The sequence below is a fragment of the Notechis scutatus genome, chromosome 10 (assembly GCF_049901735.1).
Source record: "Notechis scutatus isolate UNSWTSFEM ecotype Mainland chromosome 10, rNotScu1.2, whole genome shotgun sequence".
Lineage (NCBI taxonomy): Eukaryota > Metazoa > Chordata > Lepidosauria > Squamata > Elapidae > Notechis > Notechis scutatus.
The window spans coordinates 11,764,638-11,825,585 of record NC_142018.1 but is presented as its reverse complement, the minus strand read 5'-3'; the positions used below and the strand labels follow the sequence as shown (position 1 = coordinate 11,825,585).

At 43.4% G+C, this 60,948-nt stretch overlaps 2 protein-coding genes across 5 annotated transcripts; one reads left to right on the top strand and one right to left on the bottom strand.

Annotated features, from left to right (window-relative positions):
• The first annotated feature begins 3,598 nt into the window (after positions 1 to 3,598).
• On the top strand, positions 3,599 to 11,866 carry LOC113416605 (putative G protein-coupled receptor 34). Its single transcript, XM_026674616.2, has 2 exons — positions 3,599 to 3,734; positions 9,351 to 11,866. The coding sequence occupies exons 1-2, from the start codon at positions 3,727 to 3,729 to the stop codon at positions 10,321 to 10,323; spliced, it is 981 nt and encodes a 326-aa protein (XP_026530401.2). The 5' UTR covers positions 3,599 to 3,726; the 3' UTR covers positions 10,324 to 11,866.
• A 6,349-nt stretch (positions 11,867 to 18,215) lies between these two features.
• TMLHE (trimethyllysine hydroxylase, epsilon) lies at positions 18,216 to 47,931 on the bottom strand. Of its 4 annotated transcripts, XM_087972127.1 has the most exons (9): positions 47,826 to 47,884; positions 39,489 to 39,681; positions 33,546 to 33,694; positions 31,067 to 31,243; positions 29,055 to 29,334; positions 24,880 to 24,999; positions 22,602 to 22,838; positions 21,136 to 21,274; positions 18,216 to 19,963 (listed from the first exon to the last, which is right to left on the bottom strand). In XM_087972127.1, exons 3-9 carry the CDS (start codon positions 33,691 to 33,693, stop codon positions 19,832 to 19,834), a joined length of 1,233 nt encoding a protein of 410 aa, XP_087828253.1. In that variant the 5' UTR covers position 33,694; positions 39,489 to 39,681; positions 47,826 to 47,884; the 3' UTR covers positions 18,216 to 19,831. The 4 variants fall into 4 exon arrangements, with proteins under 4 accessions (XP_087828253.1, XP_087828249.1, XP_087828252.1 ...); XM_087972123.1 differs by lacking the exon at positions 39,489 to 39,681 and having other exon boundaries at positions 47,826 to 47,931; XM_087972126.1 differs by lacking the exons at positions 39,489 to 39,681; positions 47,826 to 47,884 and adding an exon at positions 35,816 to 35,973.
• Between the last annotated feature and the right edge of the window lie 13,017 nt (positions 47,932 to 60,948).

Here is a 60,948-nt window from a genome sequence, read left to right as displayed (position 1 = left end):
CCTTCCTTCAGCCTGTTACAGAATGTCGATAACAGGCAACAGGTTGACCCAGAGAGTTAGTTGTGGTGGCTGAGAAGACATTTAAACCTAATTAAATTAAAACATAATTATGTAGTCTCTGTGCTCTATGTAGTCTTTTAGCTCTAGATGGAATGTGATCCTGGGCAGCATCTGGGAGAACTAAAAACACTTATCTCTGGCACGATTGCTGTTTCACCAGCCTGTCCAAAGATATTATCTACGCAGAAGAAAAAAGGAACTGAAATTGAACATCCTTTCTGTAACTGAAATATTTGAAGCTTCCCTATCTCTTTTAGATGAATTTATATGACTTCCTCTTTCATGTAGGAATGTCAATTTGTTACTATCACTTTCTATCTCCAAAAAGTTCAAAAAAAAGTCCATGTTCCAATCTTCACCAGGTCCATAATAAAGGATGATAGATGCTTCCAAATTGTTATGTGTTGTGTTGCAAGGTTCAACTTGTTCTCAGGATAAGCAACCCCAAAATGTTACCGAGTTGCTTGCTTGGTAAAGGAGGGCCTGAAAAAGCTTATGGCTTCCAAGTTTTCTTCCAAACTGACAGTGACTAGCAAAGTTGGGCTGGTTTACATGATACACTTGAAATATCCATTCATATTTTAATCATAAAATGTATCTAAACCTATCCCAGGAAATCAGTTTATATAAAACTGTGGGAATTTTTCCATCCACCCATTCTTTCCCTCGCCTTTCAATAAACATTCTAAGAAGGTACACAAATTATTCTATTTGTACTAGGGTGGGCTTTTAAAAAAATCTAAATTAAAGTCTGCTCAATTATGAAAAAGTACTTTGCTTTTGTAATATTTATGCCTAGCTTCATTTTTCTAGTCCAACTAAACTGTCTGTCTTTGGTACATTAATTTTCAGGTTTGCACCACTCATTGCACATGCAAACCATCATTGCAAAGTATTTAAATTCTCAGCCACTAACATGTCTTAGTCTGTATAAAAGCACACACATATCTGTCTAAAAGTATGCACACATTTATATACCTGAACAACATATCTCCAATATCACCACAAGCATTTCTCGTAATGTTTATCCATAAATATATTAAACAATCAATGAACACCATATTCTTCCATTCAATTTTAAGACAACTATTGAACTATCTGCCAACCATTGTGCTCACATATTTTATTTCTTAATATTCCACTTTTACCACATTCAGAAGCCCAGCCATTCATTCTATATTAATGCATAGGATGTCCATTCAACTCTTATTACATGCTTTCTCCAAACCCACAAACATACAAAAGATATTTTTTCTCGCATTCATACATTTCCTAATAGCTATGTAGTTAAAGAGCAAACATTCCTTCCTTCCTGCTTCAAACGCTCTACTATCATCCCAGTGCCAGAGAAGCTTTTCATCAAGGAACTGAATGACTACAGACTAGTTGCTCTAACATCTGTAGTTATGAAAATCTTTGAAAGGCTTGTGCTGTCCCACCTGAAAACCATCACGGATCCGCTGTTAGATCCCATGCAGTTTGCATACCGAGCAAATAGATCAACAAATGGTGCTGTTAACATGGCTCTGCATTACATCCTACAACACCTTGAATCTCCCAATACCTACGCAAGGGTCCTCTTTGTAGACTTCAGTCCAGCATTCAATACCATCATTCCAGACACTCTTCTAAATAAATTAAACCAACTAGTGGTACCTGAACACACTTATAAGTGGATCATAAGCTTTCCAACAGACAGGAAGCAGCAGATGAAGCTAGGCAGAATCACATCCAATACCTGTACGATCAGCACAGGGCCCCCCCAAGGCTGTGTGCTATCTCCACTTCTCTTCTCCCTATATACCAATGACTGCATCTCAAACGATCCATCTGTTAAAATACTGAAGTTTGCTGATGACACAACAGTGATTGGTCTCATTCGAGACAATGATGAATCCGCATAAAGACGGGGTTATACAACTTGCCCCGTGGTGTAACCAGAACAATCTGGAACTGAACACACTCAAAAACACACTCACACTCACTGTAGAAATGGTGGTAGACTTTAGAAGAAACCCTCCCATACAACCACCTCTTACAATACTAGACAACATCTTATCAACAGTAGAGACCTTCAAATTTCTAGGTTCTACTATATCACATGACCTAAAATGGACACCTAACATCAAAAAAGCACAACAAAGAATGTTCTTTCTGCACCAACTAAGAAAGCTCAAACTGCCCAAGGAGCTGCTGATCCAGTTCTACAGAGAAATCATTGAGTCTATCATCTGCACCTCTATAACTGCCTGGTTTGGTTCTGCAACCCAACAGGACAGACACAGACTTCAGAGAGTAACTAGGACTGCAGAAAATACAATTACAACCAACCTGCCTTCAGTCAAGGATCTGTATACTGCAGGAGTCAAAAAGGGGGATGTGAAAATATTTACAGACCCCTCACATCCCGGACATAAACTATTTCAACTACTTCCCTCAAAACGACGCTATAGGGCACTGCACACCAGAACAACTAGACACAAGAACAGTTTTTTCCTGAAAGCCATCACTCTGCTAAATAAATAATTCCCTCAACCCTGTTCAACTATTACAAAGTCTGCACTACTGTTACTGTTAATCTTGTCATCACTCCTTATCACCCACCATCTCCCACTTGTGACTGTATGACTGTAACTTTGTTGCTTGTATACTTACGATTTATATTGACTGTTTCCTCGTATGATTTGATTGCTTATTGTACCCTATGACTATCATTAAGTGTTGTATCTGATGATTCTTGACTCCTGACGAATGTATCTTTTCTTTTATGTATACTGAGAGTATTTACACCAAGACAAATTCCTTGTGTGTCCAATCACACTTGGCCAATAAAGAATTCTATCTATCTATCTATCTATCTATCTATCTATCTATCTATCTATCTATCTATCTATCTATCTATCTATCTATCTATCTATCTATCTATCTATCTATCTAACATCTGGTCTGCACCACATTTCTTCTTCCGTGTCCAGATCAAACTTTAGACTGCCAGAATGAAGCCACTTTCTTGGCATTGTTGTTGGCCAAAAATAAGTCATCATCGGTACATGTTTCTGGTAGTAGCTGACATACCAGTAGACGGGCCAAGGCTGTGTATCTCTCCACATACCCGCAATGTGTTGTTATCCACTGAGGACCTCCATTTGAGCTTATCGGTTCTACACTTAGGCACTCCAACTCTCAACCTGTTCAGGGTCCTCCAAGTAGTATAAGTAAGGGAGGTCATCCTTTAATGTTCTTCCTTGCTTGATGGTCTCCTTCCTCCTTCTTCTCACAACTCTCTCTCTCCTGCATAAAGTTATGTCTCACATTTGATGGTGCTATTTTGACTTTGTGTCCTTGTCTAAGTACAGTACAAGGAACGTAAGGCTTAAGAATTTCAAAACCCTCCTACTACCAAACCAAAACACTTAACTCCGCCTCCCCCACCCCTTTTAAAAATTCTTCCTATTTCTATTATCTATTTCCCCTATGTTCTTTCTCAGCTGCTTCATCTAGTGGTAAAAAAACTGAATAAATTTTCATGGGCAAGCCACATCCATCTCTTTATTTTCGCTGACAAGAGCTTTAAAGCTCAGCTGGTTGAACATACATTTTAGGAAGTTCTCAGAAGAGAAGCAGTGTGAAAGCTTCAATCTCATCAGGGTGAATGTCTGAATAGAGATGTCAAGGTACGTAATGACATGAGCCATTTAATTTTGTGTGTGGGGTGTGTGTGTGACGATGGAGGGTTGAAGCAGGTTCAAATGTGATTTTAGTCTCTGGGTTTTTATAGTGATTAGTTCAGTACTGTTGTTTCAAACTCTACATAATGGAAATATAAGAAACCAGCAACCACACGCACGCCTCACTGACAAACTATCAGCATTTAAAGATCAAAAATACCACTTCCAAGAATGGGCAGTTTTAGGAACTACATTTTAAAAAATTATTATTATTATTTTGCAAGCAAATAGGGACATGTACTGTGTGATGTGATAGCCCATGAGGAGACGGGTTTTCTATTTTTATTGGATTTCATGCTTTTGATGTTTTTCTGATGAAATAAGTATATGGCTTTGCTCATGGGATTTACTTAATACAGATAGTCCTCAACTTACAATAGACCATTCGAAGTTACAACTGGCACTGAAAATAGTGACATGACCATTTTTCACACTTATGACCATTGCAGCATCCCCGTGGTCTGTGATTTACATTCAGATGCTTGACAACTGACTCATATTTATGACGGGTTGCAGTGTTCAGGAGTCATTTTGCGAAGCAAACGCAAAGGGGAAACCAGATTGACTGAACAGCCACATTACTAATTTAACCACCGCAGTGATTCACTTATCAAAGACAAGTTGTGAAATGGGTCAAATTCACTAAACACATTTTATTTTATTTAATAACATAAATTTTGGGCTCAACTGTGGTCGTAAATTGAGGATTACCTGTAGCTGTGATTGCTTCTGAGATTGTCTGTTCCCAGTAGAATTTGCCCAGCCAATACGTGCAAGCAGGTAGGGAGCATGGTGGGGAAAAAATTAGGAATCTCTGGAGCGAATTGATCCCATTTCCCAATCTTGCTCTGGAAGAGTTTGCTCCAGAAATCAAGCTGGGATTTTTAAAATATATATTGTCTCAATCTAGAGACCACAAAAACTGTGTTCTTCTTCGGAGCTCACAAAGAGAAGCTCACATAAGAGAGGCAGTAATATTTAAGACCGGTCCTAATGGCAACATTATGCTGGTTATGTTTTATGGTGATTTTAGACTATTTTATTGGCTATCCTTGTAAGACGTCTAGAATCAAGAAACTAGGTGGCCTACATGCAGCTTCACATATAAATACATTTTTATTGTTTTAACCATTCAGTCTTGTCTTAGTCTTGGCAACTTTATATGGCAAGTGCGACCCTGGGAAACACAGCTTCTTTCAGTTGTTAGATGTTCATTTTTGTATCAGATTTGATATTATCAACCCAGCGAGTTCTTTGCTTGTCTCTTCTTCTTGTTCCACTAACCGATGTAAAAAAGAATGTTGAGACTCTAGAAAGAGTGCAGAGAAGAGTAACAAAGATAATTAGGGGACTGGAGGCTAAAACATATAGAGAACGTTTGCAGGAACTGGGCTTGGCTAGTTTAATATCTTCCAATATCTCAGGGGCTGCCCCAAAGAAGAGGTAGTCAAGCTATTCTCCAAAGCATCCGAAGGCAGGACAAGAAGCAATGGGTGGAAACTCATCAAGGAGAGAAGCAACTCTCTCCTCTATTCTACTCTACTCTTCCCTAGAACTAAGAAATTTCCTGACAGTTAGAACAATTAATCAGTGGAACAACTTGCCTCCAGAAGTTGTGAATTTTCCAACACTGGAAGTTTTTAAGAAGAGATTGGATAACCATTTGTCTGAAGTGGTGTAGGGTTTCCTGCCTGAGCAGAGGTTTGGACTAGAAGACCTCCAAGGTCCCTTCCAACTCTGTTATTCTATTCAAAACCATTCCCAGCATCATTGCCATCTCCAAAGAATTTGCACGCATGACCCGGCCAAAGTAAACCGGAGATAGTCTCATGATTTTGGCTTCTAGTGATGTGTCTGGTTTTACACAATTCAGCACCTTTCTGAGCTAAATAAACAACAGCATGTATTTAACACGTTTGCAGTCAATAACATGCCTACATAGATGAGGAACTTGTAAAATGAATGTGTGTTGGTATGCTAGACTTTCATTATGTCTCTGCCACCTCCGTCTCGCAAAATTAGCTGGCAGTGAATTCTCCCATGTCTCAGTCAGATTTGGGTATTTCAAAGCAGTTCTTAATGGTGCATCTTATTTGCATCTGTTGAGAAACAGATTGAATTGAACCCCATAAAAATCAAGGAAACTACAATCGCTTTTCTTCGACTTCTAAAGACAACTAGAGAACATGTTGTATGGCCCATTTGACACTGCAGTGTGTAATCGGCTGTACAGCAAACAAATGTCATTTTTGTTCTTTTTTTTTTTGATTAAAACTATCTTTGCATATTTTAAACAAACTGCAAGTGTAAAATTTTACATTTACAGTGCATGCAAATGTAAAAAGCAGCTGATTTGGGAACTCAAGCTTATTTAAATCTATTGACAGCTCTTAGCAACATACATACCCTATCTAGATATTTCTCAAATGTATATGGGTGCCCATCTACCATGGGGACAATAACAAAATAAAAACATAACATGGAAATCAGAGAACAATGTCAAGGACCAGATACAACTATGCTGTTAGTCATGCTGTGCTTCATTTAAATCCCACTCCAACACCTGCACAGCTAATTGTTCATGGCTATTTTTTTTAATTGCCTTTGAGACGGTTTTTGATTCTTGGTGATTGCCTACATAAAGGCTCTGTGGTTTTCTTGGCAAGGTTTTTCAGGAGGGGAGGGAAGGGCAACCACTTTTCCTTCTTCCTAGGGCTGACAGAGTAGGATTGGCCCACAGCAACCCAACTGGCTTTGTGCCTAAGTTGGAACTAGAACTCACAGTCCCCCGGTGTATAGCCTTAACAACTATACCAAAGTGGTGCTTCATTGCCTTTTTTTAATAAAAGTTTTTTATTTTTGTTTTTTACACAGCTCTTCACGTGAGCAATGTGATTCCAGATTGCAACATTTATGCATAATTATACTTACATTTTCAACTTTCTTATTTAATATCACATCAAATTATTATCCACTCCACTAATCTTCAAATAAATTTCCATTTCATATTTTAATTCATTAATTCAATATCAAAATCATTTCCTCACATATATTTTCAATTCTTTATCCCCTATTATTTCCATTTTCAGCTTACCACCTATTTACCTTATATATTATTATCTTCATTAATTAACTCAAGACCAATATATAATAAAACACTAAAAAAAGAGTAAAATTAGAGTAAAATGAATGTATTTAAGATCCACATGGCATATTCCTTAGTCTACAATATATCTTATATTTATTCCAACACTATTCATATAACCATTTCATATTTTTTCTTTATTTTCACATAGCCAAATTTTATCCCTGTAGTTTAAATAAAATTTCATTCCCCTACTTTTATAATTCATCTTCACTCTTCTCATATATAATTATATAATACTCTTAGGATAATTCCCAATAAATTTTGAATTTCAAATCTCCCCATTTTAAATTTCTAATTAAAAATACCCAAATACATTCCGATGTGGCATCCCCCTTTTATATCATATCTAACTCTTGTGTCTAAAATTCTCAACCTTGACATTTCTCTTCAGATAGCTTTCCCTTTTCTAAGTTTTCCCGATTTTTCCTTTTTATTTCCATCTGCCAGTCACCCATCACCCTTTCCTGTTGCCTTTTTTGAAGTTTCTTCTTCTAGATTTTTTTCTTCTTTTGTTTAATCCTGGGAATGTTTTCTCTTTTATTTGTTAACTCTGTCATCATTGCCATAGTTTTAGTTCCTTTAATATCTTTTGGCAATATCTCTTGTTCTCCATGTATGTCTGAGTCAGTTTTCTCTTCCTTTAACACCTCCTCTTTGAAATTCCTTTGTTCTGCTACGAACTGTATCACCATTATTATTTTTTTGTCAGTATGTCCAATAATTCCCTTCTTTCTTTCAGCATTCCTTTCACAGTTTGCAATTCCAACTTAAAGTCTTTGCTTATTTCTTCCATTTTTTAATCAATTGAATTATTAAAATTCAAAGCCTTTTGTTCCGATCCTTGCCAGAAATCTCCTTTTGTCCTTTATTAATCCTTCTGTCTCTTTATCACAATCAACACCCAACAGTCCCAGGATATTGCATTCGTTTATCCTCTTACTACAATTTCTCCCCCTTTTTTAAAATTCCAGGGTTCTTATTATTTTGTTAGTCTTTTATCTCATAACAATTATAAGACCAGTAATTTTCCATAAAATCGTGAAGAAAAAAAATGTTTAACCATTAGAAGGTGCTCTGTATCACTTTCCACTTTTCAAAATTCTTTTCTTTTCTCTTTTCAATTACATTAATGTTAATTTTCAGCCATTTCCACTATTAGCTTTCTTAAATATAGTCAACTCCAGGCAAGTCCAGCATTTAGTCAATGCCTAATTAATGCCGAATTATATATATTATTCCAAGTTTAGCCTCTAATTTCTTTGTAGCTTTTTATAATCCAATTTTGTTTACCTTGTATTTCCTCTTATTTTCTGTTTCCCACTGTCATGCTCTTAAGCAAAGGCTCTTTCTTTCTGCTTCTCGGGGTCATTGAGAAAATAAATTAGTTCTTTTATCTGGTTACATGTCACTCACCACTTCACCGCTCCAGTGCAAAACTTAGGTCCTGGTGGCTTCCCGTCTTCAGGGCAGCCATTAAATTGCCGTTTCGCCTTGTCTTCCAGGGGAGTTAATACCTAGCCGGGGAGGGGAGATGCGGCTCCCCTCGACCCAGCTAGCAGTCTTCCCCTCTTCCCCCAGCCCTCCGAGGTGGGTCAGATGGTTCTGGTCCCGCAGGGACCCTTCCAACAAGGTAAACATGGTTCAAAGCTGCACACGATTGCAGTCTCTGGTCCATCTTCGATGGAAAATGCCCAGGTGCAGACCGTGCTTCATTGCCTTAAAAGTATAGCTTCAGAGCCATGGTGGCGAAGTGGTTAGAGTGCAGTACTGCAGACTACTTCTGCTGCCTGCTGGCTGCCTGTAATTTGGCAGTTCAAATCTCACCAGGCTAAAGGTTGATTCAGCCTTGCATTCTTCCGAGGTGGGTAAAATGAGGACCCAGATAGTCAGGAGTGATAGGCTGACTCTGTAAACTGCTTAGAGAGGGCTGCATTGTGAAGTGGTATATAAGTCTAAGTGCTATTTCTCTCTCTCTCTCTCTCTCTCTCTCTCTCTCTCGCTCTCTCTCTCTCTCTCTCTGTCTCTGTCTCTCTGTCTCTCTCTCTCCACTAGAGCTGCGGTGGTACTGTGGTTAGAATACAGTATTGCAAGATAATTCTGCTCACTGCTAGCAGTTCGATCCTGACTGGCTCAAGGTTGACTCAGCCTTCCCTCCTTCTGAGGTGGGTAAAATGAGAACCCAGATTGTTGGGGGCAATAGGCTGACTCTGTAAACCACTTAGAGAGGGCAGTAAAGCAGTATATAAGTGCTATTGCTACTGACAAAGCCCAAGGGTTTTGTGAGAGTAGTAGCAATGGTTTACAGAGAAGAAACAAGTCTAGAGTTTCATTCCTGCTAAGTTAATTAGGAAATGATGAGCTACCAAGAAATGTATGGAATCATCTCAGTTATTTCTGCCATTTTTCTTACACAGCAGTGAGAACTTCCGTAATGAATCGAACCTATCTAATGGGTCCACATGTAGAATCCAGGATGGCTTTCTGATGGAGACCCTTCCTGCCATGTACTCCATCATCGCCGTCATCGGCTTCGCTAGCAACCTCCTGGCGCTCTGGGTGTTCACTTTCGGCACTCTGAAAACCAACTCCATCACGGTGTACATGAAGCACCTTGCCATTGCCGACCTCTTGCTCTCCGTCTGTTTGCCCTTCCGGGCGGCTTACCAGAAACACAGTGGCCCTCCTGTCCTCTGCAAGATGGTGGGCATGATCTTCTACATCACCATGTACGTCAGCATTCTGCTTCTCAGCTTGATCAGCCTGAACCGCTACTTCAAAATCATCAAGCCCCTTCAGCACTCCCGAATCCACACAACGTCGTTCAGCCTGGCCATGTCCATGGTGGTGTGGGCCATCTGCTTCGTCACGATGCTTTGCTTCCTTTTTGACACTAATGAAAGCGGGCCCTGTGACCACAAGTGCTTCCATTTCAAGTACCGAAGCACCAGCGCGGGCATCCTGAACATGCTGGCGGTGACTTTTTTTTTCCTTTTGCTCTTCTTCTTCCTTTATTCCTACGGTAAAATCTCCCTCAGGCTCCGTGCGGTCTCTTTGAAGAAAACCCAGCAGCGTAGTAAGAGGATGAACACCAGAATTGCCATAAAGACTTTTGTGGTTTTGGTAGTCTTCATCGTATGCTTTGTCCCCTACCACATGGTCCGAATACCCTACATCCTTGCCCAAATGATGATCATTTCTGAACAGAACATCCAGGCCCTCCACCTTGGAAACGAACTGGTCCTCTGCATTTCAACCCTCAACTGTTGTTTTGATCCTGTGATTTTTTTCTTTCTGTCCAGCAGTTTCAAGAGATCCTTGCTGGACACCACCCTGCGAAAGCTAAAGTGGGTTTCTCAAAATAACCAGAGAGTATTGTACGTCAAATAATGCATCACAGACTTCACGGTAGAGAAGGACTAAGTTGTGTAACTAGGATAAACTTCTGGATAGGAGTTCTTCTTGCTAGATCAGCCTTCTTCAGGATGGTGAGGACTAGAAGTTGTGATGATTAAAAGCTCTAGTTAAGGATTTTTTAAAAAATTCAACAAGTCTAGAAGGTACCAGGACCCAGAAACCTGAACTTAGACATCACTCAGTGAAAATACCGATATATGTTAAGAGGAAACACAACCTACAAATAGGATTTTTAGTTCCTATTAAGGATGTGCTATATTTGAATTTTTTTCTGAGAAACCTCAGACAAAGCAAAAAAGACTATGAATGTTAAAAATAATTAGTGAGAGCTGGCAAATATGGTATGTGTAGGCAGAAAACTGAGTAGGTTGCTTTTAAAAGTTTGTCAATCTGTTCTTATGATCTTAAAATTTTTGTTTATGCTTGGGCAAAATCTTTTCTCAGTGATTCTACTTCGGTCTTCTAAGGAAACAGGAAATATTCTGGCCATTACCTTCCACATAATTTTTCTAGCACCATTTACCAAAACTGGGAACCAAAGGTTTAGGAAGGCCCTCAGCTGTTGAAATGCATTATTATTTTTGGGTTCTTTGTAAACACAATTTTCTACATATTCATCTCCAGATTAAGGAATTGTTGGTTGAAAATGATTTCTTGCAAGTCTTATTTGCTCACAGTAACCCTTTAAATGGGAACAATAATTCTTGGAAGGCATTTCTCTTCACCTCAAGGAAGGAAACAAAATCTTCCAATAATTATTGTGAGTTTGAATAGAATTGGGTCTTTCTATATGTCAGATCTGGGGATTTCTAAAAAAATGGGGAAGCTGCTGAATGTTAGACATCTCATAGATGATGAGATGAACATTATCGTTTGTAAAAAAAATCCCAATATTAAAATTGGTTTAAAATGATGTTTCATTTAAAGAATTTGGAGAAATTGATGGACAGGGTAATTTTTACTGGAAAGCAATTACATTTGATATTTTGGCTTTTTCAAGGATCGGAATAGACTTGCAGGCTTAAAAGAGGCAGGCAGCTAAAATCGAAGTGTTAACATCCTTTTCAGTGAAGTAGCAAGTTCAAGAGAGATATGTCTAACGCATTGCAAAATCTCACTTATGCAACGTACAATTATAACTGCAAAAAGCTACCAATTTTTGCTCTGCACTCACCGGTGTTCAGAAATATATTTAACAAGAAAATTCTTGCCATGGCAACACAAGTTTTCCTGCTCGTTATTTCTTTCATTTAATTTAACCCAGGTTAGGTTACTTTTACTTTATTTTCATTTGATTTATGGGGTGGAATAGAGCCTGAATTCCCAGGAGGGAGGGAATCCATTCCAGAGGACCAAGAGACAGCAAAGTTTAGATAGTTTGGTGGGAGAAAGAAAGTTAAAACAGCTCCTCCTTGGAAGTTCTCACAGTATATATTTAATAATGCCAAGTAGTTTGCTTTAGTTTGGCAGGATTTCTGTCTAGAGGTGAGGAAAAATAAAGAAATCTGTTTTGAAGTGATTTACTTTGTCTTTCTTAGTTTTAGAGCCTGACAGATGAAAGAACGTTGTTTAAAAAAATATAGCCAGAGAAATTCAACAGTAAGACATTTTGTCACGCCCCTGGTGGAGACTGACTCTGAGGGAGAAAAGGAACAGCCAACAGGGAGTGGAAGTGTGGCTCCGGAGGTTGTGGAGGAGGCTAGGGAAGGGCAGAGGCCGGCTGGGCAGTCAGAGGAGGACCCAGGCCCATCCCCTATCCACCCTAGGGCACGGGGACGAAGAGGATAAGGGAGAGACGTGGTCTCCTCGGGAGGAGAGGGCCTTGATCCTTTTCATGGGCTGCAGCTGTGACAACTGAATAAGAGTTTGGACCTGCGTACTGGCAAACGCTGGAAACAAATCGTGTAAATATCTCTAGTTTATAGTTCCTCTCTGAGTTTAGTGTCCTTCCCAGTGTGTGTTATCTGTGGACATCCTCCAGCCCTTATCCTTGCCTGGTTTGTGTTGCTTTTTTGCCTTCTTTGTGTAACTGTTTGTGTGAGAGTTTTTGTTTATCTTCCGTCAAAAGATATTCGGAGCTTGGAAGCAAACTGAAGGAATAAAAGGGGCTTCACTTTTTTTTTTTACTGTGTTTGTTTTGTATCCCACCCTGGGTCATCACACTTTTTGGAAAAGGCACCAAATTAGCTAGTTTGTATGGGTAATCTTCGACTTACAACCACAATTGAGACCAAAATTTCTGTTGCTCAGTGAATTTTGCCCCGGTTTACAACCTTGTTAAGATTCAAAGTGAATCTTAACAACTTAACAAATCTTAACAAATTGTCTGAATTTTGACACATGACCCTGGGGATGCTGTAACTTTGAATGGCCACTAAGTGAACTGTTGTAAGTTGAGGGCTACCTGTATTATTTTTGTACGTGTATGTACCATTTTTGTACGTGTATGTACCAACACTTGTTTCATAAAAGAAATGGCACATTGTTTTGTTTCATTTTGTTTCTGCAGATTAAGCTAAGTGTAAACCAATCCAGGCCTTTGACACAAATGCACAGAGACTTAAGGTCTCAAGATCATTTAATACAAAAAAAAACTGAAATAAAAGTGATTGCTAACTAATCTAGGTAAGAGATGTCAACTCATAAAACATTCCTATGCCTGTTTTAGTAGTTGCCATTAAAAAAAAGGTGGGGGAGAGGGAAGGAAGGAAATCTGGAAGCTGTTTGCAGATCTGTGCAGCAGTTTGAAAGCGAAAGTACATTCCAACTCTTATCTTTAAAAGATTGTAACTAAACTACCAGAGCTTTTGCCCACGAATATATTGAATTGGAGAACGTGAATGATGACACCCAGCCTGGGAACGTGCTCAAAATGGGAGAATTTGATTTATGAGACACCCAGGGGGGAAGGGGGAAACAGGGTCACAGGTGACTGTAAATTACCTATATCAAACAAGAGCTTAATGTAACCTACAGGCACTCAAGCTTGAAATTGTGAGGGGATTTAAGTCCAGCTTCAATCCAGAAAGCTTTTAAAAGAACTGTTGTGGTTAGCCGGCAGCAGGTGCGGATGGCTGAGGAGAGCGAGGACTCAGATGAGGGGCCAGGACCATTAGGGAGTGGACTGCTGCCTTCAGAGATTGTGGGGGCTGGCAGCAGCAATGAGGAGGTTCCCGAGGAGCCTGTGCCAAATGTACATGTGTGCAGCAGGGTTGCTCATTGGAAAGAGCAGCTGCAGCAGCACAGGCGACTCGGGAGTAAGGCTGCAAGGTAATGGCCCCTCCTTCAAGAAGATAAAAGCCAGCTGTGAATCAGATGTTCTTTGCAGGAAGCAAAGACTTTTTGAAACTCGAGCCTCGTGGACATTGCAGTATCTTAGTTGGTATTTGAAGACTCTTGTGAAATATTTCTTATCTGTTATTCCTGGCAGCCTCGCACAGTTTTGGCGAGGCTCGTGCTTATCAAAGTTAATTAGTTTGCAGCAGCCTTTTAACTGGGGATTCGTAAGAATAATTAAAAGGTTTCTGTTCCCTTTGGTTCGTGTTTGTTTTATTGGAAAAGGGTTTGGTTCAGAACAAGAACAAAGAAAATTTGCAGGGAGAATTGGTTGAAAAGAACGCATGTCCTTTAACACTCCAATGTATAAACAGTACAACCAGGTGTAAATCAGTTTCTGTTTTACTCCTTGGTGGTCATAGCTTGACTAGGGGGGAAAAATGCTTCTCAAGCTTATAGTTGGAAGTTCCTCAAATTTTGCAAAAACCTCACCAGACGATGCTGATGTCCTTTGAAACTCCTTGGCGGGGCACCTGCAAGATATTCACACCAAAAATCAAGCATGGAAGGAAATTTCTTGCTGGGTTGGAGGGTTTTGTGGTTTGGAGATGCATAAGAGCCAGCTGCTTGAAGTTGCTTCACTCTTTTATTTTTTGCAAAGAGAGGCCATATGACCAGGTCTAAATTGGCACACACTCCCCCCCCCCCCCACTTTCCCTTCCACATCAGTACCCCTTAAGAGGAACTTACTCCATTCTTATTTTTAACAAAATGCTGAATGGACGTTATTGCAAACAACTTGTGGTTAAAGCTGGCCTCGGGCTAACCTTTGTCTTTGGAATCCATGGGTATTTCTGGCTTGGAAGCATGTTTTCTTGGCAGGAATCTTGGGTAGAGGTAGTCCTTGGTTTAGTTTTAGTGACCAAAGTTACAATAGCATTGAAAAAAGTGAGCTTTGACCAGTTTTCATACTTAACGACTGTTGCAGCACCCCCATAGTCACGTGATCAAAATTCAAACACTTGGCAACGGACTCATATTTATGACATATTTATGTTCCAGGGTCCTTTTGCGACCTTCTGATAAACAGTCAACCGGGAAGCCAGATTCTCTTTACAACCGTGTTAATAAGTTAAACAACTGCAGCGATTCACTTAGCAATTGTGTCAAGAAAGGTTAAAAAATGGGGGGAAATTTACTTAGCAACCGTCTTGCTTAGCAACAGAATTGTGGTCATAAGGCCCAGTTTGATATGCATCATCATTTTAAATAATCAGAGGTTGCAGAGAAGAGCAACCAAGATGATGAGGCAACTGGAGGCTAAAACATACGATGAACAGTTGCAAGTACTCAGTAGGGCTGATCTAGTGAAGAGAAGGACCAGGAGAGACAGGATAGCAGTCTTCCAATATTTGAGGGTCTGCCACAGAGAGGAGGAAGGGGTCAAGCTGTTTTCCAAAGCAACCAAAGGCCAGACAAGGAATAATGGATGGAAACTGATCAAGGAGAGATTCAACCAGGAAATAAGGAGAAATTTTCTGACAGTGAGAACAATCAATCTTTGGACGTTGTAGGAGCTTCATCACTGGAGGCTTTCAGGAAGAAACTGGACTGCCATCTGTCAGAAATGGTGTAGGGTCTCCTACTTGGGTGAGGTTTTTTGATAAGATGACCTACAAGGTCCCTTCCAACTCTGTTAATCTGTTAATCCAAAATATCTTTGGTGCAGTGCTGCATTAAAGTATTGTGGAAAATTTTAAAGGAGCATTAGTCTGCATCTATTTTCCGATATATATTTTTTTAAAAAAACCACCCCAAAAACCCAGAAACACAAATTGGGAAGAAGTAGCTGAATGATAAACTGAGAATGATCCATGTCAGTTTGGGATTGGACTGAGCTGTGTGAAATAGTTAACTTTAATATGCTGTGGTTGTCTTGTGGGAATAATTCCATAATTTTACTTATATACACACAGACAAACCCTCCAAACTCAAAGGACTATTCAGATTTGCATTCGATTTCCATGTTAATGAATTCAATGGCAGTGGGGCCACCCAACCATCCATTCCAACCATCATTCCTGGTGGCAGATTAACTATCCTGGTTTAGAGCCAAAAGTTCATCAATTTTTCTTTCCAAATTACCCACTTTTAGGCACCACTTGTCTCAAATCCTGTCATTTTATCATGCAATTTGTAGAGATCTTAGTTTTTTGTTTTTATTAATCTGTTCAAGACTTCTCCGATCCTAAAATCCACCAGCTGTGGAACTTCTGCAAATGCCAATCCATCTTCCCAGTCTTTAGCTAGGAATTTGCTACCCTTTCTACACGCTTGCAATTAAACAGAGAATTTGACAATGCAGAAAGAATTTGGGGAGATTTCTACATGGGCTAATGTGGGCCAAAAAGAGGGAGAGAGGAGGAGGAGGAGGAGAGAGAGAGACAGAGACAGAAAGAGAAAATAAAATTAATAACTAAATGTCACACAAACCTCTGTGGAATGTCAGTGAAGAAACCAGATCAGGAAAGAAAGAGGCATGAGAAAATGGAGCCCCATCTTTTTTGGGTTAGATAAGGTAGATGAAATTCAAAGAATTTCAAAGAAAATAAGAACAAATAAGAACATGCAACCTTTCCAGATTTCCGTTGACTTTTTCTCGACATGGTCCTAGGGCCCCAAGACTCACAAATTCTTCTAAACATAAACCTCCTGGACTCACCCATGGCATGCATTGAATGGCTACATAAATCTGTTTAATACATAAATAAACACAGATAATCCTACTACCATTGAGTCCAAAATTTCTGCTGCTGAGTTACAGTTTTGCCCCATTTTATGACCTTTCCTGCCACAATTGTTAAGTGAATCACTGCAGCTGTTAGGTTAGTAACACCGTTGTTAAGTGAATCCGGCTTCACCCTTAATTTTGCTCATACAGAAGGTCACAAAAGGGGATCATAGGACCCCAAGGACACTGCAACCGTCATAAATATGAGTCAGTTGCCAAGCTTCTGAATTTTGATCATGGGACTGTAGGGATGCTATAACGGTTGTAAGTGTGAAAACTGGTCGTAAGTCACTTTTTTCAGCGCCATTGTAACTTTGAACAGTCACTAAAAGAACTGCTATAAATCCAGGACTACCTGTAAACCTCAGGGACAAGAAGCAGAGTTTGATGCTGACAACATAACATTTGGAATGTACAAATTTCAAACCTAAAATGTCTTTTTGAAGCCTAATTCAACCCCTGTATGCACAGACATCTGAGTTTCCTAAAGTTCTTTTTTTTAAGTTTACAGCATGATTCCATCTTTTTAATTTGTTAGTGAATCAAAGCTTTCTGTTCCTCTAAGATAAGAAAAACACTTATTGCTGATTTTTTTTTTTTTAATTAAAAGCAGAGCAACAGCAAACAATTACAAAGTTTGAGGGCTAACGGTGACCGTAACAATCTTGTGACAAATGAGCAGCCATGTGAGGGACAGGATGAAGAGATCTCAGCGACTTATAACAAAACCACATCGGTCCTTACAAAATGTACCGAGAACACAACCCAAGTCGTACTTTTTTGCAAAGACTTTCTTAGAAGTTAGTAAATATAACTTAGTAGCTAATAAATACCAGACAGCTGTAGAAGTTGTCTTGATCCAAAGATCATATTTGCGCCACCTCTACATCTGATGTCTTCTATTCAGGGGTCTCCAACCTTATCAACTTTAAGACTTGTGGACTTCAACTCCTAGAATTCCTCAGCCAGCTTTGCTGGCTGAGGAATTCTGGGAGTTGAAGTCCACAAGTCTTAAAGTTGATAAGGTTGGAGAACTCTGTTCTATGTAGTGATGAAACTCATACAGTGTTAAGAAAATCAAGTTAGGAATGGCCTCGAGTACCAAATATCTTCTGCTGCTAAAAACTGAACTAGAAGTAGTCTAGTTGTCTAGAAGTCCTTAGGAGTGTTAAGAGCAAAAAGTGCTACTACATCAACCAAGTTAAAACAAAGTCCAAAACTACAGGCAAGAAAGGAGAGAAACGCGTACAGATCTGGTTCTTGCAAAGAACATCAACTCAACGAGGTATAGCAAACTATAGCTGGGCAAAATGACTTCAGACATCAGCTTGGAGCTCATGAGATAAATCCTGTTTCATGATCTAGCAAACCTAAAATATATTCCTTAAAGAACATGAGCATCTCAGGGAGAAAGTTCAACTAGACCTAAATTGCTGATGTTCATGTACGACTCTGGTTCCTTGGAGAAGCATTCTCTCTCCTGCTCCCCTATTTAAGATTGGAAATGTTGTAGTTCAAAATATGACTTCTGCAGTTTAGCGAGGTTCAAACTGTATCCTTCTAGATTTGGAGGAATCTTGCCAGTTTCCCCACTATTTTAATTCGAAAGCTGCAAAGAACAGAATGCTGTCTAAGGAAAAGGGTAGCTACTTCCTGATGTATATAAGAACTTGCAAAATTCATTTTCTGGAGTTTCTTACTTAGCAGGTTTGTATGTTCAATATAATTCTTGGAGGAACAAAAAGAATAGCTCTTGTTTTTTGAAGTGGATCAAGTGCTCAGCTTTGAACATAGGAAAGAGGGTTGACTTTCCTTAATTAGCAGAAATGTTCCAACGAGGGCCAATGGATTCAACCAATGACAACCACGAACAAACATTTCTTCTAAAAGGGTCTAAGACACTCTTTCTACTCCTAAACTCATGCACTGATTAGTTTTGAAGTTTGGCCCAGGAAAACCAATTCAACCAGAGAATTTGCATCTCAAGTTGTGACAAAGAGTTCCATCCTTTGTTATTAATAATGAAAATGTCACTTCAAGCCCAAAGAAGGCAAGATATTACTATTTGGTTTGAAGGCAAAAAGCTGGCTTCGGCTGCTTCTTGTTCTTCCATGGAGTGGCATATCTTGGCTTCCTAGAGAGGTTCTGAGCATCCCTGTTGGGTCTTGCTCAAGAGATGCAGTAGGAACGGGAGTGAGGGGTGCAAGCAATGATCATCACCTATCTCTAGAAGGAATGACGATCTAGAATTCCTCGTTCCTCATCAAGGAACTCAAGGATCTGGTGATAAGAGCAGATCTTGGAAGCAATGCCTCCACTTAGATCTTTGACCCAATCATCTCAATTTCAGATAAAGGCTCCACTTGCTCTTCTTCTGAAGAGCCTGGAAGAGCCTGGTGCAACCAAGAAAGCCAGTCAAAGCGAAAACATGCAACTATTTTCACTTAGCTAGCTAAGAGGAATAAACAAGTGTCTTTTCTCTCTCTCTCTCTTTCTGATGGTTGGAGCTTTAGTTCAGAACAAAGGTTGGCGGCTTCCAGCTTCTGAGAGGTATGGCCTCTTGTTGTCGATAAAGTCCTTTGAAGGAAAGAACAAAGGAAAGAAACAAAGCAAGGAAATTATGGGATTGTGCTTCTTCCCAGCATAGAATGGACAGCAAAGAGATTCTGGAGAAAGTTGAAGCAATGACCAAGATGAAGAATGGACAACAGAGTTAAGCTGGAAAGAAATGCAGTGCTATAGTTTTATCATTATCATCATTATTATTTTTACAGTGCTGTGGAAATTGGGACTTAATATTGTCTCCCCTCCTCAGATCTGTGTGTTTTCTTCCTTCCTCCTGCTCTAAGGCTTTCTGAAGCAACTGTCCCATCACATGGCTACATCACCAGCAGGCAGGAAAGAGAAGAGACATGGAGAAGAAGAACCTTCAAGCATTGGGTACCGGTCTACCTGGGAAGTCTTAAAAGGCTGGAAAGACAACAGGTCTTGCCAATGAACTAGCTTAACTTTCCTTGAGACTCTACCAGTTTTCAAGAATGTACGTCCAGTATAACCTTGATGGTTTTGTATGTGGGAGGTCTCCTCAAGAGGACAGAGCTGCTTTCAACAGCAAAAGGCACCAGAGGTAGCACCTTGGAGGTCAGAGCAGGTCTCTTACATGGCTGTCAAGTCCATCTGACCTGAGTTGAGCCAATGGGCAATGGAAACCAAGGAGAACCAATCAGGGAGCTTAGAACGGGGAGAGTGAAGAAAAGGCAGTAGACAACATTGGCTGGACCTCAAGTGATGCTGAGAGGACCTCTCCTCTCTCTTGGGACAGGAGGCAAACACCTCCTGTGAGGTGTGAGGTAAACACCTTTTTCTCTCCATTCCTGAATCAGCAGCTCCCGACCATCGGAGGTACAAGCCAGCCTAGGCTTGAAGGCCAAGGAAACGGGCTGTGTTTAGCACATCATCTCTCGTGAGGTAGCAACCGCAGAGCTGGCGATATCCTGTGAAAGATTCTCGGCCGTGCAGCACTCGCCAATTGTCCACGAAGAGGGCCTACAGAAGGAACAAAAAGAAGCCAAATGAGGAAGGCTAGGTAGATAGTCAAAGGGTCATGGTGGCTCAGGGGCTAAGACGCTGAGCTTGTCAATCAGAAAGGTCGGCAGTTCGGCGGTTCGAATCCCTAGCGCTGTATATCGGAGTGAGCTCCCGTTACTTCTCCCAGCTTCTGCCAACCTAGCAGTTCGAAAGCACATAAAAAGTGCAAGTAAGAAAAATAGGGACCACTTTGGTGGGAAGGTAACAGCGTTCCGTGTGCCTTCGGTGTTTAGTCATGCCGGCCACATGACCATGGAGACGTCTTCGGACAGCGCTGACTCTTCAGCTTTGGAACGAAGATGAGCACCGCCCCCTAGAGCTGGAAACAGTTAGCACGGATGTGGTTGACCCTGGTTTTCCCCCACCCTCTGGGTGTATCGTAATTCATATTCTCCAATGGGACACATCCATAGCCAAGAGTCATCAATCATGTTCTCTAGTTAGAATTTTGTGTGGCAGAAACTTCAGTCACCTAGTTAATTATCTTTGAAAACTATTTATGGAATGTACTTTCAATTTCCAAGCTGCCGCACTGCTCCCCCCTCCTTTTCTGTTGGCAAACTCTAAAAAGACCATAGAAATATTTTATGACATCCAGCAACCTGCCAGTTGTCAGTGCCTGGATTTGAGGAAGAGGAGGAACAGCTGGGTCCAGTGCCTGACGTGCGGATGCACAGAAAGCAGAAGAGAGGAGAGCAGTGGAAATCTATGGACTGGTCCTCAGGACGGAAGAACCACTGCAGCTAATGAGGCCCCACCCCAGCTCTGGCAATAAAAGGCAGGGGGCGGAGATGAATAGATGTGGCAGATAACTATTCATCTTCCATCTGGTTGGACTCGCTAGCCTGAGATAGAAAACTTTTTCCCGGGGCTGCCGGCATTCCTAATAAAGGAATCTTTTGAGTTCACTGCAGAGGGCTTTGTTGTGTTTGAGTGCCTGGATTTTGATCATGCTACAGCAGGGATGTTGCAACAGCTGTGGGTGTGAGAACGTGGTGCATTGAAGGCTGCGCTCCCAAAAGTATACAGGGCAGGAACCTGGTGTTTTGGGGGAGGGAAGGGTTGCGGGAGTGTTAAGGGGCCAAATGAGTCTTAGCCAGCTTCTCCCAACAAGCCACCTTCTAACTTACTTTGCCTGGTTTCAGTTTGACCCAGAGCTCGTTCTCGGGTCTCCGCAACTCAGTGGTGAGTGTGCGGTGTGCGATGTACCAACGGTGCACAGTTTCATGAGGCACTGTGTTAATGACAGCTCGGTCGTAATTATTGTACCTGAAGAAGAAACAGAAGACTAGTCAAATGCATTCGGTTGGAAGAGTCCCTACTAGGGATAATCACTGTTGCTGAACCCCTACAGAGAAGTGATTTCAACTATCATTGCCCAGCCATGATCAAGATGGTTTTATACATCACAGTCAGTCCCCCCAGTGGCTGGGGGATGGCTTAACCCATTGTGAACCAGGTTCATAGATGTTGTGGTTCGCCGGCAGCCTGTGCAGATGGCAGCAGAATTAGACAGTGGGGAAGAACGGGGATCAATCCGGGAGTCTGGAGAGGACTCCGATGAGGGTCCTGCATCCAATGCAGAGATGGAGCCAGGACCATCTGGGAGTGGGGTGCTGACTCTGGAGCCACAGGAGTCTGGCAGCAGCAAGGCAGAGGAACCAGGGGAGCCTGTTCCCAGTGCGCGAGCAGCTGAGACAAAAGGGGCGACTCGGGAATAAGGCTGGGAAGTGATTGCCCCTCCCCTAAGGGATAAAGGACAGGCAAAGATGACGAAACCTTTGCAGGAAGCAAAGTCGTTCGTTCAGTTCAGATTCATTCTTGAAGCTCTTTGTACTTTGGTTGGTTTTTTTTCTAGTTCATTTGGCACTTCACAGGAAAGAAAGGGGGGGCGCTTATCTCTAGGGACTGTTTGAGATTCATTACCAGCTGGGAATGAAAATAATTCCCAGCGTTGCAATAAAACAAGACTTGTTTTTAAAATGAGCCTGTGCATAATTACGGTCTCGGAAGCCTTTGTCAGAACAATAGGTAGCAATCCATAAGCCATGATTAACAATCTACAAGAGGTAGATTCACATCATAGACTGAGCCAGGAACAAGTGGATTCTGCTATGGCTTAAAGCAGGGGTCCTCAACCCCCAGGCCACAGAATGAATAGAATAGAACAGAATAATGGAATGAAGAATGAATAGAGTAGAGTAGAGTAGAGTAGAGTAGAGTAGAGTAGAGTAGAGTAGAGTAGAGTAGAGTAGAGTAGAATAGAATAGAATAAGAATAGAGTAGAACAGAATAAGAATAGAATAGAACAGAACGCAATAGAATGGAATGAATAGAATAGAATAGAATAGAATAGAATAGAATAATGGAATGAAGAATAGAATAGAATAGAATAGAATAGAATAGAATGAATAGAATAGAATAGAATAGAATAGAATAGAATAGAATAGAATAGAATAGAATAGAATTCTTTATTGGCCAAGTGTGATGGAACACGCAAGGAATTTGTCTTGAAAGCTGGAAAAGTGGGGGACCACTGACTTAAAATGCGATGTCCCAATGAAGGCAAGTCTTAGGATAAGGCCGTCCCCCTCACCTGATCAGGTAGAGCTCCTTGTTCCAGGGGTAGATATTCAAGACAGGCCCAACCCCAATCATATGGTTGCGGCAGCTTCCCATGTTCTCGATGTATTCGTGCCTCAGTGGCACCTTCGTCAGAAGGTCGAAATCCTCTGGTGCTCGCTGGAGCACTTGTTCCGCGGCATAGAAACCATCCACCAGAAGCGTCCGGCCCCCCGTGCCTTCATGCCGGAGGCAATGGAATACCTGGATGCTGAGAAGAAACACTCAGTTAGTTGTAGGAATGGAAGTCTGTAAAGGGCAGAAACCAGAAGGAACTAAATTGCTCCAAAGAGTCTTCTTCAAAATTATTCTTGCAATCTTGAAATACTAGACTGATGATGTCTCTACTCTGGTATGTTATCCTGCATTGGAATTAGAAGTTAGATGGCTTAGCTTCCTTAGATGTATCTAGTCTGTCTGTCTGTCTGTCTACCATCTCTCTCTCTCTCTCTCTCTCTCTCTATCTATCTATCTATCTATCTATCTATCTATCTATCTATCTATCTATCTATCCTATCTATCTATCTTGTGACTATAACATCTATCCTACTGTGGTACCATGTTGTGGCATTTTTTTTTACTCTAATATGTCTAAAATTTGTCTGAAATGGGATAGATGTTTCCTGCCTGGTCAGGGGGTTGGACCAGAAGACCTCTAAGGTTCCTTTCAACTCTGTTATTCTATTCTGTCCTGTCCTGTCGTAGCCTAGCCTACTACTCTCCCCCTTGGCCACCAGTCTCAGAAAAGGAGATACAACCCTATTATTCTTATTCTATTCTTGTTCCATTATTCTTTTCTATTTCTATTATTTCTATTTCTAATTTATTCTACTTCCTCATCCATTGTATTCTGCACACATTTCAGGTACATGTATTTGCTGATGTTTCATTTAAACTTATATTTGTGTTTGTACGTCTAATGTGCTTTATTAGTGTTGTATATCAGTGACTGCATGGCCTCTGTAGATGCTATACAGGTAATGCTGGACTCACAAGCACAACTGAGTCCAACATTTCAGTTGCTAAGCTGCTGTTGGTGGAAATGTTCTTAGTGATTCCTCGATGAAGCTGTTGTTTACTGTTTGATTGCTTGCCTGAGTTGATCTAGCATTCCTCTTTCTGTTAATCACCAGGGTCATTGACCGAGATCCACTCAGAGTCATTGAAAGAGATGGCTGGCCACAGAAATCGAATACACAAATAATTAATCTCTGCTTATCTGGATGTTGATTAATACCAGGTCAACAATATTAGACCAACAATCAGGAAGTAAACAATACTCCATCAAGGAACTACCATACCAATGGCAGATCAAGCCACTTGTATGTGAAAGGAAAGGAAACCTCACTCCCTTCTAGCACTGATGAGGTTACCTAGTTGGATAATGAAATATCTGCAAGGACACAACCTAAGTGTTGTGGCCCGGTGCCGGTGGCTAGTGGAGCTGGCAGCAGAGTCGGGCAGTGAGGAGGTTGGGGAGGAACCTGGGCCAATCCTGGAGGCTGAGGAAGTCTCGGAGGAGGGTTCTGCGCCAGAGGCAGAGATGGGGTCAGGGCAGTCTGGCAGTTATCAGCTGCCTTCGGGCTCAGACAGCAGTGAGGCGGGGGAGCAGCTGGAGCCTGTTCCCAGCCTGCGCATGCACAGAGCTGCCAGGAGAAGGGAACAAGGGTCGACTTGGGAGTAAAGCCACAGGTGGACGGTGAATGGCCCCCCTCATAGGGATTAAAAGAGGAGCAAAAGGGGAGGAGGCTTTTGCAGGAAACAATTCATATGTTGCAGCAGGGTGAAGATCTGCCTGTGCATCTCGGAGACTCTGTGCTGTGTCCTTCCTTGTCAGCACTGCATTTGGAAAACATTTACTTGGCAGCTCTCCAAGCTAGATAAGGCCTGTGCTCCTAATTACACCCTTGACAGACTGTTTGCCAGGCCTTTGGCTGAAGGTGAATGCAAGAAATTCACCTTCGTTTAATAAAAAGGGTTTTGCCGGGACAAAGAGTCTGCTTAGTGATTTTGGGGGAAGACTAGGTCAGAAAACCACGCTCAGCGAGCACCGCCCCCCCCACAAAATAAACAGTACCCATATGATTCAGTTTGAGGTCAGCAAAACATTTTGAGGTTCCAGTGCCTGACTCCTGAGCAATGTTTCTCAAGATAGGAGAGGCACTATGAGATACCGTGTCAGAATGGCCCATATCACCAGCTACAGTCATCTTATTTGTGGTGTTCTGCCTCTTTGGCAAATTGGCTCGTACCCACAAGGTTCCTGAAAGTAAGTGGTATCTGTATGACGGTCCAAAGCCAGTTTGGTGTATGCAGTATCTCCACGGGAGAAGTCAGAGGTGAAATACCACATCCTGCCATAAATAGTTTCTCTAGAGGAAAAGGAAACAAAAAATGAGAGACGGCGGCAGAGAAACACAGAGAGAACCAATACTGAGTTTTACAGAGCTGGAAGGGACCTTGTAGGTCATCTAGGTCAACCCCTTGCCCAAGCAGGAGACCCTGCCCCATTTCTGACTGATGGCAGTCCAGTCTCTTCTTGGAAGCTTCCAGTGATGGAGCTCCCACAACTTCCGAAGGCAACTTCTGTTCCATGGTTTGGTTGATCTCACTGTCAGAAAATTTCTCCTTATTTCCAGGTTGAATCTCTCCTTATTCAGTTTCCATCCATGATTCCTTGTCTGGCCTTTGGGTGCTTTGGAAAATAGCTTGACCCCTTCCTCCTCTCTGTGGCAGCCCCTCAAATATTGGAAGACTGCTCTCCTGTCTCCCCCGGTCCTTCTCTTCCCTAGACTAGCCAGGCCCAGTTCCTGCAACCGTTCATCATATCTTTTAGCTTCCAGTCCCCTAATCATCCTGGTTGCTCTTCTCTGCACTTTTTCTAGAGTCTCAACATCTTTTTAATAGTGTGGTGACCAAAACTGGATGCAGTATTCTAGGTGTGGTCTTACTAAGGCTTTATAGAGTGGTATTAATACCTCACTTGATCTTGATTGTATCCCTCTGTTAATGCAACTTAGGATTGCATTGGCTTTTTTGGCTGCAGCCACACATTGCTGGCCCATATTTAGCTGGTTGTCCACTAAGACTCCAAGATCCCTCTCACAGTTCCTGCTATTGAGCCTGGTTTCACCCAGTCTAGGTGTGTACTTTTGGTTTTTCTTGCCTAACTGTAGGACTTTTCTCTACATTAAATTTCATTTTGTTAGACAGGGTCCAGTGTTCAAGTCTGTCAAGATCCACCTGGACACCAACTCTTGCTACAAAGTGTGGATCTTCTGGATAAAATTAAAAGCATAATTGTCCGTGACACTATTCCAGTTCACAGTAACATCTGGAAACACGGAACTTGTCTTCCTTTGGCCAGGAATGATTCCAGCTGTTTCAATCCTGAAGGGTGGGCTATTATCCAGTACAGGTGTTCCTTGACTTACAACAGTTCACTTAGTGACAGTTCAAAGTTACAACAGCCCTGGAAAAAGTGGCTTAGGACCGTTTCCCCGCATTTATGATCATTGCGGCATTCCCATGGTCACCTGGTCAAAATTCGGACGCTTGGCAACTGACTCATATTTATGATGGTTACAGCATCCTTGGGGGTCACGCGCAGGGGTTTGTCTGCTAGGGGTTTGCAGGGGTTCAAGAGAGCCCCTAGCTAGGATTCTGGGCAGTTTGGAGAATCCCCAAATCCCACTCCTGGCTGGCCCCACCCACCCCTCCCCTCCCCTCCCCTCCCAGGAGTCCCCACACGGCCATTTTGGATGTAGGTAAGTGCAGGGAGCGCTTGGAGGCTCAGGGAGGGTGAAAAACGGCCCTCACGGAAGTTCGGGAAGGCTGGAAATGGGCCCCTTTCCAGCTTCCAGAGAGTGTCATACCCCTGTCGGAATCTGAATCCGAGGAGGAAGACGAACAGCTGATAGGGAGTGGGAGTGTGGTTCCATTGGCTGTGGAGGAAACTGGGGAAGGGTCTGGCTGTTCAGAGCAGGGGAGAGGTAGAACAAGGGAGAGGGAATTTAGAGGAAGACCTGGGCCCACCCCCTCTTCATCCTAGGGAACGCAGGGAGGAATGGAGAAGAGAGCAATGTGGGTTGTGTGGCTTACGGGGGAGGAAAGGGCCCTGATTCCTTTCATGAGCCACAGCTGGGAAGAGAGTTTAAAAGAGATGCATGCTGAGTGCGGCAGCTGGTGGGAGCAAACGTGAGTTTATCTTGTGTTGACTTTAGTTATCTGCGTTCCTGGCATCCTCCCGTGTTGAATTACTACCGTTCCTTCTCCTGCCCTGCCAGACTAATTACCTCATTTTGCTTTCATTGGACTTATAGTTACCGTTTGTGTTGACCATGTTTTGGACTTGATTCTCTGCAGCCAAAGGCTGTTCCTGGGAGAATTTTTCTCCAGCCCAGAAGGTAACCAGGACATTGGGGGCAAAGTTGGAGCTAATAAAGGACTCCTACTGATTAGCTGACTTGTGTTGCCTTTGTGCCACGCCCCTTTGGGTCATCTCACAGAGCTTCTGGAGCCCAGAAAGCCTCCAGAGCCCAGAGAGGGCAAAAATACCCCCCCTTCTGGTAGTGCAGGAGGCTGACTAGGCCATGCCCACCATGGACATGTCCACCCAGCAACTGGGCAAAGAACCCGTTGCTAAAATTTTTGAAGCCCAGCCCTCGGTCACGTGACCCCCTTTTGCAACTTTCTCCTAAACAAAGTCAATGGGGAAACCAGATTCACTGAACAACTGTGTTACTCGCTTAACAACTGCAGTGATTCACTTAACAAGTACGGCAAGAAAGCTTGCAAAAAGAGGCAAATTCACTTAACAAACATCTTGCTTAGCAACAGAAGTGTTAGACTCAATTATGGTCGAGGATTACCTGAACTGACAGAATTGCAGGTAAGTCAGATGAATCTCTTTAATTGTGTTTATCAAGGATCAGGGGTTCTTGTCTCTCTTCTGAATGGCTTGCTATAGCAAGTTACACACCCACAATGCAACACCAGCCCTTAACATGGCTTCTCAATGAATAGAACTGGGGCAATGGTTTGAGATACCTCATTGCTGTTATCCTTATTATGCAGAGATTAAATTCATTGCGGTTTAAATGTGATTTTTTTTTTTTACTAACCCACTATATGTGCTTTGTTTGCAAATCAGCGTTATCTTTCATTCAAATGCAAGGGGAAATCCTTAAAAAAAAAAAGCAGCTGTAAGCTGTACATCTCACAGAAATCTACTGCAATCTGCTAGAAGAGATCGAGATATTTGATAAGGCAACGGTTCTGAACTTGGAGAAGCAAACATTTGCATTTAATGCCAGCGTGATGCATTTTGGAAATTCCCAGATTTAAAAAAAAAAAAAAAGGCTTTTTCGAAATAATTTAGGCTGAGGGTTAGCAATCTGGGCAGAGAAGGAGAAGAAAGGAGCAAGGAACCATTGCAAATCCCTTTTTCTTAAGACGCCTGGTCAATTCAAGGTCAGCCTGGCAATTTAATTTTAATTAGATGTGTGGGATGTGTTTCTTTGCCCTTTCCTCCCTAGCAGAGAGACCTCTTTTGATCTTCAGATCTCCCAGGACTTAAGGCTGCCCTTTCAATCTGCTCTGTCAAAACAGGAAACAGGGCCACCCTGCCACAAGATCTTGCTTCTTTTCTTTTTCGCTCAAGATCTTTTACTGCCTTTCAGAAAAACTAGATTTTTGCTAGAACTGCGCACTACTAGCCTGCAAACGGTAGACTTTAATATCTTATGATTCTTGACAAATGTATCTTTTCTTTTAGGTATACTGAGAGCATTTGCACCAAGACAGATTCCTTGTGTGTCCATTCTATTCTATATTCTATTCTATTATTATTCTATTCTGTTATTCTATTCTATTGTTATTATTCTATTCTATTCCATTGTTATTATTCTATTCTATTCTATTGTTATTATTCTATTCTATTCTATTCTATTCTATTCTATTCTATTCTGTTATTATTCCATTCTATTCTATTCTATTCTATTCTTATTCTTATTCTATTCTATTCTATTATTATTCTATTCTGTTATTCTATTCTATTGTTATTATTCTATTCCATTGTTATTATTCTATTCTATTCTATTCTATTCTATTCTATTCTATTCTATTCTATTCTATTCTATTCTATTCTATTCTTATTCTATTCTATTCTTATTCTATCCTATTATTGTTCTATCCTATTATTATTCTTCTATCCTATTATTGTTCTATCCTATTATTATTCTATTCTATTCTGTTCTGTTCTGTTCTGTTCTATTCTATTCTATTTCTGTTCTGTTCTATTCTATTTCTATTCTCTCATTCCAATATCCTATCCTATCCTATCCTATCCTATCCTAGTTATTATTCTATTGTATTCTTATTCTTATTCTATCCTTATCCTTATTCTATTCCAATGTTTCGTAGTTACCTGATCAAACTAATCCTCTCTGCTATGATTTCCGTGTCCTCTTTGGTCGGGGGAACATTTTCCACGAATGCAATGCCGTATAGCAGGAAGTTTTGCAGGAATTCTCTCAGCCCCTCGTTGGTTTCCAAGAAACTGCGATAGTCGACGGAGGGCACTTGAGCTTCCTGGTAAATGTCGGCGTTCCACAGGATCCGGGGTTGCATGACCTGCTGCTTCTGTCCCTCGTAGCTGTTCATCATCAGCCATTCCAGACCATACTTGGTCACGTGGCCATCTGGCCCTGGTGGCGAGAGGGAGACAGAGGTCTGGATTCCAGCAATCGCACTAAGGAAATCATGATTCTCGAGCCAAACTTCAAAAAACTTGAACGGATTTATTAGAGGCGACATACTGGCACTGCCAGGCATAGGAATGTTTTATGAGTTGACGTTAGACAGGATTATGGGAACATTCTTCAAAACATGGGTCTTGTACCACTAAGCCAGAGGTCCCCAAACGTGGCAACTTGAAGACTTGTGGACTTCAACTCCCAGAATTCTCCAGCCAGCGTAGCTGGCTGGAGAATTCTGGGAGTTGAAGTCCACAAGTCTTCAAGTTGCCACGTTTGGGGACCCCTGCACTAAGTTCTCAAGTGGCTTGATTTTGCTTCTTGTAAACTAGGTTAGTAGCCCTTGTAAACTTGGTTAGCACAGTTTGGGATTGTTTAAAAAGAAAAAGGTCTCGATTCTTTACCAGGGAGATGGGGGTTTAACGGGTGCAGTGTGTCCCCTGAACTTCTCCAAAATCCTCCCCAAACAGCTAAAATGCTTAGCCCTATCCAGTCAGGAGGTCTGGGATTGCAGAAGATCCATTTTGTGGGCTCCATGTGGGTTCCTAAACAAACTACTGAGTTCAGGGTCAATTGAACGACCAAAGAAGGAAGGAAAGAATCCATGAGAACAGAATGATTCCTTCTCTAAATTATTCACCGACTAGAGTATTTTTCTCCCCCTCCACTTTCATCTTGAACAAAATCTCCAAGCACATTTGAATGTTCCAACAGCTTTACTTTTGCTATAAACACAAACACACGCACATGAGAGAGAGAGGGGGGGGGAGAGGAGAGAAAAGAAAGGAGAAGAAAGGGAAATAAAGAGAGAGAAGAGAGGAGAGAGAGAGGAGAGGAAAAGAGAGAGAGGACCAAAGAGAGAAGAGAAGAGAGAGGAAAGGAAGAGAGAGAGAGAGAAAGAGAGAGCAGAAAGGAGAGAGGAGAGAAAGAGAGAGAGGAGAGGAGAGAGCAGAGAGGAGAAGAGAAAGAGAGGAGAGAAAAGAGAGAGGAGAGAGAGAAGAGAAGAGAGAGAGAAGAAAGAAGAGAAGAGAGAAGAGGAAGAGAGAGAGAGGAAAGAGAAGAGGACAAGAGAGAAGAGAAGAAAAGAGAAAGAGAGGAAAGGGAGAGAGAGAAAGAGAGAGAGAGGGAAGAGAGAAAGAGAGAAGAGAAAGGAGAGGAGAGGAGAGAGAAAAGAGAGAGCAAGAGGAGAAGAGAAGAGAGAGAGAGGAGAGAAAGAGAAAGGAGAAGAAAGAGAAGAAAAGAGGAGAGGGAAATAAAGAGAGAGAGAGAGAGGAGAGGAAAAGAGAAAGAGGACCAAAGAGAGAAGAAAAGAAAGGAGAGAAAGGAGAGGAAAAGGAGAGAGAGAGGAGAGGAGAGAGAGAGCAGAGAGGAGAGAGGAGAGAGAAGAGAGAGAGGAGAGGGAAAGAGAGAAAGGAGAGAGGAAAGAGAGAGAGAAAAGAGAAAGAAAGGAGAAGGGAAATAAAGAGAGGAGAGAGAGAAGAGAGGGAGAGAGAGAGAGGAGAGGAAAAGAGAGAGAGGACCAAAGAGAGAAGAGAGAGAAGAGAAAGGAGAGGAAAGGGAGAGAGAGAAAAGAGAGAGCAGAGAGGAGAGGAAGAGAAAGAGAGAGAGGAGAGGGAGAGAGAGAAGCATTCTCCAGAACCATCTTCCCCTCTGCCTTTGGAGACACAAAACTCCAGAAACTCACAGGTGAGAAAGAGCGTGGTCTCATCGACTCGTACCGCCTGGGGCTTGATCGTGAGATCCACACTGGCCGTATCCAGACTGCGTTGGTTGGTCTTGGTGTTGTAGCAAGACGGCGAGCGGCAGTGGTCACGCAGCCAAAAGTAATCGAAGCGCATCAGAGTGTCCCTGTATTTCAGCTCTAGGAAAAGAAGATCCTTCCCTCGGTCAAAACAAGTGACAGAAAGAAACCTTTCCACTTCCTCTTAAACTATGAGCATATTTTACCATCCGTGCAACTTGCAGAATACAGACGAATAGGTCTTCTAGTCCAACCCTCCACTTAAGCAGAAGACCCTATATCTTTTCAAACAAATGGCTGTTCAATCTCTTAACCTCCAATGTTGGAGCACCCACAACTCCTGAAGGCAAGTTGTTCCACTGGTTAATTGTTCTCACTGTCAGGAAATTCCTCCTTAGTTCTAAGTTGCTTCTCTCCTTGATCAGTTTCCACCCATTGCTACTTGTCTTGCCCTCAGGTGCTTTGAACAATAGCTTGACTGCCTCTTCTTTGGGGCAGCCCCTGAGAGATTGGAACACTGCTATCACGTCACCTCTAATCCTTCTCTTTTTAGACTAAACATACCTAATCCTCTCACTTGTTCATCATGCAATTTTGCCTCCAGCCCACTAATTATCTTTGTTGCTGTTTTTCTGCACTCTCTCTAGAGTCCCAACATCTTTTCTGTAGGATGGTGACCAAAACTGGATCCAGAATTCCAAGTGTGGTCTTGTTCAGGAACAGAGCCCCAAATATCAGCAAATATACTTCCAGAAATGTATGGACCACACCTGAACACACAAAGGTTGCCTTTTTTTTCCCCCCCCATGGGAAAATGTTCAGGAAATAAACTGCCCTGTTTTGCAAATAATTGCCAACGTGCACTGATGCTTGGTAATGTTTCACTCAACAGAATTGACAGAAATAATAAAAGGCAATTATAAGCAACTGTTAGACAGCCAGTTTGAAGTAGTGGTAAAAAGGCCAAAAGACCAAGAATTATGGCCCTGCCTTAGGCACAAAAGCCAGTTGTGTGAACTCTGGACCGGTCCCTCCCTCTCAGTCTTGGGAAGGAGAAGGCAAGGGAGAACCAACTTCTGAAAAACCCTGCCAAGAAAACTCCAGGGATGTTATCCAAGCAGTGCCAGCAACAACACCCTGTTAAAATCCAGAATTAAAACACTATGAAAACATGTTAAAAGTAAGTAATTGGTCAAATGATTAATTGGTCAATGAAAACCTGCTTGGGTAGCAAATGTGTGATTATATAAAAAATGTTTTTGCCTGCTCTGAAAGGTTAACAGACAGGGAGCTGGTCTAATCCTGCCTTTGATAGGAAGATCCTTCAGAAACCCTGAAAAAACATTGGAGCTGCTCTGTGTATAACTTGTGACTCGGCCCAATTTCTTAATCTCTTTTGTAAGCTTTCCCATTGCCTGTCTACTGAACAAGCTGCTTAAACATCTAGCTGTAACTTAAGTGTGGGTATTTATAAAGTCAAGATGGCATCATTTGCATGAAAGGGATGTAATGAGAAAATTTGGAAGGTTTGTAGGACCCTTCCTTCCTTCGTTCCTTCCCTTCCTTCCTTCCTTCCTTCCCTCCCTTCCTGTCTTCTATCTCTCTCCTTCCTTCCTTCCTTCCTTCCTTCCTTCCTTCCTTCCTTCCTTCCTTCCTTCCTTCCTTCCTTCCTGTCTTCTTTCTACCTGTCTCTCTCATTTCCTTCCTTCCTTCCTTCCTTCCTTCCTTCCTTCCTTCCTTCCTTCCTTCCTTCCTTCCTTCCTGTCTCTCTCTCTCTCTCATTTCCTTCCTTCCTTCCTTCCTTCCTTCCTTCCTTCCTTCCTTCCTTCCTTCCTTCCTTCCTTCCTTCCTTCCTTCCTTCCTTCCCTCCCTCCCTCCCTCCCTCCCTCCCCTCCCCCTCCCCTCCTCTCCTCTCATCCTCCCCTCCTGTCCCCTCTCCTCTCTTTTCCCCTCCCCTGATAATGCTGGAATGCACATGAGGATGGACCATGAGCATGGAATGCATAACAACATTCAAGAGTAGGCCAAGAAGACTAGGAAGGGGAAGGAACAGAATGTAGCAATAGCACTTAAGACTTATATACCACTTCACAGTGCTTCACAGTCCTCTCTAAGCGGTTTACAGAGTTGGCCTCTTGCCCCTAACCCTAACCCTCTCATTTTATCCACCTCGGAAGGATGGAAGGCTGAGTCAACCTTGAGCCTGGTGGGATTCGAACTGCCAAACTGCAGGCAGTCGGCAGTCAGCAGAAGTAGCTTGCAGTGTTGCACTCTAACCACTGCGCCACCACAGCTCATTCACTGCAGAATGTAGGCCTTTGGAAAGGAGCACGACCAGGTGGCTGGCACCTAGAGCATGAACTCCATCCCCCCCCAATGATGCCTTTGACCCCCACCCTTCCCTTCAAGGTCCAGTTCTTACCTAGATGACCATCATTTAACTGCCAGGCACAGCTGGGCGAGGTGGGAACCGTGTGATGCCAATGGGTCGAAGCTGGAAGAATCCCGAAACTTTTCTTCAGTTGATGGTGGACGCTGCAGAGTGCCTGCCTCAGCTGACAGCCCCACATCCTGGGGGAGGGAGACCCAAAAAGAGAGAACCGTCACGGACTCCTAGAATCAACTGAAAACTCAAAGCAACTGTCAGCGTTCCGAGTACAGCATCCAAAGAAATCAGAATTCCAAAGACAGGCAGGTCCATCAAAAAAACACATTTATTGGATGCATCGTATCGGCACAGCTGGTGAAAACCGACTCTGAAGTTTCCCGCGCTAAGAGCATAATTCAAAGAGTAACAGTTTCCTTCCTCAGTTGTCCCAAGTCACATTGACCAATTAAAACAGGAGGCAGGCTCCCCTCAGTCACTCCTTTCCTGGGTGGACAAAAATCAATAAAAAATATTTTAAAAAATCTAGACTTTTTAAAAATTTAAATCGGATTTTTTTTTATTTAAATCAATTTTTTTTTTAACTTTTATCAAATTTATTTTAATAAGATGCTTTTGGAATAAAAAAAAATCTATCTAAAGATCATTTTCTATTTAAGGTACATTAATAATTTAATTTATTTAGCATGCAGTGAAGCTTAGTTATGTCGCATGAGGCTGTATTTTCTGCAAATATTTACATTTTTAGTAAACTCATTCAATGAATCCGAGCTCTGCAAGCTAAATAGCAAACTTTCATTTTGTTTCCAAATGATAATATTAAAGATTCTAACCGCAAGCAAGAATGAGTCGTTACATCCACTCACCTGCGGCCCGCCATGTCCCTTAACATGTTGTGTCCCTGTCACACCACTAGCCATCCCGTTAAAGGGAATGGGACTATCGCTGAGTCAACAGCGGGTCACAGAAGGAGCTGCTGCGGGACAGAGATGACAGTGGCTCTCAAAAAATGATGCTTTAAAACAAGTCGATTTAAATCAAGCCTTTTTACTAGTGATTTAAATCAGTGGCCCCCAACCTTTTGTGCCGCGGCGGTACCACAACCCCCCCCCCCCCCCCCCAGCACCTCCGGCACAGCCGGCGACCAGCCACCCCCCCCCCCCCCCCCCCCCTTTTTACTAGCGGACAACCGGGGGCCTCCGTGACCCCCCCTCCCCATACGTAAAAAAAAACCCCTCCCCTTTTTTTTTTTTAAAATAAAAAAAACAAAAACCCAAAAACCCCACCCCCCCAAACCCCCCCAAAAACCCACCCCCAACCAAAAAAAAAAAACAAAACAAAACAACCCCATGATTTAAATCATGATTTCAATCGATCAAGTCGATTTAAATCAAATCCACCCTGCTCATCCTCTCTTTCAACTGCCACCTGTTGGGATGACCTTGGTTCCCACGGGAAGGCTTGTTGTTATGTCTGCAGACAGTCTATCCATCTCTTCCCCCTCCGTCTTAAGAGTGTGTGGCAACTATGAAGCAGCAAAAGGGGGCTTCAGCCAGGTTCAATTCAGAGTTGATGGCAGTTCTGCAATCTGTGCTTAGACCTGGTGGGTCAACGGAAGAGCAGAATGCAGCTCTTTATAACCCAAGATTGCAATTTCCTACCCAATTTTGTAGCAGTAGCAAGCTAATGAGATGGGGACTCCGAAAAATCAACGAATTAACTTGAATTAAAGAGAGAGAGCCATATTTGAAACATGCCACCAACCCCAAAGCACCAAAGAACAGCAGGGAGCACATCTGTACTCTTCCAGATGTAGACAAAACTGCAAGAGACAGTCTCCCAACAGAAGAACATGTCAGGTTTCTAAGTAATACATCCCATTCAATAAGAACTCTGAGACAGGCAATTTCCTCAAAGAACATTTTATTGGGACATATCAAATGGCCAATGTTCCTGGTGAAAAAAAAAACGGCTCTAAGTTCCCTCCGGTTTTACACCCAATGAAAAGTAAAACTTCCCCCCAGAGTCTCCATGTCAACTCGTAAAGCATTCCTATGCCTGTTTTTGAGTTGCCACAAGCAGGCAGGGGGAAAAACCCAAAGGAGCAGTACGACAATTAAAACCAGAAGTACATTTCACGCTTATCTTACAAAGATTGTAGCCTAGGCTACTGGATTTTCTGCCTGGTAAAATCCTTTATTGGAGAATGTGATTGATGACATCCAGCCCGTGTGGTTGGAGAATCTGATTTATGACACACCCAGGGGGGAGGGGGGGAAATAGGGTCACAGGTGACCGTAAATTACATGTGGCAGAGTTGGCTTCATATGGCTCAATGCTGACATGTTGCTCCTAATAAATACTTTGGATTCTTTTGAAGCTTGGCTCGAGGCTCATGATTTAATTAGGGCAATTGCCGGAACCCTGACACTCCAGTCACATGGTCCAATCAGCATACAGTCCAGTTGCTAGGTGACCTCAGTCTCTACCTTTCGAATCCTTGGTTCCCAAGGGAAAGAATATCCTTGGTTCCCAAGGGAACCAACATCCTTGGTTCCCAAGGGAAAGAATATTATTTATGCTATAACACCCCAGCTATCTCTACACCCATCCACCCCTCCCTTGTCCCTTCGTTCCAGGCTGGGTCAGCCCTGAAGCTGCGAGAAGAAGAAACTCCCTAAAGAAAAACTAGGTCACAGTTTGGCCAACTTCAGGGTTGGCAGAGAATTTCTGTAGCTCAGGGAGTGCTTGATGCTTCCTGAGCTTGGCTGTTTGCTTGCAAGATGTTTCACTGCCCAACCAGATAACATCTTCAGTGTTCAATCAGTGCTTATCAAGCTTCATGGTTTCATATAGATTTGAACATGGCACTTCTTAGCACGCTTACCCACTATATCCGGAGCATTCTTCCAGATGTTTGGCCTGTAGAAACCCTTCTTATTATCTGCCCCACAATTCTTCAAATTGGAGATGAAATAAAGTAAACATGCCCATGTTGTAATTAAGCATCAAATAAAGTATTTGAGGTTTATTTGATGTTGAGATTCTAGAAAAAATGCAGAGAAGAGCACCAAAGATGATTAAGGGATGGGAAGCTAAAATCAACCAAGAACAGTTGCAGGAACTGGGTATGTCTAGTCTAATGAAAAGAAGGACTAGGGGAGACATGATAGCAGTGTTCCAACATCTCAGGGGCTGCCACAAAGAAGAGGGAGTCAAGCTATTCTCCAAAGCACCTGAAGGCAGGGCAAGAAATAATGGATGGTCACTAATCAAGGAAAGAAGCAACCTGGAACTAGGGAGAAATTTCCTGAAAGTGAGAATAGTCAATCAGTGGAACAACTTGTCTCCAGAAGTTGTGGATACTCCAACACTGGAAGTTTTTAAGGGATTAGACAATCATTTGTCTGAAATGGTAGGGGGTTAGATTAGAAGACCCCAAAGGTCCCTTCCAACCCTGTTATTCTGCTATTTGGAGGTAATTAATTCACATTCAAGAAAGATTTACAAAGCCAATCCTTGGAAACTTTAAGTGAGCTTTCAGAATAATACTTCCAGGCCAGAATTGCCAGATAAGTATCGCAATTGAGCATTTTAAACCTAACATTTGCTTCTTGATCTTTACAGGACACTTCTTCAAAAATAACCCATATCAGATGATCATCTACCATGTTTTCCCGAAAATAAGACCCTGTCTTATATATTTTTTTCCCACCAAAAAAGGCACCAGGTCTTATTTTGGGGGGATATCACCCACTGACTAACCTCACTTGCACACATCGCCTCCAGCATCCTTTTCACTGTCAGAAGCTTTCAGGAACAATGTCTCACCTAACGACATAAATTTTGGGCTCAATTGTCATCATAAGTCAAGGACCACTGGCATGCTACTTTCAAGGAGCACAATGCACAAATCAATGAGGATTTTTATTAGATTAAATTTAAGTTGCACTAGGGAATGTATATTTTGTAAGATAAATACCCAGTTGGCTGTCCAGGAAGAGATCATTTTCAATCTTTTTTTTTTTTATCGCAGATATTTTGTTTTGGTGGCTTTTTCTTTCTTTATTTTTTTTAGAAATTCTGTAACATCTCAGAAGGTGAAATCCTTCTGAAATTCTAAAAAAGCAAGAATTGAACATAGCCACAAAGGTCATTGAATTCCTTCCCGATACAGGAAATTGGCTGAAATCACCTCCCCAATCCAGTATAATTTTTAAAACTCACAGACAAAAGAATCTGGATCATCCTGGCAATAATTCTTCTGAATATTTAGCTGAAATCTTTGGATTGAAATGTAAACTTGTTGATTCAGGTTTTATCCTTTGGAGGAACACAAAATACAGTTGCTCCATCCTCTGTCTGGCAGCTCATTAAAGGCATTCAAACCATCAGATTTTTGGCTAAATACCAACCAATCGTCTCCTTATGACGGAATCGCCAAACCCTTAATCATCTTTTCCACTCTCCATGTATTTAACTTGCCAATTCCAATTTCTTTATTAAGTTGCTCTTAATAATATTCTTGCTTTTCCCTACTTTTTAAAAAGTACTTTGATGCATTGTTTTTTCCTTGCGAGTCTTTTGTCTCTTAATTTTCTGTGTGTTTTGTTCTTTCTGTGTTACTATTTAATTAAACATCTATTTAAAAAGATGTTCTTGCTGAAAAATTATCGTGTCCTTGCTTTCAAATGATTTGTGAAGCAAAGAGGAAAGAAATATTGCCTTGAATCATCCTAAGCAATGATTTTTAAGATTCTACAATGATTTCTATGATTCTACAATGATTTCTATGATTCTACAATGATTTCTATGATTCTACAATGATTTCTACAATTAAGAGCCACTTTGGGCAGTGAGGTAACTGACATATAAATTTAACAAATGAGTAAAATAAATTAACTCTTCACCCATGCCATTTTTACACCTTAAATGTCCTAAGGCCAGAAAAGCAAGAGAATAAAAGTGATATTAAGGATAACCAGAGTCACAGAAGCAGCGATAATAATGACGAAAGACCAATTTGATCATTGGAGAGGCAAACGGCAAAGAAATGAAGGAACAAGAATTTCTGATGTTCTTTCGGATTAGCTTAGACCGCCTGCTTCTTGGGAAAGTCAGCTTAGCAACAAATGACTTGTTCGTTCAAAGGTCTTTCCAAGATTTCTCCAAGCCCTTCAGACTGTGGCAATTCCCAGACTTATTAAAAAGCAAACCTACCCAGACAAACCTGCTGAGTGATTTCTTATTTGTCAAGAGCCCCCAGGGAAAAGCCCTTATCTCCTTCTCAAGACACGGCCATCAGCCTTCTCTGTTCCACTATCTTGGTCCACCAGAAACCAGCACCAAGCACCATTCATGGGTCAGAAAACTCCTGTCTTCTGCTTACTCAATTTCCTGAGCTCGTGGCTCTCATCTAGCCCCTTAACAAAATTCAGAACTTTTTGAAGCTACCCAAGAAGCATGGGACGCGGTGTTTCCATTTTTATTAGAACTTTTGAGAGTTCCTGCACCCCTTCCTTTCCATTCCTCTTCCTCCTTTTCTTTAAGCTAAAGGTTCCCCTCCCGTATCGGCATAGGTGCTCATCTCTGTTACAAAGCCAAAGAGCAAAGCACTGTCCAAAGATGTCTCCGTGGTCATTTGGCTAAACGTCAAAGGCGCACGGAACGCTGTTCCCTTCCCACCAAGGTGGTCCCTATTTTTCTATTTGCATCTTTAACGTGCTTTCGAACTGCTAGATTGGCAGAAGCTGGGACAAGTAATGGGAGCTCACTCCGTGACATGGCGCTAGGGATTCGAACCGCTGAACTGCCGACCTTTCTGATCGACAAGCTCAGCGTCTTAGCCACTGAGCCACCGTGTGTCCCTGTCCTTTTCTCTAGCTCCCCCTATTTTCCTCTCCTTTCTAGCTTTCCCCTCGTTCCATTCCTCCTCCTCTCTTCCTCTCACCGATGCGGGGAACAGAATTGCAAGCTTACCCTGATACTCTCAATTCTTCAAGGGCTCCGTAGCAGAGAAAAGCTGGATGTAGGAGCAGGAGGCTGTTACTTTTTAAGTCCAGCAAAGTGTCACGTTGCTCTCCATCTGCTTCTTACCAAGCAGCCGATTAAAAGAACAGCTCCGGTGGGCGTCGCTGTTCAGATTTGGTGTTTGTTTTTTTAAAAACAAAGCCTGAAAAAAAAATAGCTTTCCTAATTCTTAATTCTTTCTTAATTCGTGTTTTGGCAAGAGACAACGCTGGGCACGTTGTCCTATCTCTGGGGAAACTGAAATGAGAATGACTTCTAGGATTTGGTGGGTGGCAGGCAGGCAAAGTTGATTTTGCCAAGGAGGTTGCAGCTTCAACAGCCTTTCCCAGCCATGCATGACTGAGTGAGGCTCCCCTCGGCTATGTTTTGCTTAAACACCAAACAGGAGAAGGCGAACAGAATTCAAAAATCTTCTTTGCCGGTTCTTTGGCAGAGGGAGGAACTCCTGCTGCAGCAGAAGAGTCCATCCACGAAAGGATAGACTTCAGGGGGGCAAAAAGCACAAATGCAATAAAAAGGGAGTCTAATGAAGGACCAGGGGAGGCAGGATAGTGGTCTTCCAATATTTGAGGGGCTGCCACAGAGAGGAGGAAGGGGTCGAGCTATTCTCCAAAGCACCTGACGGCCAGACAAGGAATAATGGATGGAAACTGAACAAGGAGAGATTCAACCTGGAAATAAGGAGACATTTTATGATGGTGAGAACAATCAACCCGTGGAACAGAAGTGGCCTTCGGAAGTTGTGGGAGCGCCATCCCTTGGGACCTTCAAGAAGCCATGTGCACGGCTGGCCAGGGCTAAGCTTCAAAAATTTTAGCGAGGGGTTCTCTGTCCAGTTGCTGGGTGGGCGTGGCCATGGTGGGCGTGGCCTAGCTGGCCTCCTGCACCATGGTGTGGGGGGGCGCGTTTTTGCCCTCCACGGACTCCGGAGGCTTTCCTCGAGCTTCCGGGAGGGCAAAAACGGCCTTCCCGGACTCCGGAGGCTCTCTGGAAGTCGGAAACAGGCCCATTTCCGGCCTTCCTGAACTTCCGGGAGGCCCGTTTTCCCCCCTCCCTGAGCCTCTGTGTGCGCCCTGCACTTACCTACATCCAAAACGGGTTGTGTGGGGACTCCTGGGAGGGCCGGGCCGGGCCAGCCAGGAGTGGAATTTCGGGGTTCTCCAGACTGCGCAGAATCTTAGCTAGAGGCTCCCGCAAACCCTGCTGAACCCCCAGCAGCCCACCTCTGCCGCTGGCCCAAAATGGTGAAGGGTCTCCTGCTCGTGCAGGGGTTTGGACTAGATGACCTACAAGGTCCCTTCCAACTCTTGTTAGTCTGTAAATCTGTCAATCAAGCACGAGGCGGCCTCTCTTTGGTTCCTGGTGGGGAGCCCTTCCACTACGCTGCACAGGGGCTGAGAGAGCTCCGTGGGGCATTCGGCTGTGGGCTGGCTTTTTAGCCGCCGTGTTTTGTTTTGTTTTTTGAAGGAGGGGAAGGGGGAGCAAAGCAGACGGGCTTCCAATGAGAGAGAACAGCCACGTTGATTTCCAGCCCTCTGGAAGAGCAGCTGTTTGTTTTGGGTGGAGAGAGACAGAGACAGAGAGAGACAGAAAGAGAGGGGGAGGGACGGAGGGAGGGAAGGAGAGAGAAAGAGAGAGAGAGAGAGAGAGAGAGACATACAGATGTCGGCTTGAAAAATATTCTGGTCCTCTCAAATGTCATGCATGAATCCTGGGATCGGCTGGGAAGTCCCTTTATTGTCAAATTCAAGGAGAATGTTCCTTTCTCCCAGAGGAAGCAACTTAAAGCAAAAAAAGGTTGATTTTTTTTATAAGCCTAGATTTTGCTGTCCTCAGGAATCGACTATTTATAACACATATAATCCTGGGCAAATAATACTCCTCTGTCTGGTTTATAACGAAAAACAAACTTTGGTGTTTTTTTTTTAGATTTACAGAAATGGTTCTTTTCCCAGGAAGCTTCAACCATTGCTAAATATATGCCTGTGGCCAAATGCTTGAGTTTTGCTTAGGTGCAGCGGGGATTCTGCAAGAGTCGTAAGTGCGAGGACCGGGTGTAAGTCACTTTTTTCAGTACTGATGCAACTTCGAATGATGGCCAAATGAAGGGTTGTAAGTTAAGGATTACCTGTACAACAAATCCAAGAGCTGTGGTGGCGCAGTGGTTAGAATGCAGTATTGCAGGTTAACTCACTGCTGACTGCCAGCAGTTCGATCCTGATCGGCTCAAAGTTAACTCCATCCTTTCGAGGTGGGTAAAATGAGGATTCAAATTATTGGGGGCAACATGCTCACTCTGTAAACTGCTTAGAAAGGGCTGTAAAGCACTGTTTAGTGGTACATAAGTCTAAGGGCTATTGTTGTTTCCTTCCTTCCTTCCCTCCGTTCCTCCTTCCTTCCTTCCTTCCTTCCTTCCTTCGTCTTCTTTCTGTCTCTCATTTCCTTCCTTCCTTCCTGTCTTCTTTCTGTCTGTCTCTCTCATTTCCTTCCTTCCTTCCTTCCTTCCTTCCTTCCTGTCTTCTTTCTATCTGTCTTTCTCTCATTTCCTTCCTTCTTGTCTTCTCTCTCTCTCTCATTTCTTTCCTTCCTGTCTTCTATCTGTCTCTCTCTCATTTCTTTCCTTCCTTCCTTCCTGTCTTCTATCTGTCTCTCTCTTTCCTTCCTTCCTTCCTTCCTGTCCTTCCTTCCTGTCCTTCCTTCATTCCTTCCTTCCTTCCTTCCTCCCTCCCTCCCTCCCTCCCTCCCTCTCCTGTCTTTTCTGTCTCTCTCTCTCATTTCCTTCCTTTCCTTCCTTCCTTCCTTCCTTCCTTCCTCCCTCCCTCCCTCCCTCCCTCTCCTGTCTTTTCTGTCTCTCTCTCATTTCCTTCCTTCCTTTCCTTCCTTCCTTCCTTCCTTCCTTCCTTCCTTCCCTCCCTCCCTTCCTGCCTCCCTTCCTTCTTCTCTCTCTCTCATTTCCTTCCTTCCTTCCTTCCTTCCTTCCTTCCTTCCTTCCTTCCTTCCTTCCTTCCTTCCTTCCTTCCTTCCTTCCTTCCCAGTGCTTCACCATGAAGCGGTATATAAATCTTAAGTGCCATTGCTGCTATTCGCTCTTTGAGAATTGAAAGGCAAGCAAGAGATTGGTACTAACTTTGCAACCGATTTTTGTTAAGGGTGTATGGCCCCTGACTGGTTCTTTTGTCACCCTGTACCATTTTTCTGAGCCATCCCAGGTCTTCTAATTGGAAATGAGTGTATTAATTGGTGCATTAAGTCAGCTCCTCCTTTGAAGCTCCTCTGGAGACTTTTCATCTGCTCATTTAGCACGTAGCTGGGCAGAACAAAGATGACTCTTGTAAAAAAAATTGGCCAATTGGCTTTTCCTTTTCGAACGTTCAGGAAAAGAAGGAGGGATTGGTTTGCTGACTTTAGGATGGGGACCGCAATGCCCCCCCTGTAGGTAGAAGAACCATCAGCCACTTCCCAGGTTCTTTGCTGCCCCGCTTTCTCCAACCTGGGACTCTTCGGGTAAATTAAGGAGGGCAATTTTTCAATATAACATCCAGAAGAGCTTCAGGTTTGGAGGGGGAAAAAAGCTGCATCGATTTCAGTAAGGGAGGGCCGAGAGAATGAGAAAGGGGCACTGATGCCCACCATATAATTGCTTAGAATGTAGAGAAAGAGGGGTAGAAGGGACCTTGGAGGTCTTCTAGTCCAACCCCTGCTCTAGCAGGAGACCCTGTACCATTTCAGACAAATGTCTTTCCAATCTCTTCTCAAAATTCTCCAGTGATGGAGCACCTACAACTTCTGGAGATAAGATGTTCCACTGGTTAAGAAGAGATAAGATGTTCCACTGGTTGCTTGTTTTAAGGGTCAGGAAATTTCTCCTTAGTTCTAGGTTGGATCTCTCCTTAATAAGCTTCCATCCATTCCTTCCACACCTAGAGTACTGCATCCAGTTTTGGTCACCACACTATAAAAAAAGATGTTGAAACTCTAGAAAGAGTGCAGAGAAGAGCAACAAAGAGGATTAAGGGCAGGGGTGGGATTCAAATTTTTAACAACCAGTTCTGTGGGCTTGGCTAAGTTGGTGGGCGTGGCTTGGTGGTCATGTTATTGGCTGGGCGTGGCCCACTCAATATCACTCACATCGAGGCATGCATCTCCTCGCCTGGCCTCTCATGACTGTGGGGATGCTGCAACAGTCGTAAGTGTGAAAAAGGGTCATAAGTCACTTTTTTCAGTGCCATTGTAACTTTGAATGGTCACTCCACACAAGCAAAGTACCAGCAAAGGAAGGAAAAACAACTCCAGAGAAGTTCCTGAGACAGGAAGTCTAGTCCTGCCAAGAATGTAATAAGGGTTAATGGAGAGGCAGTTTCTGTAAGCAACACCAGAATGTTTCCTTCCTGCCTTTCTTACAGGATTAGGCCAGTAATTTCTTCTAACAACCGGTTCTCCAAACTGCTTAGAATATTAACAACCGGTTCTAGCGAATAGGTGCAAACTGGTAGAATCCCACCCCTGATTAAGGGATGTAAAGCTAAAATCAACCAAGAACAGTTGCAGGAACTGGGCCTGGCTAGTCTAGCGAAGAGAAGAACCAGGGGAGAAACGATAGCAGACTTCCAATATTTGAGGGGCTGCCATAGAGAGGAAGTGGTCAAACTTTTTTCCAAAGTGCCAGAAGGCCAGACAAGGAATAATGGATGGAAACTGAATAAGGAGAGATTCAACCTGGAAATAAGGAGACATTTTCTGACAGTGAGATCAACCAAACCATGTAACAGAAGTTGCCTTCGGAAGTTGTGGGAGCTCCATCACTGGAGGCTTTCAAGAAGAGATTGGACTGCCATCTGTCAGAAATGGTGTAAGGTCTCCTGCTTAGGTGGGGAGTTGGACTAGATGACCTACAAGGTCCCTTCCAACTCTGCTAATCTAAATCCGTTATTTCTTGTCTTGCACCTGTTCCCTTTGGAGAATACATCAACCCCATCTTCTCTGTGACAGCCCCTCAAGTATTGGAAGACTGCTCTCCTATCACCCCTAGTCCTCTTCACAAGACTTGATATATCCGGTTTTCCTCTTCATAGCACGGTTTAGCCTCCAGACCCCTTATTGTCTTACAATAAAAGGCTATATTGAACAATAAGGAACACTTAGTTCCTTCCTCCCACCCCAAAAGCACTTATTGGCTTACCTTCCCAGCTACTAAAATAGTCATGCAGCTCTAACACACACATGCAATGTTTATCCAGGCTGCAATAATGGGAAGAAATTCAGATATTAGGTTACTTAACCTTCTACCCATGTTTTCCTCCGAGTCCCTGAACATTTGAAAATGATTCATTAGGACAAACCTCAGTTGGGAAAAGTCAGATCAGGTTCAGGTAGCATCAAGAGATGTCAAAAGAAGAGAGTAATTTCTAGGGATTCAGGAAAGCAAACAGAGAGCAATTTGGTTGTGTTGTAAAAGATTCCTTTGAACAAACAAAACTGGGCCCAAACCCAGTAGATCCCAAATGCCAATTTTCTCCCGGTAAAATATCCTACAACTGACCAACCCAGGAACGTGCTTGCTTCATTCTTTGAAGCAAGAATACCCATAAATCACACCCATTAGATGTGCTAAATGGGGGTCTATGGAAGTTGTAGTCCAAGACATTTCAAGGGAACCAGATTACAAGCTACCAAAGGAAGAGAATATTTTCCCGAGTTGTCTCTTTGATAGTTTGCCTGAGGCCAACAGTCAAGCAATAAACTACAACCCCAATCAAAGAACTACCAACTCAAACAATTAGGGAACCATTAATAACAGTTACACCAATACTGACAGGGCATAAACAGAGAACAAACTCACTCCATTCTAGCACTGATGATGTTATCTAGTTGGGTAATGAAATGTCTGCAAGAAAACCCTCAACCTCGGAGACCAGCAAGGCCTCCACAAGTTACAAGCTTATGCCTTTCATAATTCTTCAGTCTATTGCAATGGATCTACCCTGAACCCCCAATATTGGAAAACCACTAACATTCTGGTATCAGGTAGGAAAAACCACACACACTAAGCTGGATAGTGAAAAGGCAGGTAAGAAATATGTTAACTAACTGCTCACTTTCATGATTTCAGGAATATTGTATTGCAAGAAGCATCTCTGCATAGCACTGATGAATACATCCTTTATACATACAGTAGTGTGATTTGGAGATAAGCATTTCATATCTCCCAGATACTGTGTTTGCATGTGTGTGTGTACCTGGTTTGTGTCTCAAGGTGCCAAAAATCTCTACTTTAGCTCTGCAATTTATGTATGGAACTAACACTAGCATTTAGACTTATATACCGCTTCACAGTGCTTTACAGCATTCTTTAAGCAGTTTACAGAGTCAGCCTATTGTCCCCCAACAATCTGGGTCCTCATTTTACTGGCCTCGGAAGGAGGGAAGGCTGAGTCAACCTTGAGCCTGGTGAAATTCAAAGTGCTAACAGTGGGCAGAATTAGCCTGCAACTCTGCATTCTAACCACAAGGAAGGAAGGAAGGAAGGAAGGAAGGAAGGAAGGAAGGAAGGAAGGAAGGAAGGAAGGAAGGAAGGAAGGAAGGAAGGAAGGAAGGACCATTAGATTTGCAGCTCCAAGTTAGTAATCCTGAAATGTGCAGGATTGGAATAGTTCACATTATTTGGACCCAGCAAAGCCCTACAAAAGCAGCATATTGTTAACCCAATATGACAGGTGCTGAGAAAAATTTACAGTCCTACTGCTAGTGGTGGAAGAAGGAAGCCTTATCCAAAAAAAGCAAAAAAAATCAGACTCTCTTTTTAAATATTTGAAGCCGAAAGCCTGTGCTAGGAATTTACAATTAGCAGAGTTGGAAGGGACCTTGTAGGTCATCTAGTCCAACCCCTCCACCCTGCACCATTTCTGACAAATGGCAGTCCAATATCTTCTTGAAGGCCTCCAGTGATGAACCTCCCACAACTTCTAAAGACAACTTCTGTTCCATGGGTTGATTGCTCTCACTGTCAGAAAATGTCTCCTTATTTCCAGGTTGAGTCTCTCCTTGATCAGTTTCCATCCATTATTCCTTGTCTGGCCTTTTGGGTGCTTTGGAAAACAGCTTGACCCCTTCCTCCTCTCTGTGGCAGACCCTCAAATATTGGAAGACTGCTCTCCTGTCTCCCCTGGTCCTTTTCCTCCCTAGACCAGCCATGCCCAGTTCCTGCAACTGTTCTTCATATGTTTTAGCCTCCAGTTCCCCCATCATCCTGGTTGTTCTCCTTTGCAATCCCCAAATGACATTCCGACTTGAAAAGGGTAAAGATTAGGCTGTTGGTAAGAGGGGAAAGTAACTGATTCTGCACAAGGCTTAGCAGATGGGGGATGCAGAGGTTGGTGGCTTAACAAGTCCACGCTGGCTGAGGCTGATGGGAGTTGAAGTCCAAACATTTTCGACCACAGCAGACTGTTTCCCCTTCCTACCCTGATCTAAAGCAGCTTCTTTGGAGGTTTAGAGTTAGGGCACCTCTTCACCCAAGTCACTCCCGGTAAGACTTTGGCAGGATTGAAGCCCGCAAGTAGGACTCGCAAGAGGGATGTTTACCCCAAAGCCACGCTCCCAAGCCCAATGCAGCTCGGGTTTAACAGCAGCTGGCTATTATGGGATGCCAAAACAAGAGGAGGCAGGCAGGACCTCCAGCCTGCCATTCTGGGTCCAAGGACACGGGAGCAAAATCTTGAAAAGAGAGTGACTTATGATTAAATAGCAGAGGAGTAAGAGTAAGAATAAGAGGAAAGAAAAGAGAGAAGAGAGAAGTGAGAAGAGAAGAGAAAGGAAGAGGAAGGTAGAGAAAAGAAGAGGAAAAAAAGAAGAGAAAAGAAGAGAAGAAAAAGGAAGAGAAGAGAAAGGAAGAGAAAAGAAAAGAGAAAAGAAAAGAAAGCAACAACAAAAACAGTATCCAAGCTCTCTTTGGGGAACAAATTGCTTTATTCCTTTCAAGAAGAGACTGGACTGCCATCTGTCAGAAATGGTGCAGGGGTTGGACTAGACGACCCACAAGGTCCCTTCCAACTCTATTAACCTGTAAATCTGCAAATGCTTTCATGCGGACCCTATGCAAAGCAAATGCACTCTGGACATGCTCAGAAACACTCTTTCTTGAGCTTCCGAGGTTCCCTCTCAATGCAATGCAGTAAGAGACCCCTCCAGTTCTCGAGCCCCCTCCCCGATCTCCCCTGGCTCCTTTTCCCTCCTCCTTCTCCTCCTCCTCCATTTCATGCCTGCAGCAACCGAGACACACGGACTCACCTCGCGGGGTCTCCGGACAGCAGAGGGACTCCTGCCCCGCCCCGCCCCTCCGAGAGGAGAAGGGCAGCGGCCACCATAGAGCGACGGGGCAGAGCGGCCCCAAGAAGTATCCCGCCCCTAGCGAAAGAAAGGGAAAAAGAGCGCAAAGGGGGAAAGAGAGGCATGCGCCAGGACACTTCCGGATCCCAATGGATCATGCGGGTTAAAAAAAAAATGCTTCCCCTCTATTTTCCACCAAGGAATAATTGCACGGTTATTTGCGAGATCCTGAGTTGTAGCCTTGCATGGTCATCTATTGCTTTATTATTCTTAATAATGATAATAATAATGTTAATGATAACAACAACAACAACAACAATTTAATCTTTAGTGAGATTCACAGCCTTTGGGGCTGGTTGCTAGCTCAAGAACTCGAGTCCTAACCAAGGACCTAGGAACTGTTCAGGTAGTGTCAGAGGATATAAGCTGTTCCAAGTAGGTTTTTTGGAGAATCAGGGTATTCAAGTCTGATAAATTCAGAATTTCCAAATAATGAGGTAGCCCTTTAGCTATTGCTCCAAGGGCTCCAAATCACAATTGAGATAACACACGATTTCTTTTTCCAAAATTATTATTCTTATTCTTGTATTATCTATTCATTAAACATGAAACTCAAATCAACTGAACATTTAAAAATGTTTCACAAATATCATTGACTGGTGCTGATGGTTGATACAGGTTGCTGCCAGCATTCTAGGTATCGACCAAGTACCTTTTTAATATGTATGTTGTTCCAAGCTGATCCCTTGCGGTAAGGAAACAAAAAACAAAAAACTTTTCAATCCTCCAGCTCTGCTTTCCTCCATCCCTCTAATCTCCCCAATAATCTGCATTGTTGTTGTTGTTGTTGTTGTTGTTGTTGTTGTTGTTGTTGTTGTTGTTGTTGTTGTTGTTGTTGTTGTTGTTGTTGTTGTAATTTTCCTTGATTTATTTCATTCTAACTTACTGTTTGGATGCTGCTTTTACGCTTTGTAAACTGGCCAGAGGCTGGTTGGCGCTGACATTGAATAAATGGAATTAAGCTCAGCCTGCGTAAAAGCCCTTTTCTTACCACTAGAGGCCGCCCTACTCCACAATTGAAAGAGGTTTGGGTGGTTTCTTCCCCAGAGCTGCTTTTTCAAGAGGCAACTGGACTTCCTTGATTTTTTTTAAAAAAACAGATTAACAGAGTTGGAAGGGACCTTGTAGGTTATCTAGTCCAACCCCCTGACCAAGCAGGAGACCCTACCCCATTTCTGACAGATGGCAGTCCAGTCTCTTCTTGAAAGCTTCCAGTGATGAAGCTCCCACAACTTCCGAGGGCAACTTCTGTTCCATGGGTTGATTATTCTCACTGTCAGAAAATGTCTCCTTATTTCCAGGTTGAATCTCTCTTTGATCAATTTTCATCCATTATTCCTTGTCTGGCCTTTGGGTGCTTTGGAAAATAGCTTGACCCCTTCCTCCTCTCTATGGCAGCCCCTCAAATATTGGAAGACTGCTATCCTGTCTCCCCTGGTCCTTCTCTTCGCTAGACTAGCTATGTCCAGTTCTTGCCATTGTTCTTTATATGTTTTAGTCTCCAGTCCCCTAATCATCCTGGTTGTTCTTCTCTGCACTCTTTCCAGAGTCTCAACATCTTTTTTATAGTGTGGTGTCTCTAGGTGTGGTCTATGGCAGGGGTCCCCAACCGCCGGTCCGCGGACGTACCGTCCATGAACAAGCCTTACCGGGCCGCTGGTTGCTGGCGCCGCCATCTTTTTTAAAAAGCGCTTCCGGTGAGCTTTTCTGGGTAGAAAGCTCACCGGGCGCTTTATCATAAAAGATGGCGGCGCCAGCGCTTCCGTGAGCTTTTCTGGGTAGAAAGCCATTTCTACCCGAAAAAGCTCACCGAGCGCTGCGCCGCCATCTTTTTGATGAAACAGCGCTTCCGGTGACGTCACCGGAAGCGCCTTTGCGTCATAAAAAGATGGCGGCGCCCAGTTGACGCCGGTACCGGGCCGCGGCGCCCAGCTGATGCCGGAACCGGGCAGGCGTCGAAAAGGTTGGGGATCCCTGGTCTACGGTACTCTAAGTGTGGTCTTCCTAAGCTTGAGCTGAAGAAGCTTCCTGGATGAGAAGTGAAACGTCTTCAAAGAAAAATAAAGAAAGTCCAGTTGCCTCTTAAAAAAGCCCCTTTGGGACAACCATGGCCTGGATGACTTAGAATCTCCATAGACCTCGTTTCTTCCCCTTTCAAGCTTACTGAAGAATAAAACCATCAACAACAGATGGCTTGTTGAAGAAGTGTGCCTGCCTTCCCGTGTTGCAGTGCTATCCTTACTTTTGTGTCAGTGACCAGAACTGGGGTTTGCCAAAATTGAAGAGGAGCAGGCCAAGGGTGCTCCAAGAGGCAAACTCATCCATATGTTTGCTGTCGTGACTGGGGAATTACATGGGAACATGCCTGAAAGTCTTAGCAATTAACTGGAGCCTTTTAAAAAAAATGAGGATGCTATTTGAACCATATGCATATTCCTTGAACTGGAGGAAACCAGTTTCCTGCTGATATTAAATTTTTCTCTCTCCCGAATCGCATTCAACAGGAGTGGAAAAGAGATCCCATTTGAATTGCTCTCTCTGATCCACCTTTGTGTGCTGGAAACTACTTTGTCCTATCCAGTGGTGGTATTCAGCCGGTTCGCACCGGATCGGGCGAACCGGTAGCAAGGATTTGGCGTAGGTCGCCAAACCGGTAGTAAGTTCTGGCTGGCCACGCCCCCGACCCAGTCGCCTGGTTGCCGATGGCTCGCTTGCCCCGCCCACCCGATGCTTGCTCACCCCACCCGCTTGACGCTTGCCCCTTAAGGTATTTCTTTTTTCCCCTCCAGACAAACAGCTGTCCATACGATCAGCTGTGCCGGGATTCCCCTTGCTGAGGCCCAGGAAGGCAAAAAATGGAAGGAGGGACTCAGCCCAGCCTCCATTTTTGGCCTTCCTGGGCCCCAGGGGAGACTTCTGGGAGCAAAAACACCCCCAGAGGCTCCTCTGAGGACAGGAAGGTCCCAAAACAGAGCATGGAGGGGTGCCACGTGCCCCTTCCATGCTGTTTTTTTTCCCTTTCTGGTAAGGTGACCAACTTTTTTACAATGAGGAGGAGGACACAAATAAATTGAAGAAAAAAAAAAACAAGGCCACTTGTGCACGGTGCACCCCTGCGCATGGCACACTTTCTCAAAACAATTCTCCTGTGTGGAGTGCATGTGTCTCATAATTGCGTCTCGCCGCACTGTACCGAGCCTTGACGAATTGCCATGTCAAATACAAATATGTTGTGGCTCTGAGGTTTGAGCCTGCTTTATTAGAGGACGAAGACTCGGACAGTGGGGAAGAGGAGGTTTTGGAAATGCCTTCCTCCCCAGGACCTTCCTCTTCGGCAATGCCTTCCTCCCTGATTGTGCCTCAGGTGTCGGCAGATAACCGGGAGGGAAGACCTGAGGCTAACCAGGAAAAGGAGGAGGGCGTATCAGAGTCTCTGACTGAGAATCCAGCAGAGGAATGCTGGCTTGATGCGAGGCAGCGCCGTAGGCAAAGTGTGAGCTGCAACGCAGAAAGAAGGGACGAATCAGAGACTGAGATGAGGGACTGCCACGCCCACAGGGAATAAAAGTGGGTGTGTTCGCTCTGGGAACTTGTTCGGGACAATGTGTTACTTATGGAGAGAAGCTTCAGAGTATCCTGTGTGTGGTGACAGCTTGTATGATTTGTATTCCTCTTATCTGGTCGGACTTGGCAGACAGTGTGTGTGAGACTGCCAAGAACTTTATCGGCTCAAAGGAGTTAACTCCATAATTACTGGACTTGCCTGCTTGTTTGTATTTAGTTGGAAATTTGGACTTCTCACCTCGTTTGTACAGGTGAGACATAACACAAATATGTCACATCACAACGGATCTGATCGGCATCGATCAAATACGGAGATTTACAGATTAGTCTTCAAATATCAAAAAGGTGGACATGTAGGAGGGCACTTCTCAATGGAGGACAGAACTTACAAAAGGAGGACTGTCCTCCCTTAAAGGAGGATGGTTGGTCACCTTACTTCTGGGAGCAAAAATGCCTCCCCCCCCACCCCCGAGGCTCCTCTGAGGCCCAGAAGGCCCAAAAAACAGGTGTGGGGGGGAGAATAACTGCAAAAAAAACAAACAAAAAAAGCCATGCCCACCCAGTTACATGGCCACCCCCACCTAACCACGCCCACCTAGCCACGCCCACAGAACCAGTAGTAAAAAAAAATTGAATCCCACCACTGGTCCTATCCACGATTGTGTGCTGGAAAGTATTTGTGCACTCTACTCCTCAGCCCGCAATATGCCACCAAGTTTGAAATTTTGGCCCGAGACGACTTAGAACTACACCACCTACAGTCTGACCTAAGCTTTGTGCACAAAATTGTCTGCTACAACGTCCTATGTGTCAGTGACTACTTCAGCTTCAACCACAACAATACACGGGTAAAGCATAGATACAAACTCAAAGTAAACAGTTCCAAACTCGATTGCAGAAAATACGACTCCGGCAACAGAGTGGTCAGTGCCTGGAACTCATTACCTGACTCTGTTGTGACATCCTCAAACCCCCAAACACATTAACCTTAAAACTGTCTACTGTGGACCTCCCTCCATTCCTAAGGGGTCTGTAAGGGAGCATGCATAAGCGCACCAGCGTGCCTACCGTCCCTGTACTACTCTTCCCATTTATCCGTATTCATGTATTATGTATATACTTATACCCATTTATATGTTATGTTTATATGTTATGTTCCTACTTGTTTTCTCATACATGCTTGACAAACTAAATAAAATAAAATAAATAAATAAAAATAGCTACTTAGCAGGTGTTTTGTGCAGAGGTGGTATTCATCAGGTTCTGACCAGTTCTGGAGAACCGGTAAAGGAAATTTTGAATAGTTTGTAGAACCGGCAAGTGCCACCTCTGACTGGAGATTTTACAGTAACCTTCCCCTGCCATGCCCACCAAGCCACGCCCACAGAACCGGTAGTAAAACAATTTGAATCCTACTACTGGTTTTGTGTGTCACATTTGATCCAAAAACTCATTTGTCTTCCTCCTCCCAGTCAGCTTTGAAAAACAGCTTCACCCATTCCTTCAACTGCTTTTAAATCTGCCTTGATTAACAGCGCCAGGTTTTCAGGACGTGTTAGGAAGAATCCGAAATCTCAAAGAACCACCTGAATTGAACGAATTATAATCAAGAAATCCTGAACATAAATGTGAAGCCAGTCCTTCCCTCGCTGCATCGGTGCATTTTTTCTTCTGACGCATCCCCAAAACGGAGAATTTCACTTGTGTTCCTTTCGCTTCCTGATCCTGGCATTTGAACCCTAATTTCGGAAAAGCAGCTGGAGCGACACATATTAATCCTAACAAACAGCCTAATTTGAAATATTGCTCGAGGGAGAATCTCAGTCATCCAGGCCACGGTTCTCCCAAAGGTACTTTCCCCCCCACAAAAGGCAACTGGACTTTCTTTGTTTTCTTTGTAGATGAACTTCTCCACTTCATATTCCCGGCATCCGACTGGTTGGTTGTTGTTGTCCCCCCCCCCCCTTGCTCCAACTAGCAAGGCTTACAACAACTTTAAGATCCTGAGGGACATGTTTTATCACTGTCTTGCTCTGGGGGTAGGAATGGAAGAGCTTTTCAGGGGCTCTCATGCCGAGCCAGTTCCCAGAGGAAACAAGATGGTGACTCACTCCATGAGCTCAAAGTTTAAGCATTTCTGGCCTCCCTGAGAACATTTCACAGGCCCTGCTTGGGATTCCTGAGGGCTGCTGGCACCCCTCGGGGGGGGGGGGGCGTGGGAGGGATCCCGTTCCAGCCCCTGGCGGGTGGTGGCCAGGCCTGGTGTCCATGGGAATGACCTCTGTCTCTTGAACGAGGATCTTGTTCCTTCTGGATGTTCACACCACCGTCTCCTTTGCTTCCCTCCTGCGTTAACCAAAAAAAGCGCAAGCCTCAGGCTCTGTTTTCAATTTCCCTACGCCTCTCATGTCACTTCACAGGGCCAGACTAGAGTCAAGCTCAACAGGGTCTTCTTTCCCTGCCGAACCAGGGAATAACAGACAAAATAATAGAGTCACAAAGCTGGAAGGGACCTTTGGAGGTCTTCTAGTCCAGCCCCCTGCTCAAGCAGGAGACCCGATCTCATTTCAGACCAACATCTCCCCATCTCTTCTTAAGAACATCTGGCTGACTGCAATTATATCAGGGCCTCCTGCTTGAGCAGCGGGCTGGACTAGAAGACCTCCAAAGGTCCCTCCAAACTCTGTTGGAGCACCCACAGCTTCTGAAGTCAAGCCGTTCCACTGATCAATTGTTTTCCCTGTCAGGATATTTATCCTTATTTAAAGGTCGGTTCTCTCCTGGGTTCATTTCCATCCGTTGCTTTTTGTCCTGCCTTCAGGTGCAAGTTTGTTTCCCGTTTTCAATTTCCCTGTCAGAGATTTAGGAAGGAAGGATTTTCCGACTCTCCGGAGGAAGAAGGGTTCCTCCCATTTCCGAAATAAAGGCTGACAAAAGTAAGCAAAGGGAGTAATTAATGGGCACCTTGGGTGCAATCCTAAAACAGCTCAACCATTTGAACACCACCGGCATTGCCAACATCCCCACCAGTCAATTGCAAAAGGCGGCTTTACTTGGGACAGTTTACATCCTGCAACGATCCCTCTAACACCGTCAAACATCCCCTTCTGCCTATCCAAAATAACCATGGGACGGTCACGCTAGGCCAGGGGTGCGGGCTAGATCCAGCCCACAGGGTTGCTGCTCTCCTGGATGAGTTTCCACCCATTGATTCTTGTCCAGCCTTCAGGTGTTTTGGAGAATAGGTTGACTCCCTCTTCTTTGGGGCAACCCCTTAGTTTTTTTTGGAACCTTGTAGACTTTTGCAAATTAGTGATAATCAATATTGAGCCTGGAAAAGTCATCATGAGGCTTAATGGTAAAAAGGCAGGTCCTTAGCAATCACTGCTTTGTGATAAAATATGTTACCATCAAAGCATTTGTTGTCACCCACGGACAGACAGATGGATGGACGGACGGACAGACGGACGGACGGACGGACAGATGGACAGACGGACGGACAGACGGACGGACGGACGGATGGACGGACGGACGGACGGACAGACAGACAGACAGACGGATGGACAGATGGACGGACGGACGGATGGACAGACAGACGGACGGTCGGATAGACAGACAGATGGACGGATGGATGGATGGACGGACGGACAGACGGACAGATAGACAGATGGACAGATGGATGGACAGATGGATGGACAGACGGATGGACAGACGGATGGACAGACGGATGGACGGACAGACGGATGGACAGATGGACGGACAGATGGGCAGATGGATCGGACGGACAGACGGATGGACAGACGGACGGACGGACAGACAGACAGACAGACAGACAGATGGATGGATGGATGGACAAACGGACGGACAGACTTTATCTTCTTTAGGGATGACAGCAGTTAGATGGCCTGGAAGCAGCAAAGAGCTGGCCTGCGGTGCCTCTGCTAGCGAAAACAGAAGAAGAGAGCAGAATGAAGAGGGAAGGAAAAGAAGGAAGGAAGGAAGGAAGGAAGGAAGGAAGGAAGGAAGGAAGGAAGGAAGGAAGGAAGGAAGGAGATTATAATGAGAGTCAGGGATGGTCTCAGGGAAGTCCTTCCCTGCACTTAGCCACCACAGGTGCATCCAACACGAGTCCTGTGTCACATCCAGCATGGCCACGCCCACCCCTGCCCACCCCCATCATGGCCACACCTTCCCCTCGGCCATGCACGGAACGCTGTTCCCTTCCCACCAAAGGGGTCCCTATTTTTCTACTTGCATTTTTACATGCTTTCAAACTGCTAGGTTGGCAGAAGGGACAAGTAACGGGAGCTCACTAGGGATTCGAACCGTATCCTCTGTACTGCACCCCAAGACAGCCCAAATCCACCTCAATTTTCTGTCCAAGGAGATTCTCAGTCACCCAGGTCAAGGTGCTTTTTCAAGAGGCAACTGGGCTTCCTCTGTTTCTCCTCGAAGACGTTTCGCTCCTCATCCAAGAAGCTTCTTCAGTTCAGTTCTTCAGTTCAGAGCTGAAGAAGTTTCTTGGATGGGGGAAATGAACATATCATCGCTAAGATCTATCAGAGGCTGTTAAAATTGAATTTGGAAAATGAACATGTAAGAGGTTGTATTCAGATTACCAGAGTTGGAAGGAACCTTGTAGGTCATCCAGTCAACCCTTCCATGATTCAGTATATGATTCAGTGGGCAAGGAATTTTGGATCTAATGTGATGCTTGAACAATGGGAAAATACGTGGACAAAGGGTTTAAATTGACTTTAAATTATAATCTAATCATGACCCAACATTAAAGCCGAGGGAAGAACTTGAATCATAAGGTTAGGTTTGCCGTGGGTTTATTTATCAACAATTGAAAGAAAGGTTTAAATGGGAAGAAAAAGTGCTATGGATTTGACTTTGTTAAAAATGAATGGGACATTTCATTAGGTGGCAACAATGAACATATTATCGCCAGGGGTGGGATTCAAATTTCTTAACCACCGGTTCTGTGGGCGTGGCCTAATTTGTCAGTGTTGCCTGGTCATGTGACTGGCTGGGCGTGGCTTGCTGATTGGGCGTGGCTTGGTGGTCACATGACTGGCTGGGCATCGCTTGTATGTAAATATTGTAAATATGTAAATATTGATTTTTTTTTTTAATAAAAAAGAGCAACTTTTACCCCAAAGCAGGCAAAGCAGGCAGGCAGATTGAGTTGCTCCCAGAATCACAGATTCACTCAGAGATCTACCATTCTGCAATCTGCTACCTGAATCTGCACTGAAAAATAGAAGCTTCACTCCTAAGGAAGGTTCAACTCTGCTTTCAGATTAGCTAGAAAGCAAGAAATCCAATGATTTCCTGTTTTCTAGCTGATCTAAAATCTCCTGGCACAGCTGATAGTCGGAAAGAGCTAACGGTCTGGGGAAAAAAAGGAAAAATAGCAACTTACCAAAAATTAGGCGAAGGCACAACACAGGCAAGTTGGATGGTGCACATGCCAGGTAAGGAGTGAGTGGGTGGGGCAGGGAGGGGCGGGGCCAGCCAGTGTGGCGTGATTTGCCGGTTCTCCAAACTGTGCAGAATTGTAACAACCAGTTCTATAGAACCGGTCCGACCCGGTAGAATCCCACTCCTGATTACCACTGAGGTCTATCAGATACTGTTGAAATTGAATTTGGAAAAAGGAAAAACAAAGAAAGCGCAGTTGCCTCTTGAAAAAACAACCACCTTTGGGACATCAATGTTCTTTTCCAAAGAGCTTTGAATCCCCACCTCCCCGAAATCTTTTGCATTGCTCCGGAGACCTCTAAGGGCATATTTATTTGTCTTGCATTTTTCACAGGCAACTTGGTTTCCTCTCTCTGCTGAAAAAAAAAAAGACGGGGAAAAGATTGGATCTAGTAGAGGAAGGAAGTCATCGCTCAGATGTTTATCCCTTCTGTCCTTGCTGAGGTTCTCTTGGTCTTGTTCCAGCCGCCAATAATTGGGAATGGGTAGGATGAGAACAACAGAAGGGAAGAGAACGGGCCGCCCAGCCTCGATTCTATGACGATGGCAGAGTCCAAAATTTCCGTAGCTCAATGAAACATTTTCTCCTCATTTTTGTGACTTTTCTTGCCCCAGTTGTTCAGGGAGTCACTGCAATTGATACGTTAGTAAGCCCCTGGTTCAGTGAATCTGGTCTTCCTTGTTGACTTTGCTGGCCAGAGGGTCGCAAAAGGGGATCATGTGACCCTGGCATGCTGCGACCCTCATAAATGTGAGCCAGTTGCCAAGCATCATGTCATTTGGATCATGTAACCAAGAGGACGCTGAGGGGGTCGTAAGTGTGGTGAAAGCGTCAAAATAGCCACCTTTTCCAGGGCTGTTATAACTTCAAACAGTGACAAAATGAACTGTTGTATGACTACCCCTTATACTCTGATCCATTTCTGTCTGGGGTACAATTTCCTTTCAGTGTTGTGAACCCCCCCACCTCCTCTCTCTTTCTCTCATTTCTCTCTTTCATTCTCTCTCATTCTCTCTCATTCTCTCTCTTTCTCTCATTCTCATTCTCTTTCATTCTCTCTCTTTCTCTCATTTCTCTCTTTCATTCTCTCTCATTCTCTCTCTTTCTCTCATTTCTCTCTTTCATTCTCTCTCATTCTCTCTCTCTCATTCTCTTTCATTCTCTCTCTTTCTCTCATTTCTCTCTTTCATTCTCTCTCATTCTCTCTCTTTCTCTCTCTTTCTCTCCTTCTCATTCTCTTTCATTCTCTCTCTTTCTCTCATTTCTCTCTTTCATTCTCTCTCATTCTCTCTCTTTCTCTCATTCTCATTCTCTTTCATCCTCTCTCTTTCTCTCATTTCTCTCTTTCATTCTCTCTCATTCTCTCTCTTTCTCTCATTCTCATTCTCTTTCATTCTCTCTCTTTCTCTCATTTCTCTCTCTCCCTCTTTCATTCTCTCTCTCTCATTCTCTCTCTTTCCCTCATTTTATCTCACTCTATATCCTCTCTCTTTCTCCTCTCTCTTTCTCTCATTCTCTCTCTCCTCCTTCTCTCTCCTTCTCTCTCATTTTCCCTCTCCTTCCCTCTCCCCTCTCTTTCACCTCTCTTTCTCTCATTCTCTCTCTCTCTCTCTCTCTTCTCTGCTGACTTGTGTCTGGTGCTTGAGCTGTCATGCTGGAGCAGATGGGAAGGGCTTCCGGTGACAACCATCTATCTTGCACTGTGGGAATTCCAGAGATGAAAAATGCCTTGAAGGAGAGCCAAACAAACAATCTGTTAGCAGTGTGGTTAAAAAAGAAAAGAAAAGAAAAGAAATGAACCATTGTATGGATTTGGATGCCACGGGGGCTTTGAAGATGCAACAGGGGAATTGGTCAGTTTTTAGTTCTCGGCCCTGGAGAAGAAGAACTGGGTAAGGCCAGAGCAGCACAACTTCAGAAGAAGGTTGGGAACACTTTTCAAAAGGAGCCCATTTTATTTCTGTCAAATGAAGTGAGCTACAATTCATGGTCCACCACTGTAGGCCTTGGGCATAGAAGTGGCATTTAGCAGGTTCTGACCAGTTCTGGAGAACCAGTAGCGGAAACTTTGAGTAGTTCAGAGAACCGGCAAATACCACCTTTGACTGGCCCCGCCAACCCCATCTCTTCTCTGCCTCCCATTGAGTCCCAGCTGATTGGCTGGGTCTTTTTGGTTGCCCTGCACAGGAGAACGGAGCTGGAAAGCAGGTTAGTGGGGTGGGGACGGAATGGGAATTTTCCAGTATGGGGCAGGGAGGGGCCACGCCCAGAGAACTGGTAGTAAAAAATTTTGAATCCCACCACTGCTTGTGCACTGTATGAATGGATAAACTCGCAGTGCTTTTGAATTTACTTGCGCCCAGCAGTGACGGCTTTAGTAACAGGTGGGTGATGGAAGATATGGAAACAATACGCAACTGTTACATGGGACCAGATGCTTTGCGATTTGGAAGGTTTTGAGCAAATGTCCAGATTTCCATTACTTTATTTCCAATATTTAGACAGCGGGGGGAATGCCATCTGCCTCACTCCTTATAAGCACTTTGTTCACCAATTAATTAATTATGTTTGTATTTTAAATGAATGAACTATCATTCCTCTGCAATAATTCCTTTCTCCCCTCCCCCAAATCCTTCTCAGGGGGCTTCGTTTCCGGCATTTGAACATTGGGAAAAACGCAAGCAGCTTTGTTCCCAGGGGTTTACATTTCCTTTCTCTTCTTTTTTTTTTTTTTTTTTTTGAATTTTTAAAAATATTTTTGACAACAAACATAAAGAAACACAAACACAAAACGACAAATAAAACCTTCTTTCAATTGTACAGTGTGTCGGTGGGTACATATTTTTTGTGCACGATATCAATAGTCTTTCCCTCTTAGGTTTAAATTAAAATGCATATTATATTAATCAGCTTTCCATATCATATTATTATTACATCATCATTAGACTTTAATTGCAAGTTCACATTATCCTTTTCGAGCAAATCTCAACTTTTACAAGTCCTAATTCATATTATAATTCCTTCTGTAATAATCAATTATAACATATCATTATCATTGTGTTATATTTAGTATTGTGTTATATTTATATTATACTATTTCATTTCCCTATTTTCCTATCTAGCCGTTGATAAAATAAATCCCATATTTTATAATATTCTTTTTCTTCTTGCTCTCTAATTGCCAATGTCAATCAACTCATCTCTGCACATTCCGTTATTTTCTTTATCACCTCCTTTTCTATCGGAATTTTACATTTATGTCCTCTCTCTAGATGGCCTAGACCAGCGGTCACCAACTGGTGGTCCGTGGCCCACTGGTGGTCCATGAGAAAATTTTGGTGGGCCGCAGAGAAATGTCACCCCCAGAGCACCCTGAAAAGCAATTAATCCAAGCTGTGCGCCGCCCACATGGCCCGCGGAAACCCTCCGCACCCACCCACTCCTTACCTGGCAAACTTGCCTGCTAAGTTGCTATTTTTCTTTTTTCTAACCATCCGCAGTTCTGCTGTGCTGGGAAATTGTTGGATTTCTTGCTTTCTAGCTAATCTTTAGATCTTCGGCTCTATTAAGCAGAGCTGAACCTTCCTTAGGACTGAAGCAGTGCAGACTCAGATAGCCGATGGCAGAAACACAGATCTCTAAGTGAATCTGTGATTCTGTGAGCAACTCAATCTGCCTGATGGCTTTTCCTGATTTTGGGTAAAAGTTGCTCTTTTTTTAAATAAAAAATTCAATATGTATATAAATATTTATAATATTTAAATACAAGCCATGCCCAGCCAGTCACATGACCATCAAGCCACACCCACAAATTAGGCCACACCCACAGAACTGGTTAGTGGTCCCCAGGATTTAAAATTATGAGTTTGGTGGTCCCTGAGGTCCAAAAGGTTGGCAACCCCTGCCTAGATGTTGGTATTTGAACTTGGATCTTTTCAACATTTCTATTTTATTGTGTTTTACTAATCTAGC

Excerpts from the sequence above, each read along its gene's own strand:
- TMLHE (XM_087972123.1), bottom strand. The coding sequence starts at position 47,902 with ATGGTGGCCGCTGCCCTTCTCCTCTCGGAGGGGCGGGGCGGGGCAGGA. Across the intron at positions 25,000-29,054 it reads GAGAGGATTAGTTTGATCAG|AGAAACTATTTATGGCAGGA; the intron begins GTAACTACGAAA and ends CTTTTCCTCTAG. Across the intron at positions 22,839-24,879 it reads TACTTTCAGGAACCTTGTGG|CATCCAGGTATTCCATTGCC; the intron begins GTACGAGCCAAT and ends GTTTCTTCTCAG.